Here is a 71296-nt window from a genome sequence, read left to right on the forward strand (position 1 = left end):
CTGGGAGCCCTGCCAGGAAGGGCTGGGCAGGAGAGCTCCAAGTTCTTGGTGAGAGGAAGAAAGCCAGAGCCTGCTAACGCATGTCTGGATTCACTAAATTGGATCTTTTTCGATTCCTACAAATCGGGCTGCTCTCCAGCTGCACATCCTGACTTTGTATTTGCGACACTTTCAAATGAACTGTGACAGGTTCCACACGGTATCCCTGCCCGCAGGGATACAGCTGGAAAACTCTCAGGTCCAAGAGCAATCTCAGCATGCCTTCCCCCTCGACCCCAGCAGCCAATGAGACACGCTTCAAGGCTTCTGAATGAACTGTCTGTGCCTCCACAGCAACTTTCCTGAGCTCTCCCACCTCCACCCCATCCATCTCTCTGGGCAGAGCCATCCCTGCCCTGCTCAAGCCCTGGCTGCCCCCCGCCACCTCTGTCCTCTCCCCTGCCCGCTCCCCTGCAGGCAGAGCCAAATCCAAAGCCCCCCCACCTGCTGTAACCGGAGGCTGGGGAGCCAAAAGTGGTGAAAATCCCGGAAAGTTTTGGCAGAGGAATCCATATGAAAAGAGTCCTCAGAGCTCCAAAGCAAACTGCCAGCCTGAGCCCGATCCGAGGGGTGACTTCCTGGGAAGGGCAAACAGTGACAGGAGCGACCCTGCAGCCCCTCGGCCAGGCAGAGCAGATCCAGGCCCCCCTTGGCTGACCCCACCTGCACAACTTCAGAATAAGATCCGGCCGCATCTTTTTCAGAAGTGCAGCAGAGCACAGAAACAGCAGCTCCTCTTTTGCAAAGCTTCCTCAAACATTGATTCCCAGCGTCCATTGAACACATCCCATGATCCCCCAAAATTCTTGGAATGCAAGAAAAATCCCAAGCATTTTTCTGAGAATTCTGGAGGTGGATGATTTCCTGGAGGAGTTGGGATGATGCCTGGTTGCAGCGTCAATGACTCAGGGAATCCTGGAAAAAGCAGAGAACACGACCAAAGCTGGAAGCTGATCTGATTCCCCTTTTCCGGGCTTCGGGATGCTGTGCACACTGCCTGGAGAAACCCTGGACGTGCCAGGACACCCTGAACAAAATCCAAGATCCTCCCAGAGGAGGATGAAGGTCCAGCACCACTCAGAATTAAAGTCTCAGAGCAAGGTGTTCTGTTCTGATGTTTGAGAAAGTCTCTGTTACAATCATTCTGATCAAAGCTCTCCATTAAAGCTGTGGAGACAGGCATAATGTTGACCAAAGACTCTTCCTTTTTGAGAGAGCCTAGATTGTGAATTTTCCACTTTATCTGGTCCCAGAAATCAAAGGTAAAATCAGACTTCAAGTCTGTATTTTGAGTATTCACTTTTACCCAGATTAGTAAGTCTTTTAGTTCACGTTTTGAGATGTCTGAATGTCCTTTACCCTGTAAAATTGCCTCAAGCTGGTAAAAGACGCCCCATTCTGGTTTAGAGAGATGGTTTCCCATCTCGTTGCCCCCGGAGTTGCTACTTATTACTGACAGGGGTATCAGCTACAGACGGCGAAGGGGACGATCCATTCCTCCTTTGAACACCCTGGGCCTCTGGCAATGGCACTGTCCATGGTCTTCTTTTTATTTTTATGTTCCTCTAGGCTGGAAATCCTCTTCACTGAGGAGCAGCTTTCCCAAAACCCTCTGATTTTAAGGATTTCTACAATACACCACATAATATATATTTTAGTATATGTACTGTAATAAATAGAATATATAAAATGTATCCCTGATCTTTTTCTCAGCCAGCAGGCCTCTGCAGCGAGTTCTGAGCCAACGTGGGGCTCTGCTGCCAGCCCAAATCTGCGCTTCCCTTGCCCAGCCTGAGTGCAGGTGGGGCACGTGCTGGGCATGGCTGGAGATTTCCATGGCCAAAATCCTCCAGCATTTGCATCTGCCCATGGCTTTGGGTAGCACAAATTACAACACATCCATCTCACTTGAGAAATGGCATTTCTTATCAATTGCTACACCAGCGCTGACAAAACAGAACTATACACATCTCTGTTAAATTTTTAAAAAGTAATTTATGTATTTGTTACACCACGCTATTTAAAAACATACAAATAACAACTTCTGTTACAAAAACTAATTTATTGCAAACCTCTACAAACACTCACTATACACAGACATCAAGGGAAAATTAACAGCTTAATTTATTGCATATTATGGCAAACATACAGCCCATATACAAATACGAAAACATCAGTATTTCCCTGTAATACCAAGTACTCTACAAATGGAATTCCACCACTATACCACTCCAGACACATTTAAATAGAACTGAATACATAAATAACCACTACAATATACAGATGTGAATACAGATTAAATGTTACCTATTACATTCAAGAAAGAGATACATAAAACAAACTTATCTATACATAGACAAACAGCAGTACCAATCTAAATATCTGTGCAACTGCATCAATACAAATATACAGCAATGTATCTGGATATATATGTAAATAGAATATATATAGAAATACATCAATGCACATCTATAAAAATATAAAATAACATATAGACCAAAACAAATACCAATATAGCTATTTAAAAAGACCAAAACTACATCAATACATCAATAGAAATAGATACCTACACAACTGTATACATACAGAAAACTAAACACAGATATTACAATACTCATAAAGAACTAGATACATATACACACAAAGATGAGACTGAAAAGCTGTATATATGCAGGTATCTATACGTACATAGATACACAGTATATTCATAAATCTGATACCATATGTACAGAAATAGGCCTGTACAAATAGCTGCCTACATGTGTACAAGTCCATGTAATAATCCCTGTTCACATGCAAGTCCGTGTATCTTTAAACAGAGCTCCAAGCAGAGGGACCACAGCTGCCCCATCTTCAAAGCCTCTCCCTCGGGCTCCTCCTCCCGTGCAGAGCAGCTCTCCTGGACAGCGACAGCAGGTGGGGCATCCGGCAAGCAAAGGGAACACTGAGTGAGTGTGGGGACGTTTCCCTTGGCAGCAGCTGCACTTCCATTAGGGAAGAGGAAATGTCAGAGCCTCCCCAGGAGGGTCAGAAGGAAAAGCAGCTGCGCGGGCCGGGCTGTGGTGAGCTGTTCACTTCTTTCAGGCATCCCAGTTGCTCTGAGGGAACTCCCTCATGTCACCTTATTGAACCACCTCTGCATTTACCAAGACTGTGGCCCCCAAATCAATCAGTATTTATGTCTCCGGCTGCTTGTACCAATGACAGGGAACGTCCTCTAACAGAGCTGGGGCACAAAGTTACAGTCAAAAAAAAATTAATCTGTATACCTGCTGGATGTAAAATGCAAATTGAAATAAACTTGAGAGATCTCCCGAAAGCCTTAAGAAAAAACCCCATGCATTCTATAAAACCCAGAGTATTCATCTACAGAATACAAAAATGGGCATGTTCTAGAAGAGAAAATTTGTGCAACAGTTCTGCACAGAATTCTATGCTTTCAAGCTTTTTGCCCTTCAGGGGCAGTGCCATTCTCTGAACTGGAATGCTCTGAGCATGTTCTGCTCACCACGGCAGCTTTCTGCTCTCCCCTGGTACAGATCATCCTCCCAGCAAAGGGGGAGTGCAGCCACCACAACTCGCAACACCTTCCCACACAGCAGGAACCTGAAGGACAGAGATGGCTTTCACCAGCTGCTGCGGGTTCTAATCGTGCCACCTCTCGGCTGCTGAAACCCTGAATTTCTGTGTTGCAGTGCCTTAGTTTCCGAGTCAAATGTTCTGTTAGCTTGCGGTATGTTCAAGTGTTCCCCGATTTATTGCAGTTTGTTTCTCCCCTGTGTTATGCCCTCCTACCCAAGTGTCCCTCAAGGAATTCCCTCCCTCCTCACCGGATTTTTCCCTGTCTGTCAAGACAACCCAGCCCCTTGGGCCCATCCATCAGCCCAAAGCCTACCCTTTGTTCCAGAAAGTTCCCTGTCCCTCACCCCAAGATCCAATCCCTATCCCAACCCCCTCTCCTCCCCTTGTTCTGATTTTTTGTAGCCCTCAAAACCACACCCCGAGAGTCGCTTTTTGGTTACTATATGGTGTCCACCCCCCTGTTTTGAAAGACTTTAAAAGCCCGAGCAGAAGGGTGCTGGAGGGTTTTCAGGGGAGTTTTTCCTGCTAATCTTTCCCCTGCCTCTCCTGATAAATTAGCTGCACTTTACACTGTAGAAAAGCTGTCTCTGCCTCCTTCACTCGGTCCTCCAGGGGTCTCTACTGCTGGGCAGCTGGCCTAGAGGTTCTGGCTCAGGCAAAACCCCAACCTAACCCGTTCCTCATTCTTGCCACTGTCCCTGGAACATCACAGAGCTAGCCAGGGCTCTGGAGGGCAGTGACAGTGACCCGTGCCCTGGCATGTCACAGCCCCCAGAGCCACACCTGCCAGGCCACAAGCCCCAGCCCTGGTCCCCACTGCCGGCCTCAGCGGCTCCTGGGCATCCTCAGCCTGGGTGCAAAGGCAGCCACAGGAGCCTCCCAGGGCGCTCTGGATCCAGGCTGCAGACACCCTAAAGCCAGCGCTGAAAGGGACATGGATGGGGACTGCAGCTGGATCTTCCAGTGCTCACCAGCCCTGACTGCCCTCTGAGTGAACCCAAACCTCACCTGCAGCACCTTGAGCACCTTTACCCTTCTGGCCCATCCTGGAATGTGGTGTTCCCACATCCTACACCAGCCCTTTGCAGGGAGTGACCAGCTCCCAGCTGCTCTGCTAGCCTGACCTTACTTTCTGTTTTGCTGCAATGAAGTTAACGGGTACACTCATGAGAATCCCAGTACAACATTTGCTTCTCAGGGGCTCTTAGGCAAAAAACCTCCATTGCTCACTAGCTTTTCCACAGAAAAGGAGATCTTAACAAATCATAAGGCACTGGCAGGGCTTTGGCATAAGTATTCCTGAGTCACAGCATTCCACCCATTGTTGTTGCCAGCTGCTTTGCTGATATTTTAGAGCCAGTTCTGAACAGGGGCTGCTGCTGACAGGGTAGGAAAATTTGGAGAAATAAAGGTACAGGACACGAGCAAAAAAAAAACCCAAAACAAACAAACAAAAAGACACCCAAAAAACAAAACAAAACAAAACAAAACAAAACAAAAACCTGCAAGGGATAAAACACTTAAAAATACAGAGCAAAGCAGAAGTCCTTGGAGGTGGTTCAATAGAAAATGCCACCAGCAGTGAGCAGAGCCTGAGGCTGCTCACTGCCACCACAGGGGCTCCTCAGTCCCCTGCTGCTTTGTGTCTGATCCCTGCCGGGCTCCCTCTGCCCCTTCAGCAGATGCAGCTCTGCCTGGAAAGGGCTCCATGCTCTGGTGGTCCCAGCTTGCTCCAGGCTACATTTTTAACAACACTGAAAGAAGAGGTGAAACAAAGAGCCATTTTTTGTCCTGCCTGCAAACTCTTCTCCTTCAGTTCCAGTGCCAGAGATCATCCCTCTGTCAGGTTGGCGCTGTGCCTGCTGTGTCCTTGTCCCTGTTCTTTCCATCAGCTCTTGCACATCATCACTCACTATCCCACATCATGAACAGAGGGCTGTGTCAGAAGAGCAAAGACTGCATTTTCTTGGCCTTTTTAACAGACACAAGAAGCATGAGTTCAAATAATTTGTTGTTTGTTCCTGGCCTCCTTTTAGTTAACTCTTTTTTGCTTTAATGCAAAAGTCTATTTTACTACATGGATGGAATGACCTGTAATTGGCAGTTGCTTCGGGCTGTCAGGCACCATGGGAGTTTTTTCTTGTCTCTGAGGAGGATTTGGTGAATTTTCCATGGGTCACTTGGTGGTGTCGCCATAGACTGATCTCAGCGGCCGACTCTGCTGTCCCCAGGGGATGCATTGAGACGCCAAGCCCCTCAAGGCTGGAATTCGGGGTTGGGCGGGCTTGGAGCACCAGGAGCCTGGGCCCGTGAGGAGCTGCTGCTGGCGCTGGCTGTGCTCAGCCCGCTGTGCCGAGCAGCCGCGGCCATGGAGACACGGGCGGGAGCTGTGGCCGAGGCCGGCAGGCGGCCCGGGCCGGCTCGCAGCTGCGAGGACGCCGACAGCCTGTGCCCTGAGGCCGAGGCTGTGGCGGGCGCTTTGCGGGCAGGGCTTTTCCGAGTCGGCCGCAATGTGCTGCCTCTCGTGTGGGCCCGGCTGCGGCAGAGGTAGGCGGCGGCGCGGCGGGGCCGGCAGCGGCGGGCAGAGGCCGCAGAGAGCAGCAGCCTGGCCGGGCCCGCTGTGGAGCGGCACGGAGCTGCCGGGCAGCCTTCGGCCGTGTCTGTGCGCACAGGGCAGGAGCAGAGCCCAGAGCAGAGGCAGGAGCCGAGGCAGGAGCCGGCCATAGCGGCAGCTCGCCGTGCCCGGGGCCGCAGCCGCAGCTCTCCCCTGCCGGCCACAGCAGCAGCCGCACGCCTCCGAGGCTCCGGCGCTTCCCGAAGACGAGGGGCCCGGCCCCCAGCACGGCCTGGAGCCCCGCAACGAGAGAAGCCGCTGGCGCCGCAAAGGGCAGCGCCGAGGGCGCAGGTTGAGGAGGAGGACATGAGGCTGGTTCTGGGCCGCGGTCAGGCAGCTCTGCCATCTCGGCCTTTGCCTTGAGCCCTTCGCTGCTTTTCCAGGAGCCCTGATCCCCATCCTCGGCCAAGGGCCCCCACAGCCCTTTCCAGGGCTGCAGGAAAAGCTCCCTCAGTGACAGAATCACTGAATCAGTGGCTTGGAAGACAGACGCTTTTAAGATGATCGAGTCCAAGCCATGCCCTAACACCTCAACTAAAGCATGGCACCCAGTGTCACATTCAGTCTTTTCTCAAAGGCTTGCAGGGATGGTGAGTCCACCAGCTCCATGGAGGGGTCACACCACAATACTGTGTACCTGTAAGTGCCTGTTGTGGGAGGTGTTGTCTTTAGTGCAAGGCAGAGGTGCAAGTTTCTGAGCGGCCAGCACTTGCTGTGTCTGGCCAAGGATGCTGAGTGCTGGAGTCCTGCAGGACACGGCCTTTTCCTGCAGGCAGTGACAGTTGGAAATTGGCCTATGACCTGTCCTGTTGAGGCAGCACGGAGCTGGGGGCTGCTGCTGAGCTTCTGGCTGCTTGGCTCAGGGAAGCTCCATCTCTGGGCTTCTGCAGAGTTACAGCCAAGGGCGCAAGTGGTAGTGCTGAAGGTCAAAAGGTTTTGTTGGTTTGTTTTCTCTTTTGGAAAGGTGCCTTAACTGCCTTAACTTGTGGAAGTGTTCTGCATTTTTATTGAGTCGTTTCTAACTTGTAGAGTTACTGTTGGCCCAACTGCCTTTTGGCTTTTGAGAAGGCACAAACAGCAGTAGGGGAAAGTTTCTGCTGATCAGTTTTGTGCTGAAGTCTGCCACTTGGGCAAGTGCATTGGAGCCCGGAGAGGGGGTGAAGCTGCAAGTCCTCGACTGCTGACTTGTGTTGCTCGGAAGAGGAAGGCCATCTTGCAATGGTGCCTGCTGTATCTGAAGTCAGATGGGCAACTTTGTGGTTGTGGAGCTGCGTGGACCAAAAGGAGCCAGGGGTGCTGGCGGGCTTGAGCAGCTGAAGATGAGGCAGCGTGTGGCCAGGGGGCCAAGAAAGCCAGGGCATGATGGCCTGTGCCAGCAGCAGTGGGGCAGCAGGAGCAGGGCAGTGAGCATGGCCCTGTGCTGGGCAGCGCTGTGGCCACAGCTGGAGTGCTGTGTGCACTTGTGGGCCCTGGGAAGCAGAAAGTCATGGAGGGGCTGCAGCGTGTGCACAGAAGGACAGGGGAGCTGGGCAACGGGGTGCAGCACAAGGCCAGGGAGGAGGTGCTGAGGGAGCTTTAACCTCGACAGTGAGAGGCTCTTGAGGCACCTTCAGACAGACTTTCATCAATCCCTGCATGACAGTGCTCAGCACAAGGGCTGTTTCACCACCAAACATGCCCTCACTGCATCCAAAGCCTTTACACAGTGGAGTGGCTGACGATTCCATCTTGTGGCTTGTTGGCTTGTTTTGTTAGGAAGAGAAGGCCTGTTGATTTTCCTCTTTTTCCAGCAAGCAAAGATGCTTCTGCACAACGTTTCCTGCCCTTTTGCAGCCCTGGATGGGATTGTGATCCACTTTGAGTTTCCTACATCAACAGTAGCAATGGCATTGCTGTCGCCTTCCAGCTATTCCATTTCAGTGCTTTCAAGCACTAAAAGCTCTGTTTTGCCAAAACAACCTTGCTTGCTGATAGCAGCCAGGGAGGAAAATCAACTTCATATCCATCTAGAGTGCTGTTGAATTGTCCCATTTTAATTTGGTGGCTGTGACTTAGAACCCCTCTGTCACTATGAAATATTTTGATTATTCCTTCGAAGATGTGGTGGTAGATGTGAAAAGAAATGTGGTTCTACATAATAGGAAATGGCCTCTCCCTCGCGCTCCTCTCTTCTCACAGATGACAGAACCAAGAGCCATCTTTCCCCTGGCTCCAATGCAAGATACTGACTTTAAGCGGAGATCCCAGCTTCCAGGAGATACAAAAGGCAGCCCCACTGTCGGGGGCTCTGAGCCCTTTGGGGTCAGCTGGGTAACATCAACAGCAACAATGACAGTAACAAGACAGGCAGCCTTGCAGTGCAGATGGCTGGCACAGAGACTGATTTTGTACATTCCTTCGAAGAGTTCTCTAGACAGGAAACAAAGCACAGGGCTGTGAATTTCCAGGAGAGGAGGACATTTTCTCCAGCTTTCAGCAGTTTGCCAATAGAATGCCTTCCCGGTTGTAAACCAGAGCAGCTCATGCCAGAACCAATTGCGACGGGGCTTTCAGCATCAGGACCCTCACCCTTTATGAGCAGGCTGAGCTCAAAGACGCCCTTGCCCGTGCCCCGCGTGAAGAACCACGCCGCTTCTCTTCACCCTGACAGCGCGGATCAGTCGCTCCCATTGCACTCGCCCTCTCGGCACCGCACACGTCCCTATCTTCCCAACTCGGCACGGCGGGCAGGGGCACAGAGGACAGCAGTGCTCCTCAGGCACCCCTGTGACACAGAGAGCTGCCCAGAGGAGATGCTTGTTGGAATCCATAAAGTTAGAGGGTTTTTATGAAATGGTTAAAAAAATATATGCCTCAGACTGAAGTTTTGTTAGCATTGCAAATACAGCAGAAAAGTTTCCTAAACAGTAGAGCATACCTGACAAATAACAATATGCCTCTGTAGAATTGGCTTATGGCTGGCAAAAAGGTTATTTAATGTATATCTTTAGAAAGTTAGCATGAATAGAGCTCTGTTCTTTGTCTCTTATTAACCAGTCTTTGTTTTAACTACCATGACGTGTGTTTTATAAGATTGGATAGAAGACTTGTCAATATGTGTTGTTCTGTGTATGATTGGCTGAAATCTAGGCTTGAGATGGTTTTATGCTTTGCTGTAATGCTCCACCTCCTTGGCATTCCCTGTGGATCAGCGAGCTGGCAACATCCTGTCTCCATTGTCTAACAGTGTCCTGAGACTGATGTGCTGAAAATATAAAAAAGAGGCTCTTCATTGGTGTCGTTTATCCAGTGTTGTCCGTATCTGGACGTAGTTGCCGCGGCAAGTGGGTTCCTTGGTAATGCGTGGGTTCCTGACACAATTGGATATATATTTCCCATATATACCTGACCTCCACAATGCTGACCCTCTTGTGAGTCCAGGCCGTGCGAGGCAGAGGCCGGCCCAGAGAAGGGGCTGCTGCCTCAGGCAGCTCCGTGCTGCAGCAGCCGGGCAGCAGCGGGACCCTCCCAGCTAAGGGAGGCTCCAGCCTCTGCAGTCCCTCCAGCCCCCAGGGGCAGGGCAGCGACCACAACAAGGCTGGCAAAGCCCAGGCATGAGCACTGACAGGCACTGATGGGAAGAAGCCAGAGCCAGCCTGAGCCCCGTACAAGCTTTTGCCCCCATTCAGGACACAACAGGATGGGCTTTGAGATCAGCCCCACCGAGGTGTGGATCAGTGCCCTTTTTGTCCCAGCAGGTGATGGTAGGCACAGAATCCCCTGGGCTCTTGTCTCAGCCCCACCAGGTCTTACCTGAGAGCACAGCACTGGCAGCTGATATGGGCAAGAAGCAGATTCATTGGGTTGTGCTGCAGAATCACAAAGGACTTGATGTGTTTTCTTAGAGACTGATCTGAGCAGGGCTTGGGCCAATGGGTAGGATTTTAACAGTCGTGGCAAAGAGTGGGAATCGGGTATGGAAAAGTGCTATGGATCTGAGGAATATACCATGGCTGGGCTGGAGGCTTTCTCCTGAGAAATGCCTGCAGTACAGTTTTATCTGATCTTGCCACTTGGATGTGTCTCTTGGACACACCTTGAGAAGCATAAAGCTAGAAAACTTTTATTCAAAGTTGTTATAAAGATACAGCTTTTTTCTTTGGGAGCACATGGAAAACACCTCGTGCTCTCTATTTGTCCTTTAACCTGAAGTTCTTTCTAAGTAGTTCTTATTGACAAAAAAGATAGTATTCTTTTATTGACAAAACTATAGCATTCTCATGAAAAAAAACTGCAGATGTAGTAGTGGTAACAGTCATAAAAATGACATCAGTAAGATGTGGGGCAGAAGGGCTCCTTCAGGATGGAGAAAAACACAGCAAAAAAACCTCACCAAAAATAAACAGCACAAAAACAACCCCACCCTCCCCCCCACCTGTTGCTTTCTGAAGCAAGGCAGGCGACTTGGTTCAGACGAACAGCACGGTGGCCTACTCACTAGGGCTACTCGGGCTAATGACACACGCAGACATCAATGTGATGGACAGTCAAAAGGCGTTTATTATCTCATCTCTTGTGTTTTTATAGTCTAAGGGGTCTCTACGTCAGCATGGGTCTGTCTTTACTATCTATGGTTAGTAAGAGGTGGACTGTTACTGGGTAGGGGATGGAAAGTTACTGGAATTTGGTTAAGGGAGGCTACCTTCTTATGTTAGTTTCTTATCTATGGGAAGCAGATGGTCTTATCTAAGGGGATCTGAGGGTCCTGCCTTTCCGTTACATCGCGAGATCTTCTGCAGCGCCTCTCTCTGTCTACCACATCTCCCCCCCCCTTTTTACAAATGAATGAGGTAGTCATGCACATAGGTGCTAAATGAGGTGTAAGGTTGTAGCTTGAGAAGGGAAAAGGGTCTTGGGAGTCTTGAGTAAGCTTTTGTCAGACAAGTTTGGAGGATCTTGTGACTGACGGTGTTCCCTGGTTGAATTCTCTGGTTGAATTCTCTGGTTGAATTCACAGCAATTGTCGTCGGCTTAAGAACAGGATGTTGGTCCGTTTCAGGCGGGTCTGAACGAACGGGACTAGCTTGTTCAGCAGGCATGGTCCGAAGGTGACTGTTAGAAACAGCATCACTAATGGACCTATCAGGACAGAAATCAGAGTGGTTAGCTAAGGTGATTGATTGAACTAGGACTCGTACCAGCCCTGTTGGGCCTCCCTGTCTTTCTGTCTCTGAGCCAGTCGGTTCCGGAGTTCTGCCATGGAGTCCTTCACGACTCCCGTGTGGTCTGCGTAGAAACAGCACTCCTCTTTCAAGGCGGCACACAGGCCCCCTTGCTGCATGAACAGGAGGTCCAGGCCTCGCCTGTTCTGCAAGACCACTTCTGAGAGTGAGGAGACCGACTTCTCTAGAAAGGAGATGGATTTCTCAATCCTTTGCAGGTCCTCGTCAATCGTTGCTTGCAGCTGGGACAGTCCTTGGTGCTGGGTCGCTAGGGCTGAGACTCCTGTGGCCGTTCCGGCTGCTCCCAGACCCAGCAGCATTGCGATAGTTATACCTGTCAATATTTCTCTTTTGTGGATCCGGCCGGGTCCCTCAAGAAGATGGTACATTTCTTCGTCTGAGTGGTACAGGATCCTAGGAACAATCAGAACTTGGACACAGAAGTCGTTAGAGTCATTGAATTTGGGAAGGAACACACAAGGACTCACTCCAGATTGCTGGCAAAGCCACATCCCGAATGCGGCTGGGACTGCCCATTTATTGTTTTTCCTGTTAGGCTTGACGATTTTGGCGCAGACGTTGCCTTTCCGCCTAGCTAGGGTTGCATTGCCAAAGCATCTACCTCGGCCTGTGACTTGACTCAGGGTGATTCCCTTGCGAGGGGTGTCCCATCTGCACTGGTGAGGGGCGTTGGCTGAGGAATACCTGAAGGGAGTGTTTAAGGCGACTCCTTCGAAATAGGGAGGTTTGACATCGTAACAAAGCCAGCAGGATTCGGTTAGGTTAGGGTTGGATTCGTTCAGGGATACAAAGGTAACTTCTAACATACGAAGGATTGGGTCTGAGTCTGACTCGGTTAAGCGGCTCATCTGAAAGGCTTCCGCTTGACCGGTTGGGACTTTGCTGACCCCTGTGGGTAAGGTTTTGGGGTAGGTTACGTTTCTCCCTTTCGGCACGCTTTTAATCACTTTGTTGGGTCCGACTGCTCGGGGTGCTGATGGTTGGAGCCTGATAATTTCCACGTTCGCCCTCTCTTTTGACCCTTGAAGGACTACTGTCCACGTTCTGCCTGTGGCCCAGCTAGGGTGATCTGGCTGCAAGACCGTCATGTTGTACTCAGTGCATGCCCGAAATCTAGGGACTTTATGTTGGTTTCGATGGAAGTTCCCGTGAAAGAAGAGGGGTATTTTGCAACCGATGGGTGCCCAGGTGAACTGTAAGAATTTGTCTGGCTCTTGTGGATCCCACCCAGGCCCCGATGGCCTGGCATCTGTAACTATGGTTTCGCAGCCCCAGTGCCCACAGTATCCCCACCCTGGGTGATTGCAGTAGCTTTTCCCAGGGTTTGAAGCTGGGCACCAGTAGGATAGGTACGAGTGTGTGACGTGTGGGGAATAGGGGTGTACCTTTGGCTGTCCTGGAAACAGGTCGGTGATGCGGAGCACGAAGGATGGGGTGTTCGGTGTGGTGATTTGTCTGAGCGCTTTGCCCCTACTAAGGTGTCGCATGACCCACCTGAAGGGCTGATGGGGGTAGTGGTCTGGGCTGGCTTGCCCCCTGGCAACAAGCCCCCCGACTTGCCCCCTGGCAACAAGCCCCAACAGCAAAATCGCACAGAAACACCCTTGGTGCTTGGGTCTCACCCGTGCGGGTCTCTTGGGTGCTGCTTGGCGGCTTGGTGGTCTGTCGCTTTCATCCGGAACTGGGAAGTACGCGTCACGAGGGCGTCCCACGAGCAGATCCTGTAAACAAATACTCGCAATTCTCGTCAGTCTCATTCTGCTCGCCCTGAAGGTCCGGTTTAATCGACTTAAGTGGACACCACCTGATTTTGCCGTCCTTTTTGACCGCTGCGTACCCTCGTCCTGTGAGCATCAGCCTCCAACCCCGTTCCCACTCGCCTAGCTCGTTTCTGATTACCACCTGCGGGCCCTCTTCTAACGTTCGAGTGACCCAGTGTTTTTGAACGGGACTGTTTGTTTCATCTCCCCTAGGGAATTGATTCAGTGCCAGCAAGGCGGTTGCCAGCATGCGTGCCTGATCTCCTGGGGGAATGGCATTGGCAAAGCCCTCTGCTTTTGCCAACACTTCTATCTTGGTTTTCAGGGTCTGGTTTGCTCTCTCTACTATGGCCTGTCTGGTACTGTTATGGGGGATGCCGTGCACTAGCGTGATACCCCATTTCGAGGCAAATTCCTGTACTTGTTTGGATTTGAAGTTGGAGCCGTTGTCCGTTTTGATCTGCTTGGGGATACCTAGCCAAGCCATGGCTGTCAGCCAGTGCTGAATTGTGGCTTTGGAGTTGGTTTTGGGGTGCTGTGTAGCTACGATCGCTCCGCTATAAGTGTCTACTGTCACTGCAAGCCATGCTCGGGGCCTCAGTATTTCGCACCACGTGAAGTCTGACTGCCAGATTTCTGAGGGCTTGAGACCTCTCGGGTTGACTCCGTAGGACCAAAGGGGTGACTTCTGACAATGAGGGCAGGTGGCTACCACATGTTTGGCGTCCGCCGTCGAGATTCCGCATCTCTTTGCCAGTGCTTTGACTCCAATGTGGAGCGACTCGTGCAGTTGACGGGCTCTTTGCAAGGTCCAAATGCCTTTCGCTGCGGCGTCCGCTTTGTCGTTGCCGATCTGGAAGTAACCTTTGACTGGGTCATGGCTGTTGATATGGATGACTGACACGGTGCCCTGTCGCGAGGAGAGTGCTTCTTCCAGCATTAGGGCTGCTGCTGATGTTGACACTCCTGGTGCTGCCATGGCTAGGCTGAGCCTTGCCACGAATATGGAGTCCGTTACGATGTTGAGGTGTTCGTCTTGGAAGAGTCCGCACGCCAAAACCACTGCTGCTGCCTCTAGTTGTTGCACTGACAGTGTGGGGTCCCTCGCTTTGATGCAGTGCCATTGCTCTCCTGCCTGCCACACTGCTGCTGCGGTTGAAGTCGTGGAGGAAGCGTCTGTGAAGACCGTTGGTCCCGGCTGCGGTCTGTCCTTGACATTCGGTGGCATGTCCATGTCGACTACGGTCAGCAGCTTTGTCCAGGGTGGCTTGGAAGATTAGGAGATTTCTCCTCCGAAGCCGGAAAGAGCAAGGGCCAGGTACTCCGATATTGCGGCTGACTCTGTGGTCGGCTGCTTGCAAAACGGAAGGTGGATGCTTGTCGGCTCTGTCCCTAGGTGTTTCAAGGCGAGTCTCCTGCCTTTCATGATGAGGTTGGCGATGCACTCGATTCCTGGGGAAAATGCACGAGCGGGTCTTCCGAGGACCATCCATTGGATCGGTCGGGCCTTTTCTGCAAGTCCTTGGGCCAGTGCTCCCACTCCCCCCTTCGGTGTAAAGTGGACGTACAGGTCCAGTGGCATGGCTGGGTTCCACCTGGCAAGCGTGCCAGTGGCCATTTGGTTTTCGATGAAGTCGAGGGAGTTCGTTGCTTGCGGTGTCAGCTCCTTTGGATCCCAGGGGTTCTTTCCTTTCAGGAGGTCGTACAGAGGGTCCATGACCTCGGGAGGAATCAGGACGATGTTGCGAAGCCACTGCAGCGATCCCACCAGGCGTTGCACGTCGTGGTGCGTCTCGATGTCTCGGTTGATCTTCATCTCGGGGGGTGTCACGTAGGAGCTCGTGATGCCTACTCCCAGGAAGGTCACGCAGGATCCTCTCTTGATCTTTGCGCTCGCGATCTCGAAGCCGTTGGCTTGAAGGGTTTCCGTGACTGTGGACACCAGGTGATCCACTGGGCTTGTCGATGGTGCTGCAACCAGGATGTTGTCCATGTACTGGATGATGGTTGCGGTGGGGTAGGAGTGTCGGACTGGCGTCAGTGCTTTGTCCACGGTGATTTGGCATATAGTGGGACTGTCGACCAGGCCTTGCGGAAGTACTCTCCATTGGAAGCAAAGGTTGGGCCGCTCGCCGTTCCGAAATGCCACGGAAAAGGCGAATCGTTCTCTGTCCTCAGGGTGCAGGGGTATTGAAAAGAAGCAGTCCTTGATGTCCAGTACTGCACATGGCTATCCTGTGCGGATGGCTGAGTTCGTGGGAAGCAGTGTCTGGACTGGACCCATGGGTCTGATCGTCTTGTTCACTTCTCTCAGGTCGTGGACGAGACGATAGCCTTGTCCGGACCTTTTGGGGACCACGAATACCGGGGTGTTCCATGGGCTGGTGGAGGGTTCTATGTGACCCTTTTGCAGTTCTCGATCGACCAGTTCCAGCAAGGCTGCCATTCGAGGCTCTGTCAGGGGCCACTGCTCAACCCATACAGGGTCTGATGATTTCCAAGTCAATTTGATTGGCAGCGGAGGGTGTACGGCAGTGGCCCTCAGGATAAATTTGTGATCCGAAATCCTAGCAAGGAGAGAACATCCCTTCCTAACAGGGGTGGAGAATTCTGCAAAATGTAGGGGTAGATTGCTACTGTCTGTTCTGGTCCCTTTTTTGTGTGAAGTGTTATAGCCACCAGCTGGGTGCTTTTCCATGCCCAGGACTGCCCCCCCACTCCGTTCACTGGGGGGACTTCTTTGAGTTGCCAATGTCCGGGCCAATGCGTTTGGGGAATAATCGTGCAGTCTGATCCCGTGTCCGCCCAAAACTGAAGCCCTATGACGTGAGGATCTTGGCTGCCGTAAAGGCGGCATGTCCCCCACACCATCAAGGGCTCCTTCCCTATTTTCATGACCAAGGCCACCCAGGGATCCCGCTCTGGGGCGTCCCCTGCTGGTCCTGTGACTCCGGCGCGGGTTGTGGTGGTGGGGGGTGCGAAGGTATTGAGGGTGCTGCACAACTCTGCCATTGTATTGCTGGGGGGGATGCAAAGGTGACTGGTCCCTGTGGGGGCATAGGGTATGAGAGTCCCCTGCCCCACTGGGGGTTGCTGTAGCTGGGCCGCTGCATATTCCAGGTGGGAGGGGGCTGAACACGGCCCGGCCACCCCCTCCCTCTCCCGTTTCCCTGGGGCCTGGATCTGCATTCCTTAGCTAAGTGCCCCTTCCTTCCACACCCCCAGCACGGTCCCCTGCCTCCCGCTTGGTGTGGTGGAGCAGCTGCTGATAGGCGCCTTGACTGGGGGCAGTTTGCTGCCAAGTGGCCTGCCTGGCCGCACTTAAGGCGTGCCATCACGCTGGTTATTGCAGTTTGAACTGCTGCTTGGATGGGAGCTAGGTGTTCCTCCTTTGCAACGTGTCTGATCATGGCAGCTATATTAGACCCCTGTGGCAGTGATCTTAAAATGTCCTTAGTGGCTGAGTTGCATTGCTGGCGTAAGCACTCTGCCAGCACGGGACCCTTTGCCTCTGAAGGTAACGCAGAGAAATCTAATGCAGCCTGGAGCTTGTCCACGAATTGAGTGAAGCTCTCACTCTCACCCTGTTTTATGGAAGACCATGGAGAGAGTTTGGCTACCACTTTAGAAGCGTCACGGATGGCTTCTCAGGCAGCTCGGGTCGTTGTCATGACCTCATGGGCTCGCAGGCCCTCAGCCTGTTGCTGGGGGGTGATCATAGTGGGGTCTGTGCCCATAAGCCTCTGTATGCTGGAGCCGTGCAGTGGATGGTCTGCCCCTGTTACCAAGGCTAGCTGTTTCATGCAATTATCCTCCCATTCTTGTTTGAAAACGATCATCCCTGCACCATCGAATATCATTCTACATGTCTGCTTAATATTGAAGGGAAGCATATCGTCCCCACCAAAAAGGCCCTCAATAAGTGTGCAAACCATGGCAGAATTAATTCCCTTATCCACAATCGCTTTAACAATTGCCTGCACATCTTTCGGATTGACTGGTGAATAAGTCCTTTGGTTTCCGCCTGCCCCCCCCACACGGACCGGGAACACTAAAGTGGCAGACGGAGCCCATTCCGCGCAAGCCATTTTTATTTTCCGCCAGTTTGTGAGCGGGGTTCGGTTTTTCTCTGGTAACCCCTTCACCCAAGCGGGAGCACTGTTGCTAGTGACCTTACATGCCGCTTGTCCCTCTCTGTTAAAGCCGTAATCCAGATCGGAATCCTCCGATCCTATCTCGGGCTCGGAGCTCGAGCCAGAGTCCGAGCCAGAAGTTGAATAAAGAGATGCTTCCGGGCTGCTCTGCCTTTTCCCCGGACTCCGACCCCACCCCCTCCTGCGGGGGTCGGGCCGTTCCCTCTCCCTGGGGTTCCCCCGCCTCCTGCTGGGGGAGGTCCTTGCCCTATAAGGACCTAATATGAACTGAGGGCTCTGATTGGTCTTACGCGCCTCCGCGGGGGCCGACCCGTCCCCCCGCTCGCCCGCGCATGTGTTGTTAAGCGGGCTGACCGCGCTTCCGCCCCCCGCCTCCTCCTTTCCACCCGGACCACGCGGGTCAGCGCCATTTTCAAACGCATATGGTGGGGGGGCGTTTTTATCGGTCCCTACGGGGTCCGCCGATTCGGCCACATTCCGCGCCTCCTCCGCAAGCCCCCACCAGAACGTCCGCGGGTGTTCCCCCACCTCAGATGGTGAATCCACTCGCTGAGGGGGGTCTGGCGTTCGCGCCTCCGCGCGCCCGCCCGGGTCAGGCCCCTCCGCGGTTTGTGTCGCCGCGCCCACCCCCAACTGCGGCACGGCTAATAAACAAGTTCGCGCGGCTATCCAGGTTTCTTGCTCTTGTCGAGCCTTTTGCAGAGCCTGGACAACCCTGCCCCACGATTTTAGGGCTTTCCCTGAGCCCGAGGACATGGTGTCCTCCGCCAGGGCTTTTGTACAATTATCCCACACGTCCGAATGTAGGACGTCCACGGGGCTTTCAATAGCCCCAAGCTTAATCAGTCTCGGCAATGCGAGAGATAAATCCCTAAGTTTACATTCTATACCCCATTGTGCATGCATCTCTGTTACGACCTTCGCAATGGCTTCCATGGTCCACGCTGGTCCGGAGGCGTCCCTCCCGCTGTGGTCAGACCTGCTGCCACAGCCGCTGATCTCTGGCCAGGAGAGTTCCCGAACCCCGGGGGCTGCAGCAGTCCCGGGTTCGGCACCAGTTTGTTACTTTCTGAAGCAAGGCAGGCGACCTGGTTCAGACGAACAGCACGGTGGCCTACTCACTAGGGCTACTCGGGCTAATGACACACGCAGACATCAATGTGATGGACAGTCAAAAGGCGTTTATTATCTCATCTCTTGTGTTTTTATAGTCTAAGGGGTCTCTACGTCAGCATGGGTCTGTCTTTACTATCTATGGTTAGTAAGAGGTGGACTGTTACTGGGTAGGGGATGGAAAGTTACTGGAATTTGGTTAAGGGAGGCTACCTTCTTATGTTAGTTTCTTATCTATGGGAAGCAGATGGTCTTATCTAAGGGGATCTGAGGGTCCTGCCTTTCCGTTACATCGCGAGATCTTCTGCAGCGCCTCTCTCTGTCTACCACACCCACCTCCCCAAAAATAATCCTCAACCAAAAAGACAAAACTCCAAAGCCAGTCCATTTCTCTGAAGTTTTTTTGCGCTGATGACTGGTTCAAATTCGAGAGTCTAAGGAGAATTAGGAAGCTAAAAATTCTGTTCCGTTTGGCCACTAGCACACAGCACTTCTAGATCATTTGCTAGGTCACAGCCTTCTGCTGATGCAAGAACAATCCCTGCTTCAGCCTTCAGCAGAGATGGAAGCTCAGGCAAACCCAAGCCAGTCCAAGGTGCCCTCAGAGGCAGCAGGAACAGCCAGAGCGCTCTCTCGCTGCCTCGGAGCGCAGCGCTTCCTCTGGGGAGTCCTAAATGGCCCTGTGGCACCAAACTCAGGAGGAGCATTTGGTACAGCTCTGCTGGCACCTGCACACAGCACACTGTCCCTCAGACAAGAAACAGCTCAGACGTACCCAGCATCTCCAGGTAGTTCTCCTCAGTCTGCTGTTCCAGGGAGATGAACAAACTGCCCGAGCTCGAGTTCCCAGGTGTCACAGAAGAGCTTCCTTGAGGTGATGCTGCTGCGGCAGCAAGTTCAGAGCCCGTGATGTGCTGGACCTGGAGACTTTCTGGTGGGCACTGTTCCTGTGCCTCACTCCTAACTTGGGGTCCTTCACTGCCAGACATTCTCTGGAAGTCTGTGCAGGCTGCCCGGTGAGAAGTCAGCACTTGCAGCTCAAGTCAAAGAGAACAAAGCAGTCAGACACTGCAGCTTGTCCCTGTCAGCCAAGAGTCAGCGACTGTGAGGAAAGGGAAAGAACAGATTGACAGGGGATACAACAACTTGTTTCAATCCTCCATCTGGGTCACCACATTCCACTGTAAAAACACCTCCAGAAACAAGGGGAGCAGGAACAGGCCAGCAGGAATCAATTTGGATGACTGCTGGCCAGAAGGCCAAAGGACAAGTTTCACTGTCCAGGCCGCAGTTGAGATTCAGCACAGCAGGGAATGTCCTTCAGAGTGACTGTGATACACACTAAAGCAGGATGGCACTCAGAGGCACCACCCTACTCGCTGCTGCTCTGAGTGGAAAGGCAAGAAGGGCAGAAAACACCACTTTGGTGACTGCAGTGACTGCATCCCACTTTCACTCACTTGGTTTTGCAGAGACTGACAGAAGGCATTAAGTTTCTGTCTGATGATTTTCATTTCTTCCTCTAGCCACTTCTGCCTTGCCTTGACCATACTGTGAGCTATCTGAAGCTCTGCATCAAGCTGTTCCTTCATGTTCTCTAAAAAACAAGTGAGAGGATGTTTCATGAGAGGAATGGCTGCCACTCTTTCATTCACCTGGTTGTGTTGATCGCCCCTCTGCTGATCGAGATTCTTCTCTTGAATTCTTCTCATGTCTTCCTTGTTCCTCCCCTTCACTGCCATGTCACTCTGAGCTTCAGGCAGCTCTGCTTGTGGCTCTGCCTTGATCTTCTGTACACAAAAAAGCAGAGCAAGTGACTGGGAGCTGCCATCAGGCTCAGCTTTTTTTTTTTTCTTGCAGCCTCAAAATCACATTGATTCAGCCACTTCTTTCTGCTTCCCTACCCACATCTGCTTCCAATGTAACCCTCCTGTCCCAGGGCTGATCTCTGCAGATTCCAAGGCTCTGTGCTTCCAGTGCCTGTGGGATTCCGTGCCTCCTCAGGGCATAAACCAAGAGCTGTGGTTTATGCCCTTCTTCCTGCCCTTCCCGCTGTGCCCTGGCCAGTCAGGCTTACCTGGCCTTTCTCCTGTGGCACTTCCACCTGCTGCCCGAGCTGGTCTTCCTGCTCTCGGGCCGGGAACAGCTGTCCCTGAGTCTGGCATGGCATCTCTGATGAAGCACTCTGCTCCTGCTCTCTCTCTAGAAGCACCTGCACAGAAAGCAAGAGAAGATGGGTTTCAGCTTCCCATATGACTTTTGTGGGCCAAGACCCAAAGACTGCTGGGCTCACACGTTCCCAAAGCACTGGGCTGCTGCTCTGCTGGGTCATTCTCTGTTCAAGGGAAGGCACAGATTCCAAAGTGACCCTGGCCCTACAATCAGGGGCCATCTGGGACTGAAGCTGCAAGAGCCTCTCAGACAGCTGACAGGGAAGGTGTGGCATTTCTCAAGGGTCTGGTGAGGGCCTCCCTCTGCTTGTGCCATGTCCTGTTTGTCTTTCAGTAGTGACTGACATCCTGCCCTGTCCCACAGCTCCATCCGGGCTCTGCAGGTGGCTTCCTGGGTGAGCTCCCTCCTTGTGAGTGAAACTTTTGGAGTTCTCTTCAGGCCTGCACCAGCCTTCCTGCCTTTCTGACATCCACACTCTTGTTAGAAATCCTGGTCATTCAGGAGATGAGGATGCGTGCAAAGATCTCTGATGGAGGTCGCAGAGCCTCTATGGCCACCTCAGTATATGCAGGAGGACCAAGGTGTTTCTTCTCCCTCTTTTGTCAACTGAGAATTCTGACCAGCAGAAACAGAGACTCCCCTAAGGCCCCATGCACGAATGCACTTACACAGGCCTGGGGATGCCAGTGAAGGAAACCATGCGTCATGTAATTCACGGCACGTATGACCAGAGGCACCAAACACCACTTAAACATGGAATTGTTCCACATCTCTAGGAGAGGCGGAAATTTAAAGAATTAACTGGGGACTTCCGGGCACAAGAGACTGGAGGAGGAATACAACTCTGGGGGAAAAACCCACCAGATCTGGAGGGGGAAACATCTCTGCCTGCTCAGAATCAGTCGAGGGAACATGTCTCTAATCCTGTCCTGAAAGGGATGCGGCTTTACGTGAGCTTTGCACCTCCAACTGCCTTGGACTTGAGCCAAGAAGATTCAATTATGTAAATGTTACATAGATAGATAGATAGATAGATAGATAGGAAGAAAGATAGAGAGATAGATCTCACTACTATGATCTCTCTTTACTGTCCTCTGTTGCTGCACAGATCAAGACTTGGTGGCCCTTGCCATGATCAGCAGCAGTCCTGAGATTGGTTACCTGTTGCTTCAGTAACCCACACTCTTGGGGCATCTGGAGCATGTGGGTCCTTATGGAATGCAGTCAGACCCAGAGCACTGCACTGGGAATTGCACTCTTTGTGCATCTGTGCTCAGCCAAGGTCTTGTCTTGGACAAGAGCACACTGATGGTGCTGAAGTGCCTGGAATCCAAACTGCAGCCCAGCCCCTCCCAGCTCCTGTGATCTCTGAGGAGCAGCAGGAATGCAAGGGCATTGACCTCTTGCTCAATTCCCAAACACAACACACATTGATTCCCAGGGCTGCAGAAAGGCACAGGCACTGCTAATTTAAAGGTGATCTGTAAGGCCATACTGGCTGGCCTAGAAACACAACAGCTCCTTCTGCAGCAAAGTCCCTGCACAGAATGATGTCTTCTCACACAAAAATACTGCATTCCCTAGAAGTGGTACCTTGGAAAAAATACTTCGAGCAGAACCATTCCCAGTGCTGTATCAGGGCAAGAAAAAATTGCGGAAAGAACCTTAGTTGGGAGAAAGAGAAAATGAATAGGTCTCCTCCTCCAAGTAAAGTACAAACTAACGAAAAGGGAGGGAAAGTCCAGTCTGAACATGGCTAAATATTTGGATGCATTGTGGAGATGCTGAAGACCCCTCAAGAGCCTCCCATTGTCCAGGCTAAAGCTCCCTCGGCACCTCCTCCCTGGCCTTGTGCTGCACCCCTTGCCCAGCTCCCCTGTCCTTCTGTGCACACGCTGCAGCCCCTCCATGATTTTCTGCTCCCCAGGGCCCACAAGTGCACACAGCACTCCAGCTGTGGCCGCAGCGCTGCCCAGCACAGGGCCACGCTCACTGCCCTGCTCCTGCTGCCCCACTGCTGCTGGCACAGCCACCATGCCCTTGGCCTTCTTGGCCCCCTGGCCACACGCTGCCTCATCTTCAGCTGCTCAAGGCCGGCAGCACCCCTGGCTCCTTTTGGCCCATGCAGCTCCCCAGCCACAAAGGTGCCTATTTCACTTCAGATACTGCAGGCACCATTGCAAGATGACCTTCCTGTTCTGCAACTGCATCTTTTATGTAGATATTATAAGATTTGTTAGGAATAGAGTTCTAAGGTACTGTGACCTAAATTCAGTGGTGTAATTCAACTGTACAGGAATTTGCTCTCAGTTAAATGCTGCACCCTCTATGCTGTAGGAAACAACGTTCTCTCTGTAAGACTTGATTTCTAGTTCTTCAAAGCTCTGAGATGGAAATTAATAAATTACCACTTGTGCCATTGATTTTTTTTCTTGCAAGCATGAATATCGTTTTCTTTTTCAGCCTTCCTAGCTGGCCCTCTACACTGTATTGCCACTGGCCAAGCTCACAGCTTCCTCTACAATGCTTAAACACCAGGAACATGAAATGTTCCTTTCTCATTCACCTCATGATCAGTTCTGCTGAATACACGCTTCAGGTGACCTGTAGTGACCGCGGCAGGAGCGCTTCTCTGCTCCAGCGAGAGCAACCGCGCTGTGGTCGTCTCTGGGTGCTGCCAGGACATTCCTTTCCTGGAGGCACCTCGGCTCTGGGCTGTTCCTCGTGGGGGACAGACAAGATTGCTGGGACTGTGGAGAAAGGGAATGTTTAACTCTGTATAAAGTAACCCGTAAGGCAAACGCAGGGGAAGGGCTGTTCCTAAGTCACACAGAGATGTCCTGCGCACAACGTATGCCTGTACAGTTTGAGTTTGGGTCTGGCTGCCGGCAGAAAGGATTTGCTGTGTCAAGAAGGACCTGCTAGCAATTCTGGGCGTGAATTGAGCAAATGCTGTTTTGTTGCTGCAATTTTTCCTGTGTGTCATAATTGTGGTTGTGTTTTCAGTGTGTGAATGGTTGAGGAAGATGATGTAGGTGGATGCTGTTGTGATTTATGGTGTGTGTTGTGTTGAGAAAAGCGAGCACTCTGTCCCCTCATAAAGAGATACTCCTTTCCCAGTGAGCTTGTGTGTGTGGACTTTGTAATTGCAGGGGCTTGTACTCCTTGTGACACCTGGTGCCTGGGTATACAGGGGGGTTGAGTGGTTTTTCTCCCTCATTGTGATCATTTGGGACTGTATGGTTCTGTTTGGGGAGATTTTAGGATTTTGTTTGCAACAAGTGCAGCAATTTATGCAGAAAACTACAGTGTAGTGATTTACATATGTTGACCTATGGTAGTTCCTTTCTACCGCCCTCCCTCCCCCAGGGTTTAAAATCTCCTGCCACGAGGTGGACGCTCTCTTTCCTCTCCTGGACATCTTCTTCCCTCTCCTGGATGCTCCCTTTCTCTCCTGGAGTTGTTCTCCATTAAAGCTGTGGGACTTTGGTCCCGAGAAGAAAGAGTCCCTCTCGTCTTTTGCTTTTGTCCTTGTCAGTGTCACTGGGGTCCAGAGCTCGCCAAACTGATCCACCATGAGGCAAAAACCGACAAATGGCCCCACATGCAGAGCTCAAAAAGTGGCGACATTTCTGATGGACTGGAATGTTTGCCACACTTTTGGAATTCCCTATGCCCACACAGGTCAGGCAATAGTTGAAAGGATGCACCACACTCTAAAACCCATTCTAGGTCAACAAAAGGGGGAGTGGCCCAAGCAACACCTCTGATAAGGTAGAGCAAAGCTTTAGATGTCTTTATATTTTGAATAGATCTTTTGTAGGACCTACTCCTCCAATTTTGAGGCACTTTTCAAACAGCACACAGGCAAAACTGAAAGAAAATCCTCCAGTTTTGATTAGAAACCTTGAGTTAGGACAAATTGAAGGACCATTTGGACTAATCACTTGGGGCAAAGGGTATGCTTGTATTTATTTGCACAGGTGCCAGACCTAAGTGGGTCCCCGCGAAGGACGTGAAACCATCTCATACACAAGAGCGCACCGACAATTCCACCAGCAGGGAAATGAGCACGCAGACGTGAGCCGCACCGAGAAACTACGGTTCATGGCAGACGTTCCCTGTTCAACCTGTGAAAGCTACAAATCTTGAGTTTGATTGTTGATCTTTAGACTGTGAAAATGGTTTGTATCATAGAGCTCTTTCAGCAAAAGCATGGTGTCCGTTTTGTTCAAAAGAATTCTAAGATATCCAAATTTGTAAAAACTGAAGGTCAGAGGGACAGTTTAGTGCCCTATAGTTGGCCAGTCCCTGAACAAGTGCTAAAAGATTTGCTTGAGAACTGAAAGAGATGGGGAAGCTTTTGCCAAAAAGCAGCTGAACAGAAACATGGAGTTTGATCAAATGATATACTGGCGCTTGCTGGTTTTGCTTGCTTGCTTTTGCAGCGCATATATGCATGTAGATCAACCAAAAATGAATGTTTGCCTTGCTTTAGCCAAGTCAGCAGGCTCAGACACCATATGTTTGACCAATTGAGCCCAGACAAACCCTTGGTGACCTGTTTGGTCGGTGTGCCAGTGCCAGCCAAGGAATGGCCAATACCCAATCGTGACAAATATTAGTGTGAGGCTGCCAACGAGACCAATCCCATAACCAGCTGGCATCACTGGGCCCCAATCTTCTTAGAGCACCTTCTGAACCTCAAGAATTGGAATTCTTGGCTCATTTCTAATGGAATTTTGTGCTGAGTTTCAGTACCAGGGAGATCCACAGTTAAATGTTACTCCCCATCATCCTGTGGGCAGATACTCAAGTTTGTGGTGCAATTGTACTACCCCAGTGTCCCCTAAGGGTGAAACTGCTGACAAGTAGATGACCTAGATGAGTCCCCATGACAATTAGTAACAGAATATTGGCTCATTTGTGGAGGTAGAGCCTGACAGGGAATTCCTCAAAAATTAAAGGCGGCCCATGTAGCATCAGACAAGTCACTGTGATAGCACCTATCGTTAAAAAAGCCATCAAGAGAAAACACAGGGAAAAAAGATTTGCCCATCATTATAAAAAAAAGTGTAATAGCAATTTCAGACCCTAGGGCCCTGCAAAATGAGTTACATCAAATTAATTTCTACGTCCACTTGCCTCGGGTGAGCCATTGAAACCATTATAGCGATTGGGGTGTTGGCTGGAGAAAGAGGACAGTGCTACTTGCATTGCAATTAGTAACATGATGACTGATGTTAGTGTTGTCAGACATGCAACCTTACAGAACAGAGCAGCAATTGATTTTCTTTTACTGGCACATGGACATGGTTGTGAGGAATTTGAAGGATTGTGTTGTATGAACCTGTCTGATCACTCTGAATCCATCCAGAGAAGCATACAAAAGCTGAAAGATTTGACAGCTCCAAAAAAAGAAGACGGTGGGTCATGGTTAAATGATTTGTTCCAAGGATGGAGCTTTGCACCTTGGCCAAAGGGAACTTTGTAGAATAGGTCCCGATGGATTGGGTGTTTTGGTAGTGGTACTAGTAGTAATACCTTGCATACATTGGTGTGTGTGACAAATGATGGACAACATGATCAAAGAAGTTTTTATCACACAGGAGAGAGAGGTAGGAAATGGATTCACAGAGAATTCTCAAAATCTCACACAGATGGTGGATGAAGGTATAGACATGGAGGGAGGTTTTGAATTAAGACCTTGGAACAGGCAAGACTTTTTTGGAACAATGACTTGTAATTGCTATCAGACATGACTTTTGCCCTTTGAAGTGACTGGACTTTCACAGCATTAAAATTGCTGTGTTGGAATATAGCAAGGCTTAATGCGAGCAAAAAGGATGCTTTAAGCAAGTAATAAGCAGGTATACTATAGTAAAGCTATAAAATGCAAGGTAGTTAATAAATGACACGGATACAAAGGTTTCTGTTTAGTTGTACTGAGAGGGGGAATTGTGGGAATCCTTCAAATCAGGGGGTTTTGGGAAAGCTACAAAAGGCAGACCTCAGAGAAAGCAGAACTGCGGTTGGAGCTAAGCAGCAGCCATAGGATTTGTCAGCACAAGAGTTATAGAAGTAGAAAAGTAAGGAGAAATAGAAAAATGGCCTGTGTGTTAGTGCTTGGCTAGAATAACTCGCTAACCTTCAAAAAAGTATCTCAGGCAAGATATTAGGAACTTCTCAGCTTAATAATGGAGCTCAGTGCATTGTGTTTTAAGGCTTGCAAGCAGGTATTGTATTCAAAAGAAGCAAGCACTTTTTTAACAAAAGGTAGGTGTGCTTATAGTGGTTGGATAGAACTACTGTCAGTATGCTTCTGCGTTGTGTGATTGGTCAATAAATTTTTCAAGTAAGCTGTCCCATTGAGTTCTTTGCCTGCTGCCACAGATGTCAGCTGCTGGCATCTTCCCATAGTCATACCCAAGTAATGAGACTGATGCTGGAAAACAAACAGCTCGAGGCGCGTTCCTCAGCAGTCCTGTCTCGTTCATGATTTGTACAGAGACCCCCGGCCGGCAATTGTATATAGATGTTAAATTACATCCATGATAAATTAATAGGTATTGTTTCATTCATTTTGATATTTTTTCATTTCACATTAGATCTATATATTTTAATTTAATAAAGATTTGATTTCTTCCTCCAGCTTGGGAGAGTGAAGAATTACAACAGTGCAAAACCTTCTGCCCACACAGCAGTCAGCCCCCGGGCATGTGCATGCACACCCACCCACTGCGCTTGCTCTTCTCAGCATCTCGGGGCTGCTGTTTGCACAAAATTGGGATGAATTTAACTCAACAGAGCCACGACTGGTGTGTCCAGCTTGTCATGAACACTCATGTGCCAACAAACAACACAGAGCTCTCAAATCACATGATCACAGGTCATTTCATTCTCACTGGGCACTGAGGAAGTCTTAAAACCACCAAAGACACAGAAAACGCAGTGGAAAACACTGGCAACATGGTACTGCTGGTATCCACATGGAGGAAAATATCTTGAACTTCTTAGGGTGGCTCTTGGATTTCTTAAGATGGGAGCTTTCCAAAAGTAGGAAAATTGCTTAGCACTGGCTGCCCAATTGTGAATGGTTTTCTTGACTTGGCAAAGCTGGGATGTTAACAATGGACTCCATCCTTGGTTCAAATCACCTGCCCTCACCTGCAGACAAAAGCACCACCACCAGCAGCAGAAGCCACTTCAGTCAATTTTCTCAAAAAGCTGTGTTAAATTTGGGAGAGGAAAAGAAAACACATCAGACACTGTGGAATAATGACAAGACTCTGAGGAACAGTTCCAAAGCAAAGGGCAGCAGCTTCTCTCTGGGCCACTCCTTGTGCTCCAAGGCAGCCGGGCTGCCCTGGCTGCCCAGGACCTTGCGCTCGGCGGGCTCTGCAGAGCTGCACAGCAGGGAGGCAGCTTTGGGCACCTCAGCCCCTGGGCAGGAGTGGCTGCTTGCTCTGCAGGGCTGCCTGTGGGCAAAAGCAGGGTGGTGGCCTTCTGCTCTTGGCCCTAGCCTGGCCTTGCAGGGCTAATCCTGTTCCCTGTCTCAACTGTGCTAAAGACAGACTTGTTTGTTTCCAGCTCTGCACAGCATTGATGTGCACCGCAAAATACCAAAGGACTAAGGCCTGAACACCAGACCCTGACTGAAGCCTCCACAACAGGACCTGAGCCAAAGCTGCCCGCTAGATGATCTTTCCAACCCAATGTTCTATGCATCTGCTCCTTAACCAAGTATTACTGTCAAAAATATTGTTGCCTCCATTCACTGGTGAAGCATGTCTGCATCTTTCTGCATGAGGAAAATGGACAAGGCCACACCTGGCCTTGGTTCCTCCTTGAGCCCTGGGCAGGCTGGGGGAGAAAACCAAGAGGAGAATGACACCAGCTGTGCCCCCAGCAGAAGCTCTGGCACATTGCTCGTCCAGCACGATCAGAGCCGGGCTACTCTCACAGCGCACTCGGGAGCCTCGTGGCCGGCAAAGGTGGAGGCACCGCAGCATTTCCCGGTTCCCGGCCGTGGCTCTGCAGGGCTTGGCTGGGACAGCTTCCCCCAGCTGATGTGCAGCTCTGGATGAAGGGGAAACCATTGGGGTACCTGGTGATGTATCTTCCTTAATAACCAGAGGCACCCTTTTGTAATAATGCTGAGGTTCATTGCTTAGCTTATCCTTTTCTGACTATTTTGTGCACTTTTGCATTACAGTAAATTACACTGTTCCTTCAGCTGGTGTCTGTGTCTGCATCTCTGACCCTCCCCAATATCAAAACAAACACACAGCCAGTTTAGCACGAGACCTGCCTCTCTGCCAGCCCATCTCTTGGCAAACACCCCTGGCGGCCATCTCTGCAAATGAAATTGCCACTTTGCAACTTCCTTTTCTGCAGACAGGCGAGAAAAGGAGCCACTCCCAATTCTGGACACCTCCAAAAACCAGCTGCTTTCAGCAGTCACAACCCTGAAATATCAACCTCCTTCCTTAAGCTGCCACAGGGAGCTCCCACCAAGAGGCCTTTTGTCCAACGATACCCGCACAAGAGCTCGAGGAGGGAGCAGTTCGAAACACAACTGCTTCAGAGTTTAAACCTGTCTTTATCAAATGAGAACACACCAACATGTCCCCAAGGGAAAGCAGGCAGGAACGAGAAGCTCCTCTCCCACAACAGGAAACTCTGTGCTTCCTTCTGTTCCAGCTGGAGAGTGGAGGCCATGGGCTGCACCTCACTTTGGGAAGGAGCCCTGGGAATTGGCCTGATCTGGGAGGGCAGAAAAGGGAATTCTCCAAAAAGTAGGAAAAGACCCTCTGGAAGGAATAGATGATGACAATATTTCTGCAGAAAAGCAAAAACAAGGATAATTGAAGCATTTCAAGAAGTGCCCAGACTGAAATTGGTTTGCCAATATGACAACCCCAAAGTCTCTGTGCTGTGTCAGGAAGCTCAGAAATGAACCTGCAAGGCTTGCATAAACATCATTGGTGTCCATCCCCCAGAGCACAAGCAGCTCCCCAACAAGACTTCAAGACTAAGGGACAAAGCTTCCCCCTTCAGCTCCCCACAGCACCTCTAGGGAGTCTCTCTCCATTGCAAGATCTCCTTTGTCAGTCTACAGTGACAGGAGTTGGCTGCAGGAGGCATTTGCATTGGAGCTCTCCCCAGATGAGGGGAAGAAAAGAAAAAAGGTGATTCCTGAACAAAGAAAATAGTAACGCCATTTGGGAAGACACCAGTGTCAGTTCACTACAACTCTAGGCCAGAAATGCTTTGAAGAAAGCAACATCCATCCGTGGGGCAGCACTTTGGCTTTGATATCCATGCTGACAAAATTGCTGCCCCTTCCTGCTGCTGTAGCAGACTCCAAATCACGAGAAATGCGCCAACGCTGCCAAAGACAGGAGGACATGCTGAGATGAAACCAGCTAGTCTGCTAAAAAGGAGTCCAAATTAATGTTTTCTAAGTCCCGCTTTTCATCCTTTCCCCAGCCGAGCACGAGCAACGTCCTTCCTCTCTGTCTCCGATGGTTACCCAGGCATGGGATGCAGCGTGGGGACAGAACCTGTCACTGCTCCCAGTGCCCTGCCCTGCCCTTCCCTGCCTGCCTTGCCCTTCCCTGTCCTGCTGGAACCTGCTGTGCTGTGCCGTGCTGAGCCAAGCCTGGCCAGCGGTCACGGATTTCAGGAATGACCCTCCCCTGTGCCGGCCGCCAGCGTAATGAACACATCACTTTCTTACTTTGACTAGTTAGAGAGTCTTTGTCCATGATTTTCAGTTTTAACAATTCAGGGAGCTTTTGTTTTCCCTGACAGAAGTACAGTTGCTGCCAAGAGAAGCACACCCAAAGACCAATAGTGACCCAGCCTTCCCTTTGCTTCCCTTTTCCTTCCCTCACTGCTACGCAGCGCTCTCAGACCAGGACCTCAGTGCTGCCTCACCTGAGCATTTAGAGCTGCCTCCACGCCATTCCAGGCTAAGTGCAGGTGCTCAGGATTCTGAGGTTTTCCTAGCTTCTTGGGGGAAGGTGTTTGCTTCATCTGGGCTTCTTGGCGTTTCATCAGAGAAGCCAGGAACAGGCAGATTTCATCTTCACTGTGAGCTCTTCATTCTGCTTGTTCCCATGGAGCTTAAATGCCAACCTGAGCTCATCGTTCCTCTGGTACCCATAGGCACCATCACAGCCCTTCCATGGCCTCTCCAGAGAGAAGCAGCTGCACATCTTCAGAGCAGCACTTGCCAGCGCGCAGCCCATCAGGGAGGGAAAGAGCTTCTACCCTTGCTTTCCAAGCAGCTCCTGGTTAATGACCCCTTCAAGTGTTTTCCTGCAGTGCTCTATCATGGGTAGATCTCAAGTGAGAAGAAGGTAGAAAGTGTCCAGTTGCCTAGGAAGGGCGACCTTTAAAACAGAAAGATTCTCTGCCTCATTTTCCTGTCCTCGCTGCAGATTTGGAGGGTGTTCTGGGCATTTTGTAGACATACTCTCTGTAGGGGTACAAGGGCACGGTGAAAGATATTGCCTAAAAAGTGGTCAGTGTTAGGTGCACTCTCCTCTTTCTTTGAATGAAGCCAAACTGGGACTCTGATAGGACATTGCAGATGTTTAAGACTGTCTGCCCTGCAAATCAAGCCGTGCCATTGAAATGAGCTCTGTGTGCCCCACAACAGCTGCAGCTGAAGAATATGGCCTCACCCTCAAGGCTGTTTATAGAAGAAACTCACAGTACAAGTTTAGCATGTATGTCTACAGATCTGGGCTCTTCCTGGGTGAATCCATTTTCTGTGGGCTTTTGTGATGAGAAACCAAATGTAGCCAAATCCCAAAGCTGCTGGGAAGATGCACAAAGCTGTGATTCTAGGGTGTTTGTGTGTGTGTGTGTCTCTGTGTGTGTCCATATCAGATTTCAAGTCCATGCTTTAATCTATGTACATGACAATTCGGATAAATATTTTTAAGAGGAAGAACTCACTCCTTCAATCCCCTGGGAAGTCTGAATTAATTTCTGGAATGGAGGTTGCTGTGTACTTCCTGTGATGTTTGATCCAAGGCAGTAGTATAGCTCTGCATCCCAAAGACACATTGTGGAGCCTGACCAACGTTTGGATTCTTGCAGCCAGGCCAGACACTTCAGCCCCCAGCACTCCAGCTGCCAGTGCAGGTTCTGCAGCATGGACAGCCACAGCTGGCTGTGGAATACTCCTGGGAAAGAGGAATTGCCACCGCCGGATCTGGACATGGTGCTTGAGACACTGGAGGAGATGTTTTCTCCCTCTGCTTGGGCAACTTCATTGGGCAGGGGGGAAAGGGGCTGGACTGAGAGCTTGTGAATGTTGTTGCATGGCTGAGAAGGCAAAGCTTCTTGAGTTCAGCTGTGGATGGACAAGGAAGGATTTGCTTGGTAAAGCATGACTTCCTAATAAAGAGGGAATGAAAATGTCATCCATGAGTAAGGATGGAAAGGTGTGAGGCTGTGTTGGCCAAGTTTGGGTGTTCCTTTTCCTGGGAAGAACCCTTGATGCAGGAGCATTTGTGGTGAGGACGTGGAAGCTTTGTAGGTTCTAAGAGGCTTTGTTTGATGGGAAAGAAGAGAAGAGTGTTTGGAGAAGTGGCACTGAAGGCCCAGTGTCCCGGGCAGGGAGGGGCATGCCAGAGGTGCCTCTGTTGCAGCAGCAGATGTGGGCTGTGCCTCTTTTGGGTGGGAAGGCCAAGGCAAAGCAAGGGCTGGGCTGCAGCTGCTGCTGCTGTGTGAGCCCTGCCGTGCGTGTGGGCGCTCCCAGAGCCGTGGCTGGGGCTGGGCTGCAGCTGCAGCTTTCTTGTCCTCTCAGTAAGCTGCTGCCTGCAGTCCAGTTTCCATCTGGGAAATCCTCAGCTGGGCAAACTGGCCAGTCTTGCTGTCCATGTTGCAGAGCTCTTTCCCCTTGCTCTTGGGCATCTCTGTGGGAAGAGATGTGTGTTCCCATGCTGTCCCTGCCAAGCTGCAGCCTGGATGAGACTGCTGTGCTCAGGGCTGTGGAGGAAGGAGCACATCCCTTTGCCAGGAGCTGGCAGGACTCCTGCTTAGCAGCCATTCCATGTGTTCAGTGTCACCCCCATGTTCAACACTGTCAGCTCTGACAGCTTTTGGTCTGTGTTTGAGAAGTCAATTTTTCTGACAGTTGAAGGGCTTTGGGTCCCAGAGTGGTTGTTAGGAAGAAGGGATGAAGTGTGTGAGCCATGGAGTTGTTGGACCAGGTGTTTTGTCTAAGTGGTGAGAAGGGTTTCTTCCTTTCTGTTTCTCTTTCAATGGCAATAATACTGTTGCCCCTGAGTCTTCAGGAGGGGAGCCTGTGGGCAGAGCTGCAGCAGAGGGAGCTTTGCCTGGCACCGAGAGCTGCAGGAACAATTCCCAGGAGCCCGAGGAGCTTGGTAAGGACAGAGGTCCCACTGGTTTAAAGAGGGGTGAGATGGCTGCTCTGAGCCTGCCTCTGGCAAGAAGGGAGATGAGAAGGGTTGAGTTCCTGTCTGCAGGCTTGGTGCTTCCTGGTGCCTTGGGTTCAAATCCTGCACGGGCACAACCTGCCTGAGCCCTGCCCTCCACGCTTCTCCAGAGGCTCTGACACTGAGTGCTCTGCTGGGGCAAGAGAGCAGGGAATAAACCTGACCTTGTGGCAGTTGTGTCACCAAGCCAGGTGTCCCAGTTTTGTGCTGATGTCCGTGGATAAGTTTGCTGCAGGATGTCAGTGCTCTGGAGGCAACCCTGAGTGACTCTTGAAGCAAGAGAGGAAAAGCCCAGCAAAAGGTCAGTGTAGAGATCTGAGCTTTTTGTCTCCAAGCATTAAATCCATGTAGTGGCACTCTGCTGATAGCTGTAGTGAGATACATTAAAAATACAAGCAGCAGAAGCTCTGAGGCCAAGGAAATCATTAGTCACAAAACCAGGAGCTCAACGAAAATCTGAAATCACCCCTTAAAATTAGTGAGAGCTAAAGGTGAGAGAGAGCACTTTGGGTCTGCATCCTTGAGCAAAGCTGGTGCTGCCTGCAGTCCTGTTAGGGAGCTCTTTCCTTCACAGCTGTGAGAAACAGAATTCACGCTTAGAATTATTAAATTTTAATACTGATAGGATAAAAAAAGACAATATTTGCAGCACTGTGGTGCTCGGGGCTAACACCCAAACAACACCTGGTGCTAAGTGTCAGTGTTAGCTTTATGGTGTTACTTTGCTGAGAGGCAAGTATATTCATGTGTTTCATGAATTTTTCAAGCATTCTTCGGAATTTTCTGATCTTTTGGGAACTCCTTAATTTGACTGCTTCGCACTCAGGTTTACTGCATGACATCCTGTGCATCAGGTCAACATATTTTATTTCTGCTTGTGTCTCCTGCTGTTTCACATCCTCTGATAAGGCTTTAGTAGGTTCTCATTAAATTTCACATGATATTCTCTAATTGTCCTCTGGTGCTCTGGTTTGTGTCAGGGTTATTTTATCACTTGGACAGGTTGGTCAGTGGACAGCCTTACACTGATTTTAGTTACACACAAGCCTTTTTTCCCGTTATGTTTTGCTAGGGTCTATAACACAATATGTTCATCACACAATTGTTTCCATAAGTGATGCATAGATATTATATTCATTACGCTACTGTTTCTATGAGCAACGCAGTGCAAACTTAAGCTGATAGATTCTATTATATTACAGGCAGCTAAAAGAGTTCTAACTGATGCTATTTCTAAATACTTATAATCACTAACAACGTCCATAAGCTAATACATAAATGCCTCAGCGAATATTACCTGGTCATTTGTCACCCAGCTGTTCATCGCTGAGGTGTCTCTGTCAGCACAGGGAAAGAACCAGGCTGGGCTTCTTTGTGGCAGCTGGGTCTGTCTGTGTTTCAAGCTCTCATGGGGGCCCTTGGCCCTGCGAAAGTATCCCAATACACTGAGGGCTTTCAGTGTATTGGGATACTTCAAAACTTCAGAAGTTATAAACTTCTGGAAGGAGTCTGGCTCTTTGAAGAGCAGGCTACAAATTGCCAAGTGAGATTTTGCCTTTTGGCTCATCTTTTACAGACTTTGATAGAAGGGCAGTTAATTCCAAAAGGGCAAATAATGCAGAGAGGCCAATATTGACCATGTGTTCCCTTTGCTTCCCAGACTTCCAGCTGATCTGCCTTGTCAGGAGGGCTGCCCTGCATGGGAAGAAGGACCAGAGGGAGAGCCTGTGAGCATCAGATGGGTGGAATCCCTTAGTGTACACATAGAATTATCGATTTCTACAATTCTCTTTCTATATCCATATAGTTACATTTATAGATTTACAGAGGTGTGTTTATATGTGCATATATATACATTTATATAGTTAAATTGATCTCTATTGTTCTAGATGGGATAGAATTAGTTACATTTCTAGATTTTGAGATCTACATTTATGCATTAATAGAGTTACATTTAGATGCCTACATTTAGACGCCTACATTTAGATGCTTAAATTTAGATGCTTAGATAAAGATCTAGAAATATGCTTAGTTATTTAGTAAGAGGTATGTGGAAGTTTAGGTGCATAGATTGAGCTGTGTAAGCCCAGGCTGCATTTTTACCTCTTTCCCTCCTCGGCTGCCTTTTTCACCTCTTGCTTTTCCCCCGGTTCCCCCTGTGTCCCCTGTCCCTGTGCTGGGTCCGAGCTGGCGGCCGGGCCGGGCGGAGCAGCACTTCCAGCCCCGGCTGTCCCTGGAGCGGTGGGAGCTGCCGCTGGCCCAGGCCCTGTCCCCTGAGGAGCTGCTGAAGGACGGTGAGACAGAGGGGGCTGAGGGGGCTGAGGGGGCGGTGGCGCCGAAGGGACGCTGACCCTGAGCTGCTGCTGGGGCTGAGGGCTGTGGGGCAGCCGAGGGCCATGGTGGCACTGAGGTGACAGGGAAGTGGCACAGGCTGACAGGCCAAAACCTCCCATGTATTTCTTCATCAATCTGCAAAAATGTTAGATAAAAAATTTGCTATTCCCTTTGCTGATGCTTCTAGTATTGCATGATCCTGTCCTGACCGGTCAACGAGATGGCATTGGTTTAGGCATAGTGTTAGCCCTAGGGGTACTCAGGTCTTGCGGTTATGGCAAATGGATATAACTCATGTAGAAGAATTTGGTCAGGAAAAATTTGTACATGTTTGCATTGATACCTATGCTTGTGTTTTACAGGGTACTCCCTTAACAGGTGAGACGTCATGTTGAGAAATATTTGTTCAATTTCTTCGCCGCATTAGGTGTCCCCTTAGCAATTAAGACTGACAATAGTCCTGCTTGATGTTCCTTAAGATTCAAAGGTTTCTGTAATTTATGGGGTATTTGACATGACCCTGGTATTTCTCACAATCCTACTGGACAGGCAATTATTGAGCGTGCCCATCAGATGTTCAAGGACATGCTGCAAAAACAAAAAGGGGGAACTCCAGGGTTATCCCCTGAGAAAAAAACAGCTAAAGCCAATTTTGTGCCAAATTAGCTCAGAACAATAGGAGATAGGGAAGATGCAGGTATTCTTGTGCATCATGCCCTCACACGTAATCCAAGGGAGGAATTGCCTGACGGCATTCAGGTCATGTTCAAAAGTCCAGCAGCAGGGTTGTGGCAAGGACCAGCTACAGTGAAATGAAGAGGAAGAAGGTCTATGTGCTTACTTACAGATAAAGGCATTCGTTGGATTCCAGCAACGTGGACCTTCACTTCCCTCACAAGTTGTAAGTCAGAGAGAAAATGCTTGGTATCTGCATAGTTGTGCATGTAAGCCATGGCTTAAGGTTCATTGTATGAAGTGTAACTAAAAAACTTGGCGACAAGTTTGTCAAGAACATAATTGATTAGTGGTCCGAGGGAAAAGCAATAATTTAAGCCTGTCAACATAATATGCAATAACTGCTCTTACACACTTAACACTAGTACCCCGAGAATGGCATTAGCTAAATTTTTAAGGCATAACTCAAGAAGATATCAGAGTTTTCTCTAAGATGTATCTTTGATAGAAATATAGAAGCAAAGATTGTTACTGCAATTGCAGTTTAAACTTGCTTTAATTGCTGTAGTAAATCAAATTGTGCTAGAGAGCAAGATACTAGCTACAGAATGTAGAGGAAGAATAGCAATACCACAAACACATCGCTTGAGAGATTTGGAGTGAGAACAAGCTAAAGCAGTTTGGGCAAGCGCAGGCATGATGGACCACAAGGGCGACAATGGCACCAGTCTGGCAAATATTAACAATGTTGCTTAGTGGAGTGATTAAGAAATGCAGGGGGTATACAAGATAAAGCAGCGAGCTAACATGAGGATTCCATAGGCTAACAGAACAAGGCAGGAATCTTTCTGCCTATCACTAGCTCCACCTTCAGATCCATTTGGCACCTGTTTCATTGGAATTCCTTTAGACTCAATGGAAGAATTGAGAAATTAGACCAGAGCTCAAATTTATGGCAACTTAAGTAAGGCCTGTTCAAATTGGCGCACTAATCAAAATGGGATGATCACAGAAATTTGGCGTGAAAAACAAAGCATCCCTAGAAATCCGTTAGGAATTCAGGCATTTACAATCGTTCAAGGTTTAAATACTACAAGTCAGTGACCACAGGAATTAGATATTTTAGGATCAGTGCCAGGAAATTACTGTTTGTTCTATGAGTACCACAGGGGTAAAGAGCTGATTAGGGAGAAATCAGGAAAACCCGGTGATGATGGCACTTGGATATCTCCTGTTTCTTCCTGGTATTACAATACCACGGCAGACTGTGCCAATTGGTTGTATCCCTAAAACCAAAATCTGCAAGGATGTCACCTCCTGGAGTTTTTCTCATTTGTGGAGATAAAGCTTAGCCTGAGATTCCTGAGAAAGCATGAGGAGGACTGTGCTATTTTGGGAAATTGACACTGTTTGCCCCTAGCATTCAACAGATGCTTGACATCAGGCACAAATTCCAATGTCCAAAACGTAGTGTGCATCTATTAGGCTCAGACTGTAAGGATAATGTAGAATTGTAGAATATGCCTTTGGTTATACTGGCATCACTTTTTACACCAGGAGTAGCTTCATCACAGGCCCTTACACAATTCAAAAAATTGGCTTGTTGGACAGACAAACAAATTAACATTACATCTTCAATACCTGAGCTTACCACTGATGTAGGTAGCATACGCCACGCTGTATTACAGGATAGGGCTGCAATAGTGTTTTTGTTGCTAGCACAGAGAGATGGGTGTGAAGATTTTGAAGGGATGGGTTGCATGAATCTCTCTGAGCACTCTGAATCTATGGACAAGAAAGTGTCATTGCTTAAGGAGAAGATGATAAATCTGACAGTTGTTTTGAATTCTTTGGATGAGTGGCTAAAATCCTGGGAAATAAGAGGCTGGCTCAAGGACTTAGTATGCTTTGGTATTAGGTATTCTTGGCTATGTAATGAATAAATAATCTTACATATTATTGGCTTTGTATTTCATTCTTTTTTCATTTCTGCTAATAGTGCTTTGCTTACTACGCTGTGAGCAAAAAGAAATTGACCGTGCTTTTAAATCAGTCTGGCTTGTGCAAAAACAAAAGCGGGGAACTGTTGAACATATTTTGCAGGTGGAGGAGTTTTTGCAAGACAATGGCCGTATTCAGCCGATGCACAATCCAGCCTGCTTGCAATAATGGACACGTTCACAAAGAATGAATTATGGACATATTCAGAAATGGGGTCGGTATATCCTTGAAGAAGACGCAAGAAGAAGAGTCATCGGGACTTAGCATGTTTGTCAGCAAGCTTGGGAAAGTGAGCCATGGGGGGGCCATACAACCCCAGCAAGACACATGAAAACTTAGATAATCCAATCAGCATTCTATTTTAGAGGTGTGAACAGCTAGGATTAACCAATCATATATTAGCTAGAGAGGCATAGACAGCAGAGATTTATTATAAATAGACTCCTTTTAGGATTAATAAATTTAGCTTCACTGGATCATATTGGTTATAGTGTGATGCCCATGAACCTCCGCACCCCGCACTTAAGGGTGGGTTGGTGTTGCCCAGGAAATGTACACATTTGGGGAGTGCCCTTGGAAGAGAGGGGCTTGATTGCCAAGGAAACTGCTTCCCCAGGAGCCCCCAGTGAGACAGGTGCAAGTGTCTCCATTTGACTTCCTGTGTTTCCTTCAGTCCTCGCACTTGGCTGAGGGGCAGGGGAAGGATGTGAAGAGCAGCTTTGGCATCTGCCTGGGCCTGCAGAGACCAAGCCAAGCACCTGCGGCAGGGTTTGTTGCCCGCCTTTGAGCACAGGTCTTAGCCGGATCCTGTTTGTCCAGCCAAGTGCCCCAAAGCTGTCTTGGGGAGCTGTGAATTCAAAGGCCTTGATGCACACATTCATGTCACCTCCCCTGTCTGGTGAGTTTTAACTCTTGGCAAGATGTGTTTGCCCCGTGCTTGCTGGAAGCTGCTCTGCTCCAGAGCCAGCAGTGAGCTGGGCTGTGCTGGCCTGGCACCGTGGAGAGTCCTCCCCTGAGCACTTGGCTGGGCTTGGTGTGTCCCAGGATGTCTTAGACGCTTGGGGCAATGGATTTGTTCCAATCAGAGGCATTTGGGGCAGGGTTGGGGTAGCCCCAGAGCACTTGGCCGCGTGTCCAAGGGCCCTTGCTGGCACGGCACAGCACGGTTACCATGGAACGGAATGGAACAGGGCCCTTTGTGACACGTGGTGAAGTGGCCGCTGGCAGTGACGGAGCAACGCCACAGTGCTCGGTGCACGTGACAGGAGAGGACGTGGCTGAGCTGTGCTGTGAGGAGCCCCACACAGCCACCTCTTTGGTCACTGACCCACAGCGTTTCCAAGCCATTTCTCCTGAGGCTGGCCTTGCGGCCAGACTGCGCGACTTCCTAAATCACAGCTTTTCCCAGGCATCTGGCTCAAAGGTCTCCTAGAGGCCAAAAAGCGGAATGGCAGGCAGAGTGCTCAGGCTCTTCAGGGTGCTTCGGGGCAAGAAAAAGGAAGGGCCTGCAGCCTCCCCAGCGCAGCAGCCTGCAGAGCCGGAGAAGCTGCAGCCAGTGCAGGACGGTGAGTGGCAGAGCCAGGCCGCAGGACTGGTGCCTGTGGCCACCCTTGCCCCATCCCATTGCTGCCCCTATGGATGTCCCCACAGATAGGACGTAAGAGGGGCTGGGGCTGCCCCTGCTGGCCGTGCTCTGTTCCCTTGGCACCCGGGGGTTGTCCCTGCCTGGGCCATGCAGGGCTAGGCCGTGTTCTCCGGCCTCTCCCGCAGCCCCTCAGCTCTGGCTGCATTTGCTCTTTGCCAGATGCGGGCAAGGATGGGACACTGGAGCGGGACCCCACTCGCGGCTGCTTCCACAGACCAGCGCAGGTACCTGTGGCCGTCCCCACCTGGGCTGGGCCTTCTGGCACTGCTTGGCCCAGTGCCGCGCTTGGAGCAGACCATGGAACGTTCCCCTCTTCCTGCCCTTCTTTCTGTTGCAGATACTGCGGAGGTTCCTGGGCCTTGGGCGCAGAAACACCAGCGCCGCAACAACCGAGGGCACGGCTGAGCTGCAGGCAGGGGCTGATGTCACCTCAGCCTCCCCGGAGCGTGCAGCGGACTCTGTCAGGGCAGTGGCAGAGGGCAGGCCGGAGGCTGTCACGGCCCTGCAGGGTCTGCACTTGAACAAGCATAGTGCCAGCGCCCTGTCGGTTGTGTCCAGGGACCTGCTGAGCGAGTGCGGGGACAGGCTGCATCTGGAGCTCAGAGACCACGTAGAGCTCAGCAAGGAGCCCTCGCTGGTGAGAAGGGCCAGTGGCTGATATATACTTGGAACATGAGGTGTTAGAACAGGAAGGCCATCTTGCAATGGTGCCTGCTGTATCTGAAGTCAAATAGGCACCTTTGTGGCTGGGGAGCTGTGTGGGCCAAAAGGATTATGGGCTGGCGGCCTTGAGCAGCTGAAGATGAGGCAGCGTGTGGCCAGGGGGCCAAGAAGGCCAAGGGCATGGTGGCTGTGCCAGCAGCAGTGGGGCAGCAGGAGCAGGGCAGTGAGCGTGGCCCTGTGCTGGGCAGCGCTGCGGCCACAGCTGGAGTGCTGTGTGCGCTTGTGGGCCGTGGGAAGCAGAAAGTCATGGAGGGGCTGCAGCGTGTGCACAGAAGGACAGGGGAGCTGGGCAAGGGGGTGCAGCACAAGGCCAGGGAGGAGGTGCTGAGGGAGCTTTAGCCTGGACAATGGGGGGGCTCATGAGGCACCTTCAGGCGGACTTCCATAAATCGCTGCCTTAGATCCATAGATCCAAAGCTCAGCGCAAGGCCTGTTTCCCTTCCAGACATCCCCTCACTGCATCCAAGTGCTTTAGACACTGGTGTGAGTAACACTTTCGTATTTTGTTTATTTGTTTGTTTGATAGAAAGAAAACCCTGGTGCAATTTCTCCTTCTCCAGGGAGCAAGGGAGCTTTGTCTCAGTCTTTCCTGCACTTTTACAGCACTGGCAGAAATTCTCCTAGAATTTTAGTTTTCAAGGAGGCAGTTCTGGATAATGCAGTATTTTTACACAAGAACACATAGTTTGGGGCAGGGATGTTGGTGCAGAATGAGCTGTTCTGGTGCCAGACCAGCCAGTAGGGCTTGCCCATCATTTTCCAGTCAACGGCTCCCATGTCTTTTGGCAGCCCAGGGAATCAGTGTGTGCTGTGGTTGGGCCTTGAGCAGGAAATCAATGCCCTTGCATTCCAGCTGGCCCTCAGAGATTAGAGGAGGTGGGAAGGGCTGGGCTGCATTTCTGATTCCAGCCACTTTAGCACCATCAGTGTGGTCAATTGCAAGAGAAGAACTTGCCCGAGCACAGATGCACAAAGAGTGCAGTTCTTAGTGCAGTGCTCTGAGTCTGATTGCATTCCATAAAGACCCACATGCTCCAGAATCCCCAAGAGTGTGGGTTACTGAAGCAACAGGAGAGCAAGTTCAGGATGGCTTCTGACTGGGGCACTGCTACCGACTGTTGATGTGTGTAGCGACAGAAAGGACATTATTGATTCAGGGTGACCCCCACGTGGCAAAAAATGTGCTTTGACTCTGTGATTTAGAAGTTTAAACAAATGCTTCATTAAGCTACGTTATAATACACTAGTACTATGTTAAAACTATAGTAAAGAAATACTATACTAAAAAGATACTAAAGAAAAACTAGTGACTGTCTCCATACAGTCTTTTATCTAATTACCTAATCAATCTAAACAACTATCCCTAAAATGCAATTAACAAATCACTTTCAGTAAACAATCACTATACACATTCTTCATGTACTAAACAACAAGAACAGCAAGTAGAGATAATAATTGTTTTCTCTTCTTCTCTAAGTTTCTCACTACCTTCTCTTAAAAAAAACCTAACAGAGAAAATTATATCTCTCTCCATTCAAAGGATGTAAATCCCACAGAATAGTAAAGAGAGATTATAAAAGTGAGATCTGTCTATTTATCTATCTATTTGAATCTTCCTGGCTCTGCTCCAAAGCAGTGGAAGATGCAATGCTCACCTAAACGCATCCCTGCAGGAGAGACAAACAGGACATGGCACAAGCAGAGGGAGGCCCTCACCAGACCCTTGAGAAATGCCACACCTTCCCTGTCAGCTGCCTGAGAGGCTCTTGCAGCTTCAGTCCCAGATGGCCCCGGATTGTAGGGCCAGGGTCACTTTGGAATCTGTGTCTCCCCTTGAACAGAGAATGACCCAGCAGAGCAGCAGCACAGTGCTTTGGGAACGTTTGAACCCAGCAGTCTTTGAGTCTTGGCCCACAAAGGTCATATGGGAAGCTGAAACCCATCTTCTCTTGCTTTCTGTGCAGGTGCTTCTAGAGAGAGAGCAGGAGCAGAGTGCTTCATCAGAGATGCCATGCCAGACTCAGGGAGAGCTGTTCCCAGCTCGAGAGCAGGAAGAGCAGCTCGGGCAGCAGGTGGAAGTGCCACAGGAGAAAGGCCAGGTAAGCCTGACTGGCCAGGGCACAGAGGGAAGGGCAGGAAGAAGGGCATAAACCACAGCTCTTGGGACTGAGGAGGCCAGGAATCCCACAGGCACTGGAAGCACAGAGCCTTGGAATCTGCAGAGATCAGCCCTGGGACAGGAGGGTTACATTGGGAGCAGATGTGGGTAGGGAAGCAGAAAGAAGTGGCTGAATCAATGTGATTTTGAGGCTAAAAGAGGGAAAAGCTGAGTCTGATAGCAGCTCCCAGTCGCTTGCTCTGCATTTGTGTGCACAGAACATCCAGGTAGAACCACAAGCAGAGCTGCCCGAAGCTCAGAGTGACATGGCAGTGAAGAGAAGGAATGAAGACATCCAAGAGGAGAAGAATCTCCCATTGCAGAGGGACAGTCAACAAAAACAGGTGAATGAAAGAATGCCAGCCACTCCACTCATGAAAGAGAGTCCTTTCCGTTGTTGTTTACAGAACAAGGACAAACAGGTGCCGGCACAGCTGCAGGAAACTGAGGCTAGGATCAAGGCAAGGAAGAAGAGGCCAGATGAAAAAATTAAAATCATCAAAGAGAAAATTAATTGCCTCCTTCAGGAGCAAAAGGCTCTAGAAAAGCGAGTGAAATATCAATAGGCACTGCAGTCACCCAAGGGGTGGTTTCTGCCCTCCTTGCCTTTGCAGTGCAGAGCAGCAGGGGGGTGGGGTGTTGCCTCTGAGTGCCGTCCTGATGAGGCCTCTGTCAGAGCTGCTCTCAAGGACACTTCCTGCTCTGCTGAATCTCAGCTGATGATCTAGACAGTGGCATTACTCCCTTGGCCATTTAGCCAGCAGTCATTCCAATGAACTCCTGCTGGCTTCTTCCAGGTGACCTTGTTTCTTGAGGTGTTTTTGCAGGTGAACATGGTCATTCACATAGATTTGGAATACGAGCTACAAGCTGTCTGTATCCCTTGTGAATCTGCTCCCGTCCTTTACTTTCTTCCCAGTCAATGACTCCTGGCTGACAGGGACAAGCTGTAGTCTCTGACTGCTTTGTTCTGTTTGTCTTGAGGTGGAAGTGTCGCCATCCTACCTGGCAGCCTGCAGAGAGTTCCAGCAAATGACGGGCAACCAAGAGCCCCGAAGCTGGCATGAGGCCCAGGAACTGTACCATCCAGAGATGCTGCAGGATAAGCACGTCCCAAGGAAGGTGCAGAAAAAGAGAATTTCATGGCAGGAGGTAGAACATTAGAATGAGGAGCTGCAAATATATCTGCAGACCTAGGAGGGGGAAAGGAGTCTTTGGGAGGAAGTGGAGCAGTTGTTGCTGCAGTCATCCTTTAGAACAAGAAAGTGGCTATGAACTTGAGTAAAACCAGCCTTTGGTTTTGACCATTTGGTTTCACAAGTGGACATCCAAAGCAATCCAGTTGAAGAGCTCTGCATGTGGCTGACAGCAGCTTCCTAAGGGCTTGCATTTCAAATGGCAATCTCTCTTGCATTTCAGGGCAATCTCTGCCACACCTTCCTGACATCAACTCATTTCTTCTCTCAGATCTACACCAACTCTGACACTGAAGCTGCTGCAGCGGAGCCGTCCCAAGGAGCCTTTGCTCCCCAGCCAAAGACGTGGAGCCTGAGCACTTGGTTCACCTCCCGTGCTGACCCAGCTGCTGCTCAGCAACTGGAGATGGCGGGTGACTCCCTGGAGCAACACAGTACGTCTGCTATCTTTCTTACCCGAGGGACAGTGTATTGTGTGCACATGTCAGCAGAGCTGTACCAAAGGGTTCTCCTCACTTCAGTGTCACAGAAGTGCTGGCATTGCTCCAAGGCAGCAAGAGAGAGCTCTGGGTGTTCCTGCTGCCTCTGAGGGCAGCTTAGACTGGCTGGAGATTGCCTGGGCTTCCCTCTCTGCCGAAGGCAGAAGCAGGAATTGTTCCTGCATCAGCAGAAGGCTGTGACTGCTTGGGTTCTAGGCACTGGTAGAAGCCCTGCTGAGATCAGTCTCTAGGAGAACAAAACAAGCCCTTTGTGATTCTGTAGCACAACCCAATGAATCTGCTTCTTGCCTGTAACAGCTGCCAGTGCTGTGCTCTCAGATAAGACCTGGTAGAGTTGAGAAGAGAGCCCAGTGGATTCTGTGTCTACCATCACCTGTTGGGACAAAAAGGGCACTGATCCACACCTCGGTGGGGCTGATCTCAAAGCCCATCCTGTTGTGTCCTGAATGGGGGCAACAGCTTGTACGGGGCTCAGGCTGGCCCTGGCTTCTTCCCATCAGTGCCTGTCAGTGCTCATGCTTGGGCTTTGCCAGCCTTGTTGTGGTCACTGCCCTGCCCCTGGGGGCTGGAGGGACTGCAGAGGCTGGAGCCTCCCTTAGCTGGGAGGGTCCCGCTGCTGCCCGGCTGCTGCAGCGCGGAGCTGCCTGAGGCTGCAGCCCCTTCTCTGGGCCGGCTTCTGCCTCTCACGGCCTGGACTCACAAGAGGGTCAGCATCTCCTCTGGGCAGCTCTCTGTGTCACAGGGGCGCCTGAGGAGCACTGCTGTCCTCTGTGCCCGTGCCCGCCGTGCCGAGTTGGGAAGATGGGGACGTGTGCGGTGCCGAGAGGGCGAGTGCAATGGGAGCGACTGATCCGCGCTGTCAGGGTGACGAGAAGTGGTGTGGTTCTTCACGCGGGGTTGGGGCAAGGGCGTCTTTGAGCTCAGCCTGCTCATAAAGGGTGAGGGTCCTGATGCTGAAAGCCCCGTCGCAATTGGTTCTGGCATAAGCTGCTCTGGTTTACAAATGCAGAGGCATTCTTCTGGCAAACTGCTGCAAGGTGGAAAAGATGGGAACACTTGGCAATATTCCTCCTGTTCTGAACTTGACATCTGTTCAGAGCAATTGATTCTGGATTTCCAGGTGCATTTAATCTTAGCAAGTAGGAAACCTTTTCTAAATCTTGCAGTCTTGTTTCCCAAGAAAACAAAGGCACTGTTAGTTCCAGCTCTCCTCAATGTTTCTAGATGACAAACTTACTTGCCTTGGTAGGTATTCTCTTCTGGTCTCAGTCTCCTCTGAGAGGAGACTCCTCTGCTGTCAAGAGGTCTCTAACTTCAAAGGATACAAGAAATCAGTCTCTGTGCCAGCCAGACTGTTGCTGTGGATGTGCTGTTCTTGTTGTTCCAGTACCTGTTCCTGTTGTTGTTAGCCAGCTCAGAGCTGGCTAACCAAGGGAGGGCTCAGAGCCCCCGACAGTGGGGCTGCCTTTTGTATCTCCGAGAAGGTGGGATCTCTGCTTTAAAGTGAACATCTTGCATTTTGTTTCCCTCAGGGAGAATGGTGAAGATGGAAAATCCTATCATCAAATACATTGAACTGGAAAATATTGGCAGTGGGTGAGTCCAAGCAATGCTAATTTTACATAACTATGCATCAAGTGTTTTGCTGGTGGAATAGGTATCAGGCGTGAAGTCAGACAAGCTGCAAATGTGTTCAGGCACTGGGCTTAGATTGTCAGTGCTGATCAGAATTTCTAAGTGTGCTCAGAAGGCATTGTCAAGGACATCTCCATGCTTCCAGTGTCCTGCAGGTTTTAGGCATTTACAGCACAGATCTCCTGTGTGTGCTGGCTTTCAGTGCAAGATCTAAATGGCTTCTCATTTCTCTGCTTCTCTTTTGTTTCTAGGAGTTTTGGAGAGGTTTTTAAAGCACTTGACACTGCCTCAGGAGGAGAGGTAAATATCAACAGCCCCTGCAGACTCTGCTGCTCTTGAGGGGCTTTCCCCTCTGGTGTGAGCTGTGGCTGGAACTTTGGCTTGAGCCATGCTGAAAAGGCACAAGAAGCACAGACTGGTGCCAGCCTGCAAAATACATTTGGCACTTTGTCCTCCTCAGCTGCCGGAAGGCAGGCACGCAGGGCAGCGCTTCCTTTCAGACAAGGACGCGCTCACTCGCTCTCCATTGCTAAAACAAAGGTGGTGCCTTAGAGCACCTCCCTGCTCTTTGGGGCTACAGCTTCAGAGTCCTGAATTCTCAATTCTGGCTGCCAGCAAATCCATCGGAAAGTTACTGGTAGTTCCTTAGCCACCTGCAGTGCCTCACTTGGCAATTGCACATAGGGAGAGATCTGCAAGGTGCCCTAAAAGCCCTAAGCCCTGCCCATAGCCCAAGATATATCCACAGAATATTAAGGCATGGATTAATGTCAGGGTCCGTCCTAGGGGACAGATGACCTTATGGTTCGTAGGAATGATCTCAGAGTGCAAAACACCAACACGGTACAAGGGGGTTTGCAGTGATAATCAGATCAAATGCAGTTTTATTGGAATAACTACAGCAAAAATGCGATAGAGGGATTAAGGGAAAGAAAAAGATAGAGAGAGAGAGAGAGAGAGGAGAGAGAGGGGATATAGCTACCAACGCAGAGACGAAGTCCTTTGGTGCAGTCCAGCCGAGGTTCCGCCTGCTACGCTGGGGAGATCTCAAAGGCTCTAGCTAACTCAGAGGTTTTTATTACTGAAAATTGTGGCGGGGGGAAACAGACACAATAGGGAACAGAAGTATTGAAATAACTACAGGTAGTCCATGTTCTCAGCAGTAAATGAGCTTGATAGATGTAACAGGTAGTCTACGTTCTTAGCAGTAAGCGAGAGCCATTGTTTTCTGGCTCCAGTGGTCACAATCTGCAGGCAAACATCTCGCTTCAGTCAGCTTGCCTCCCCCACACACCACCCCTGGGCTGGGGGTTTCAGTCCCAGTCCTTGATGGAGAATCTTCTTACATCTCAGTCTGTCTGTCACGGTGGTTGTAAAACAGGTGAGGGTGTTCTGTGGGAGACCACCTGAAACTCAGGAGAAGTCCAGCCAGGCCGAGAGGTGGGACAGCTTCCAGAGCTGCTATTGTTGCAAATGGGGCATGATGCCCTCTTCTTAGCATACAGCAAACACACTTGTGAACACAATAGCTTAACACTGAGCTTTCAGGTCTCAGGGCCCGTGGCGTGTGACTTTTCTCCTTCAGAGCCAGATATAGACGGGGGGGGTCTTCTCTTCAGTGGTCTCCCAAGGATGATCATGAGGCAGATGAGGGAAAATTATGACATACTCTCACAATTACTTCTTCTGAATCCTAGAAAGAGCAGCAGAGATTGTGGTCAGAGGTTTGTGGGTGATAGTTGAGACACAACTGTTACCAAGTGGACAAGGCATAATGTCAGTGGCCCCACGTATCCTGTGCCCCCAAGGCAGCAGAGAAATGGGCTGTTGGAATGTCAGTTCCTAATTACTGCAGTGCCTAATCACCAGGCAGTTTGGCACAGCTCAGCTGTGTCATTGCAAAATCACTTGCTCCAGGTGTGTTGTTGTCTCTTGCCACCAACTGCTCAAGTTACTGATTTTCAATGTCATTTTAGGTGGCCATAAAGAAAATAGATATTCAAGGACCGAGGAGGATGGAACGAAGCGTTAATGAAATCCAAATCATGAAGAGGTACAGGAGTCCCAATGTTGTGAATTATTTAGACAGGTGAGTGGTTATGGTCTTATCCCATGTGTGCATTTACATACAGCAAACATGAGAGGTTAAAAACCCACTTTGGTCAGTGGCAGAAAGTAGAGCTGTTAATTTTTATTTATTCCTATCTCTCTACTCATCTCCAATGGATGAGAAGAGAGTGCATCCTGTCTGCATGAGTCTTCCCTGGCACACCTAGTTTGAAAATTATTCCAAAATTATTCAAAACCTGGATCAGCTGTATCTTCCTTAGTCATCAGCCTCGAAGTTTACTGCCTCCACATTTATTTGGGATTGATTTTTTCAAGTTTCTGAAGTGCTGATGAACCGTCCTAAAATGGATTTCCCTTGGATTGTTGCCACTCTTTGCCATTGCTGGGCATGCCAGGAAGACTAGGTGCTTCTTTCCAGAAACACCATGCCTGACAGGTTTTTTATCTGGGCTGTTTCTAAACTGCATTTTTCACTTGTTAGCCATCTAAGACATCTCCTTTTTCACAGCTGTGCCTGTCTCCTTGAGACTGCACAGATTGCAAACAATGCACAGCCAAGAGGGAATGTCTATTGCTATGATTCTGTCCTTGTCACAAAGGCATCTGGAAATAAGAAACCTGGAAGCAGAAATCAACGTAGCCATGCATGCTCATCTCCACGGCCTTGTTTCCTTCTTTCAGCTACCTTGTGGGTGAGGAACTCTGGCTGGTGCTGGAGTACATGGACGGAGGCACCCTGAACGATATCCTCAGCACGACCTCCCTGTATGAAGATGAGGCAGCAGCCATCAGTCGGGAGGTCAGCAATCCCATCTGTGTTTCCAAGGGCTTGGGCAGGATTGTCTGGGAAACAGGGGCTCAGACCTGCAGTGATTTCCTGTGCCAAGCTTTGGTTCTGTGTTGCTGCTATGCTATGGGCAAGTAAAAGCATCTCAAGTGAAAGGCCTGCCAGTGCCCCTGCACTCCCTGTACTCAGTGCCAGTACTCTTCTCTCCTGCTGTTGTATTCTCGCTCTGGCTCATGTCTTTTTACTTGCTGTTCTCCACCTTGCCTCTCTAAATGTTTGCCTGGAGTCTGTCTTCACTGCATTCCTTGCCTGTGAAAGCAAAGGTGCTGGTGGCTTGATTTGAAATGATCAGCAAAGAAAAAAGAGAGAGACTCGTTTCTCTCAGGCCTCAGCATACAAGGACAGGAGTGCAGCCAAAAGGCTCTTTGCTTCTGAGCACATGCACTGCAGCAGCAGTCATCCTGGCTGGTTTGCAGGGGACAGTCTACAACAGCAGGTGCTGTTGCTCTTTCAGAAGCTGACATGCCTTTCCTCAGAAAGGTCCTGCTCTGCAAGTGTTGGAGCAGCAAGCACTTCCTCTCAGTGGCACTGTGTTCTGCCATTACTGCCCATTCCCCTGGAGAGGGAATCTTTTGGATTCTTTGTTGCCTTTCTTGTGGGATGAAATCACATCACTCATTTTTGCCCTCCTCTTTCTGTTTTCTCTCTCAGTGCCTGCAAGGACTGTGTTTTCTTCACACAAACCATGTGATCCATAGAGATGTGAAGAGTGATAACATCCTTCTCAAAACCGATGGTTCTGTCAAGCTGGGTCAGTGTATTCTTGGTCAGGAGCAGCATTCCAGGGATGTGGGTGTGGGGCTGCTTGGAGTGACAGCCAGCTCCCCAAAAATGGTGCTGGGTGCAGTGCAGGGACACCCGCTGTGAGCTGAGGGCACAGTTGCAACGTGCACAGGGATAGGAGAAGGAACAAGCAGTCAGGAGTGGCCTTGCTCTGTGTGTGTCCCTTCCCGAGGGAGGGAGTTACAAGTCTAAAGCTTCCAAAGAACAAAAGACACTGCTGGAGACAGTGTAAAAAATGGGGGGAGTTTAAAAGTCGCCAATGCCAGGAGATTCAACAGCACATTTTCAAACACTTCTACTGGGGAATTCTTTGGCTTGCTTTCCTAATTGCACAGAATTCAAATAGAAACAGTGTTTTGCTTTCTCCTCAGGTGATTTTGGCCTCTCTACTCAGCTCAGCCCTCAGCAGAGCAGACGGTGCTCGGTAGTCGGGACTCCTTGGTGGCTGGCACCCGAAGTGCTGCAGGTCAACCATATGGTCCCAAAGTGGACATATGGTCTTTTGGAATTGTGGGGATTGAAATGATAGAGCAAGAACCTCCCTACTGGAACCAAAGTCCCATCACGGTAAGGAGCAAATACTCACTGATCCCACTCTCTTTCTCACCTGTCCCTTGTCCTGCGTGCCATTGGACAAAAGCCCATTGCCATCTGCCTGAACTGCTTCCACCAAGGACCCCTCCTAAAAATGTGCCTGCAACACATCAGCATCTGCTGTAGTTGTGGTTGCAGCAGTGGGGGAACTCAAGCCTTACCACTTGCAAACAAACTCCAAACAAACTCTATTCTCAGGCAACACTTTCCTTTGGCTTTTAAGTGCTTCCAGTCCTTTGGCTGTGGAGATGGCCTTAATAGCAGAAAAGAAGCATCTGACAACTGCTGTTATCTTTCCAGAAATGAAGGAAGGCAACACAAACCCAACAAAGTTTCTAAAACTGTGGTCTTTAGAGATGAGCCTAACTCCCTGTACAGTTTCTTCTCACTGGGAAACATGCCTGAAACCTGGGCATGAGAGTGTAAAGGCCACTGAGTCTCTTCTGCTTCTTGTACAGTGCTGCTGAAACACTCAGTCACCGTGTTTCTCTCCTAGCCAAAGGCACATTCTCTGTGTCACCAAGCCAGAGCCTGGTGATGCGGACAGGCTGCCAAAGCCTCCCCTTTGTTTCCTGGCTCTTTCTGGCATGGGCCTACCATTAATGCATTGACTTGAGCAGCCAAGTGAGCAGAGGGTGGCCATAGGGATGGCACCTCTCCTTCTTCTGACCATGACAATTTTCCTTTTGCTGCAAAATGGGAACCTGCAATTTTCAGACTGCTGAGAGACAGAGCTGCAGGTGGCTCCTTTGTGCCCAAGAAGGAATTTTTATCCCAATACATTTGTGCAGGCATCTAAATGTGTCTCTGTTGAAGATGAGATTGCAAATGTTGATTTTCTTACCTGGGGATTAATTGATGGATTCCCTTTCTTTCCTTCCAATGACCATTGTTTTCAAGAAAAGCACAAAAAGTATGATGAGTTTTGTTCTAGGGCATGTGCGCTTAAGGACCAACAAGCACTGCAGACATGCCTTTCATGTACTAAGCCTTGAAATTAGTTTGTATGGCACAGTCCCTCTTCCAAAAAGCCTCTCAAGCTGGTGTGAATCCTCAGAGAAGCAAATGTGCTTATGCTGATGTAGTTCCCACTAACTAGGTCAGCCAATGAAATCAGCTGCCAAGGCAAGATCTGCGGGATGGTGGAAAAGCTGTGGCTGCATCAGGGTTTGGGTGTTTGGTTGGTAAAGGAAAATGATCTCTGGGTCTCTGCCAGGGCAGAAACTGCCACTGAAGAACAGAGGTTAAACTAAGGGAGGTGGGAGAGCACTTAGAGATGTGAAAGCAGCAAGTGGAGCCTGGTGTCTCCTTTTTCTCCAGGCTACCCAACTGATAGCCACAGTAGGGACCCCACGGCTGTAGCAGCCCAACCGATTCTCGCCTTGCCTGCGTGACTTCCTGAGCTGCTGCCTGCAGAGAGACGAGGAGCAGCGCTGGTCTGCCAGGGAGCTCCTGCAGGTAAAATGTGAAGGGGCTGCAGGTGAAACAGGCTCTGAGGGATGGGCTCCTCCTCCACTCAAGTCCAAGGCATCACATGAGCCCCCTTCCTCCTCACCTCCACTCTTGGTGCTCTTCAAATGAAAATGGTGAGGAATCCTAGACTGGGCTGGGCTGGCAGGGCCCTGTAAAGGTCCTCTGGTGCAAGTGTCCTGCAATGAGCAGGGACATCTTTAAAGAGATCAGGTTGCTCAGAGCCCTTTCCCACTGGAACCGGAATGCTTGCAGGGATGGGGCACCTACAACCTCTTGGGGCAACCTGTGCCAGGGTTGCACCATGCTCTGAGTAAACAAGTTCTGATTAGATCCTATTTGTGTTTAAAAATATTTACCCACATCTTATTGTAAGTGGCCCTGTTAAAAAAGATGTCACTCACTTTCTTCAAAGCCACTCTGAAGTCTTGGAAAGTGGCAATAAAGTCTCCCTGGGGCCTGTTCTTCACAAAACTGAGTAACTCCATCTCTCTCTGCATTTCCTGAGTCAGGGAGCTCCTCTGGCTGGTTTGGTTGCCCTCTTTTGTCATTTGGTGGGGTGTTCAATTTTATCTAATGGCAAAAGAATTGAAGTAGAGCAATGCAGGGTACAGAGACATGAAATGGTGGTGCAGGAACCCAAGGAAGCCAGTCCCAGCCTAGGGGTCAGAGATTTGGCCGTGGGCAGGAGGGGTCTGTGGGGGCTCACTGTGAGCCTCTGAGGGGCCCTGGTTTGCGCCCCCCAGCCCACCCTTAGAGGTTTCTGCCACGCAAACAGGCACAGCTGGGAGAGACTTGTCCCAGCCCCATCTGCTGCCTGGCACGCTCAAGCAGACGGGAACTGTGCCAGGGTTACTACCGGGTTGTGTGGCAAAGAGGGAACTGCAGGGCCCAGTGCCACTGAGCTGGCCCTGCTGGGAAGGAAGGAGCCATCCAGCACACGAGTGGCAGGGCATGGAAAGGTAGATGCTGCTCTGTCTCCCTGTTGGAATCAGCACAGTGCCTGTCTTTCAAAGAGAGGGACCAGTGTGAGGCTTTAGAGATTCCTGAAAAGAAGAAACTCCAAGGACAGAAAGCACCGTTTCTAAGGCACTGGCAGGGCAAAAATCCTAGCAAGATGAAGACACCTGGATAAATAGATGAGTGGGATTCTGGGCCACATTTCCCGGAGATGGCAATGTCCGGCACATAAAGATGGAGGTGTAGATGGTCCCATTGGTCCTCTTCCTGCATCCTTCTATAGGCCAGAGGAATCCTGTGAAGCACTGAGCTTGGAAAGTCATGGTCCATTATTTTTTGTTGATTTGGTTTTTTTCCCTTTTTGGCAGCATCCATTTGTAACATTTGCTGAGCCTGCGTCCAGCCTGGTGCCACTGATTGTTTCAGTGAAGAAGAGGAGAGAGACAACAATGTGACAATCACATCAAGACCATTTATTCGTCAACCAGTTTACAGCAGGATTGTAGATTAGGATTAGGATTAGGATTAGGATTAATATTAGGATTAGGATTGGGATTGGGATTAGGATTAAGGTTAAGGTTAGGGTTAGAGTAGGATTGTCTAATAGGACTGCAGAGTAGGATTGGAAATGAATACAGTTTCTGAAACCACAACTCACCTTGAAGACTCCCTTCCTTCTCACTCTGCGAATACGCTCAAGAATTGCTTCTGAATTGTCTGTTGTTTCTTAAAGGTGGAAAGTGACACGGTGTCTTTGGCATGGTGTGAAAGTGGGGAAAAAGGATGTTCTTCATTCATCCTCTCCAGAGCACACTGACTTTGGAATCTGGTCCACTGGTCTGTTTTTGGACAGCTTTGGTATTTCTATTTGAGGCAGAAAGGGCAATGGCATTTGAAGGCAACACCAAAAGAAGAATGAGGCAGCCCAACACTCTGAGCAGATGCAGGCCTTCAGCTGTGACTGGAGAACATTGGGGCTCCTACCACTTGGATTTGTATCCCGAAATGCAATAATCTCTTTGGTTGGAGGAGAGCCTTGCTCAAGTGAGAAAGCAGAAAGATCAGAGAGGGTGCTCGGGAAGGTTTCCTGTGGTGCAGAGCTGTCAGCGCCTGGGAGGTGAGAGTGGGCCCGGCCTTGGCTGGGGTGGAGCCCCAGCAGAGCCCCGGCAGAGGCCGGAGCAGGCTGAGCCCTGGCAGAGGCAGGCTGGAAGGAGGCCCTTGGAGCTGCAAGAGGCAGCAGCCGGGCCCTGGGTGCCTGTTCCCGGCAGCGGGTTAATCCTCCACTCCCAGAGCCCAGGTGGCAGCTGGCTGCTGCTGAGGGGAAGCGCAGCCGTGCTGGGCACAGCCCAGCCTGGAGGCATTGGCCCTCTGGAGTGTGCCCAGCAGCAGAGAAAGGCCAAGGGCAGCCGAGGGCCGCTGAGGTGCCTGAGGATTCCTCCTCTTCTGCCGGCTGCCCTGCAACTCCTGGCAAAGGTCAGCAGTGTGTGCAGCACTCTGGGCACCGGGGCAGGGAGCCGGGCTGCTCAGCAGGCTAGAGCACAGGGCAGCCTCCTTCAGGCCCGGCTCTTGTGCCAGGGGAAGCGAGGCCAGCGTGAGGCAGGGACAGCTTGGCAGGGCACATCTGCAGGAGCCAGAGCCTCACGCAGCTCTGGGAGGAAGCGCCTGCAATCCTGCATTTCTGCACTGAGCCCGAGCAAAGGTGTGAGATGCAGAGTGTTTGGCAGAAATATTCAGGCCCACCAGGCCAGCCTGCTTGTGCTCTCTGGCCCACAGCAAGCGCTGTGCAATGCAGCTCACACCTCTATTGCAGGGCTGTTCTTCTTCTCAGTAATCATCGCTCAGCTGTCTCTCACTGACATATTGCTAGCTGAAGACCTGTCTCTTCCATATCCCCTATAAAAAGACCTTACCTTAGATTCTCAAATTTAGCATGCATGCATGTGTGAAAAAAAACCCCCACATATCTTTAGGAACATCAACACATTAAAGCAGATTTCATTTATGAAACCCACAGCAACTGCATTAAAATGTGGGTGTATGAGCCTTTCTTCAAAATTTTCTTAAGAATATCTCTAGAGTTATTTTTTAAACATAAGTATGCTGCCCCTAACAAGTCCAGATTACTTGGCAAAGGGTAATCAGTCATCCATTAAGCATTCCAGCAGTTGCCTAGCATTTTCTTCTGATAACTGATCCCTGGATATTGCAACCAGCTGCTGATTTGTGTCTGCCCACTTCTTTTACATGTTCTGAGCCAAGAGCAATAGTACCATTGTGAGTGCATCTGAACACATTGGACACTGACACCCCATCCTATTGCCTAGGTTCTCCCATGGAAGATTCCTTGCTCTTCTTTCTCTGCCACCAATGGGGATCTGCAGTCCCTGCCGGGCACTGCTCGCTCTGGGTTGTCAAGGCAGAGGCGATGCGCTGGTGCACTTGGCGCAGGTGAGCCTCGGGCCCGGGCAGGGAGCGATGCTCCGAGCTGCCGCGGATCCGGCGGCGAAGCCGAGCGGTGCCGTGGCCGGGCTGGGAAGCCGAGCGGCGCCCGTGGCGCTGCCTCCCCGGGCAGGGCTGTGCTCTCAGCGCCGCCGGGGCTGCCGAGCAGCGCTTTCCACGCGCCTCCGCCTCCGGAGCCAGCCCCGCAGCCGCGCTCTCCCGAACCGCACTGACCCGCGCCCGTTCTCGGCCCGGCTGCAGGACTCCGTGATTCCGGGCTCCCCGGGTTCCCAGTCCGCCTGCAGGAGCCTCCGCTCCTGGACTCCCCTCACTGGGCTCTCTTCTCTCATGTCTTTCCCCTCTTTCCCAGGCCCTCTCCACTCTACTCCGGATCTCCCCCCGTTCACAGGTTGTCCCCTGTCTCCTGGGTTCTGCCTCCTCTCTCGGCTTTTCCCCATTCCCGAGCTACCCTTTGTCCCAAGCTCCCTCCTTTCCTGGGCTGTAGCCAGTGCTTTTATTCGTCTCCCTGGATCTGCCCTTCTCCCGATTACTCCTCCCTCTTCCAGGATCTCCCCCCTCTCCCAGGGCTCTTTCCTGTTTCCCCGCCTCTACCCTCTTGGAAGGCTACCCACCCTTTGCCACGGATCTCACCCCCGCCCCCGTCCCGTGATCTCCCCTACTCCCGGGCTCGTCCCGCTCTCCTGGGATTTTCCCCCTCCTCCCAGCATCTCTCCCCTCTCCCGCTCACTCCTCCCTCTGCCACGTCTCTCTCCCCTCTGCCGGGATATCCGCCGGTTCCCGGAGCGCCCCATGCCCCCGGCCCCTCGCCGCCCGTCCCTCGCCGCCTCGGCCGGGCCGCTCCGGGGCCGCGCTCGGAGCGCAGCGGGGCCGGGCCGGGGCCGCCGGGGCCGCCTCAGCTCCGCCCCGCGGGAGGAGTCGCCACAGCGCCCCGGCAGCGGCCCCGCGCAGGCGGAGCGGCCCCGGCTGCGCCCGGAGCTGGGCCTGGGAGGGGCTGCGGCCTGGGAGAGCTGCTCCGGGCTCGCTCCGGACACGAGCAGCTCCGACCTGTGCTCGCTTTGTACCCTCAAGGCTGCCGGATGCCTTGCAGTGAAGCTGCAGTGCCCGGGCTATTCCGGTCTCTTCTGGTCCTCAGCTGAGTATTGCTGGCCGCGGGTCTCTGTACGAATCACGAAACGGACGGGACTGCTGAGGAACGCGCCTCGAGCTGTTTGTTTTCCAGCATCAGTCTCATGACATGGTTGTTACAGTGGGAAGATGCCAGCAGCTCACATCCCTGGCAGGAGGCAATGAACTTAATGGTACAACTGACTTGAAAAGTTTTTTGACCACTCACACAAAGCAAAAGCATATTGACAGTAGTTCTGTGCAACCACTATAAGCACACGTAGCTTTTGTTAAAACACTGCTTGCTTCTTTCAAACACTATACCTGCTTGTAAGCCTTAAAACACAATGCGCAGAGCTCCATTATTGTGATAAATAGGTATCATTCGTGCTGATAAAATTTGAAACAGTAATTGATATTGATAGAGTAATTAATATTTGAGAATAATAAATAGTTAAAAAGTTGTAATGCCAAAGAAGAGAGGGAGAGGAGGGGCTCCATCCCCCTTCCCAGCAGCTGTTCTCAAGGACCACAGGAAAGAAGCTGAAGGTACAGTTGCTAAAAATGAGCAAGAACCTGGTTCGGTCCCAACAAATGCTAATTCTAAGGGATTTATTGCCTTGATATGTAGATGGAGTGATACGTTAGTCTTGGCTTACATTGGCTGTACTGGCTACGTACTGGCTTGATGCGCATGTGTAACCCAAAGGTGAATTAAGGACAACGAAGAAGACTCTAGGGCCTTCATCAGTGACACCCCCCAAAGATTTGTGCAACCACCAAACCGAGTGGTGGCGCATGCGTGGTAAAGGTGGTGAGGAAGGCGGAGACAGAAAAGTGACGAACCGAAAATAGGAGGAGATGGTATTGACATATGGCGTATAAGGGATGATTTTCACTTGGCAAGCTTGTACGTGAAGTGGAAAGGGTCAAGAACTCTGCCCTCCGTACCCCGCGGTATCTTTTGCTTATGTGCTGGGAAGAACCCCTGATGCAGGAGCATTTGTGGTGAGGAAGTGGAAGCTTTGTAAGTTCTAAGAGGCTTTGTTTGATGGGAAAGAAGAGAAGAGTGTTTGGAGAAGTGGCACTGAAGGCCCAGTGTCCCGGGCAGGGAGGGGCATGCCAGAGGTGCCTCTGTTGCAGCAGCAGATGTGGGCTGTGCCTCTTTTGGGTGGGAAGGTCAAGGCAAAGCAAGGGCTGGGCTGCAGCTGCTGCTGCTGTGTGAGCCCTGCCGTGCGTGTGGGCGCTCCCAGAGCCGTGGCTGGGGCTGGGCTGCAGCTGCAGCTTTCTTGTCCTCTCAGTAAGCTGCTGCCTGCAGTCCAGTTTCCATCTGGGAAATCCTCAGCTGGGCAAACTGGCCAGTCTTGCTGTCCATGTTGCAGAGCTCTTTCCCTTTGCTCTTGGGCATCTCTGTGGGAAGAGATGTGTGTTCCCATGCTGTCCCTGCCAAGCTGCAGCCTGGATGAGACTGCTGTGCTCAGGGCTGTGGAAGAAGGAGCACATCCCTTTGCCAGGAGCTGGCAGGACTCCTGCTAAGCAGCCATTCCATGTGTTCAGTGTCACCCCCATGTTCAACACTGTCAGCTCTGACAGCTTTTGGACTGTGATTGAGAAGTCAATTTTTCTGACAGTTGAAGGGCTTTGGGTCCCAGAGTTGTTGTTAGGAAGAAGGGATGAAGTGTGTGAGCCATGGAGTTGTTGGACCAGGTGTTTTTTGTAAGTGGTGGAAGGTTTTCTGCCTGTCTGTTTCTCTTTCAAGGGCAATATTATTGTTGACCCTGAGTCTTCAGGAGGGGAGCCTGTGGGCAGAGCTGCAGCAGAGGGAGCTTTGCCTGGCACCGAGAGCCGCAGGAACAATTCCCAGGAGCCCGAGGAGCTTGGTAAGGACAGAGCCCCCACTGGTTTAGAGAGGGGTGAGATGGCTGCTCTGAGCCTGCCTCTGGCAAGAAGGGAGATGAGAAGGGTTGAGTTCCTGTCTGCAGGCTTGGTGCTTCCTGGTGCCTTGAGTTCAAATCCTGCACGGGCACAACCTGCCTGAGCCCTGCCCTCCACGCTTCTCCAGAGGCTCTGACACTGAGTGCTCTGCTGGGGCAAGAGAGCAGGGAATAAACCTGACCTTGTGGCAGTTGTGTCACCAAGCCAGGTGTCCCAATTTTGTGCTGATGTCCGTGGATAAGTTTGCTGCAGGATGTCAGTGCTCTGGAGGCAACCCTGAGTGACTCTTGAAGCAAGAGAGGAAAAGCCCAGCAAAAGGTCAGTGTAGAGATGTGAGCTTTTTGTCTCCAAGCATTAAATCCATGTAGTGCCACTCTGCTGATAGCTGTAGTGAGATACATTAAAAATACAAGCAGCAGAAGCTCTGAGGCCAAGGAAATCATTAGTCACAAAACCAGGAGCTCAACGAAAATCTGAAATCACCCCTTAAAATTAGTGAGAGCTAAAGGTGAGAGAGAGCACTTTGGGTCTGCATCCTTGAGCAAAGCTGGTGCTGCCTGCAGTCCTGTTAGGGAGCTCTTTCCTTCACAGCTGTGAGAAACAGAATTCACGCTTAGAATTATTAAATTTTAATACTGATAGGATAAAAAAAGACAATATTTGCAGCACTGTGGTGCTCGGGGCTAACACCCAAACAACACCTGGTGCTAAGTGTCAGTGTTAGCTTTATGGTGTTACTTTGCTGAGAGGCAAGTATATTCATGTGTTTCATGAATTTTTCCAGCATTCTTCGGAATTTTCTGATCTTTTGGGAACTCCTTAATTTGACTGCTTCGCACTCAGGTTTACTGCATGACATCCTGTGCATCAGGTCAACATATTTTATTTCTGCTTGTGTCTCCTGCTGTTTCACATCCTCTGATAAGGCTTTAGTAGGTTCTCATTAAATTTCACATGATATTCTCTAATTGTCCTCTGGTGCTCTGGTTTGTGTCAGGGTTATTTTATCACTTGGACAGGTTGGCCAGTGGACAGCCTTACACTGATTTTAGTTACACACAAGCCTTTTTTCCCGTTATGTTTTGCTAGGGTCTATAACACAATATGTTCATCACACAATTGTTTCCATAAGTGATGCATAGATATTATATTCATTACGCTACTGTTTCTATGAGCAATGCAGTGCAAACTTAAGCTGATAGATTCAATTATATTACAAGCAGCTTAAAGAGTTCTAACTGATGCTATTTCTAAATACTTATAATCACTAACAACGTCCATAAGCTAATACATAAATGCCTCAGCGAATATTACCTGGTCATTTGTCACCCAGCTGTTCATCGCTGAGGTGTCTCTGTCAGCACAGAGAAAGAACCAGGCTGGGCTTCTTTGTGGCAGCTGGGTCTGTCTGTGTTTCAAGCTCTCATGGGGGCCCTTGGCCCTGCGAAAGTATCCCAATACACTGAGGGCTTTCAGTGTATTGGGATACTTCAAAACTTCAGAAGTTATAAACTTCTGGAAGGAGTCTGGCTCTTTGAAGAGCAGGCTACAAATTGCCAAGTGAGATTTTGCCTTTCGGCCCATCTTTTACAGACTTTGATAGAAGGGCAGTTAATTCCAAAAGGGCAAATAATGCAGAGAGGCCAATATTGACCATGTGTTCCCTTTGCTTCCCAGACTTCCAGCTGATCTGCCTTGTCAGGAGGGCTGCCCTGCATGGGAAGAAGGACCAGAGGGAGAGCCTGTGAGCATCAGACGGGTGGAATCCCTTAGTGTACACATAGAATTATCGATTTCTACAATTCTCTTTCTATATCCATATAGTTACATTTATAGATTTACAGAGGTGTGTTTATATGTGCATATATATACATTTATATAGTTAAATTGATCTCTATTGTTCTAGATGGGATAGAATTAGTTACATTTCTAGATTTTGAGATCTACATTTATGCATTAATAGAGTTACATTTAGATGCCTACATTTAGATGCCTACATTTAGATGCTTAAATTTAGATGCTTAGATAAAGATCTAGAAATATGCTTAGTTATTTAGTAAGAGGTATGTGGAAGTTTAGGTGCATAGATTGAGCTGTGTAAGCCCAGGCTGCATTTTTACCTCTTTCCCCCCTCGGCTGCCTTTTTCACCTCTTGCTTTTCCCCCGGTTCCCCCTGTGTCCCCTGTCCCTGTGCTGGGTCCGAGCTGGCGGCCGGGCCGGGCGGAGCAGCACTTCCAGCCCCGGCTGTCCCTGGAGCGGTGGGAGCTGCCGCTGGCCCAGGCCCTGTCCCCTGAGGAGCTGCTGAAAGACGGTGAGACAGAGGGGGCTGAGGGGGCTGAGGGGGCGGTGGCGCCGAAGGGACGCTGACCCTGAGCTGCTGCTGGGGCTGAGGGCTGTGGGGCAGCCGAGGGCCATGGTGGCACTGAGGTGACAGGGAAGTGGCACAGGCTGACAGGCCAAAACCTCCCATGTATTTCTTCATCAATCTGCAAAAATGTTAGATAAAAAATTTGCTATTCCCTTTGCTGATGCTTCTAGTATTGCATGATCCTGTCCTGACCGGTCAACGAGATGGCATTGGTTTAGGCATAGTGTTAGCCCTAGGGGTACTCAGGTCTTGCGGTTATGGCAAATGGATATAACTCATGTAGAAGAATTTGGTCAGGAAAAATTTGTACATGTTTGCATTGATACCTATGCTTGTGTTTTACAGGGTACTCCCTTAACAGGTGAGACGTCATGTTGAGAAATATTTGTTCAATTTCTTCGCCGCATTAGGTGTCCCCTTAGCAATTAAGACTGACAATAGTCCTGCTTGATGTTCCTTAAGATTCAAAGGTTTCTGTAATTTATGGGGTATTTGACATGACCCTGGTATTTCTCACAATCCTACTGGACAGGCAATTATTGAGCGTGCCCATCAGATGTTCAAGGACATGCTGCAAAAACAAAAAGGGGGAACTCCAGGGTTATCCCCTGAGAAAAAAACAGCTAAAGCCAATTTTGTGCCAAATTAGCTCAGAACAATAGGAGATAGGGAAGATGCAGGTATTCTTGTGCATCATGCCCTCACACGTAATCCAAGGGAGGAATTGCCTGACGGCATTCAGGTCATGTTCAAAAGTCCAGCAGCAGGGTTGTGGCAAGGACCAGCTACAGTGAAATGAAGAGGAAGAAGGTCTATGTGCTTACTTACAGATAAAGGCATTCGTTGGATTCCAGCAACGTGGACCTTCACTTCCCTCACAAGTTGTAAGTCAGAGAGAAAATGCTTGGTATCTGCATAGTTGTGCATGTAAGCCATGGCTTAAGGTTCATTGTATGAAGTGTAACTAAAAAACTTGGCGACAAGTTTGTCAAGAACATAATTGATTAGTGGTCCGAGGGAAAAGCAATAATTTAAGCCTGTCAACATAATATGCAATAACTGCTCTTACACACTTAACACTAGTACCCCGAGAATGGCATTAGCTAAATTTTTAAGGCATAACTCAAGAAGATATCAGAGTTTTCTCTAAGATGTATCTTTGATAGAAATATAGAAGCAAAGATTGTTACTGCAATTGCAGTTTAAACTTGCTTTAATTGCTGTAGTAAATCAAATTGTGCTAGAGAGCAAGATACTAGCTACAGAATGTAGAGGAAGAATAGCAATACCACAAACACATCGCTTGAGAGATTTGGAGTGAGAACAAGCTAAAGCAGTTTGGGCAAGCGCAGGCATGATGGACCACAAGGGCGACAATGGCACCAGTCTGGCAAATATTAACAATGTTGCTTAGTGGAGTGATTAAGAAATGCAGGGGGTATACAAGATAAAGCAGCGAGCTAACATGAGGATTCCATAGGCTAACAGAACAAGGCAGGAATCTTTCTGCCTATCACTAGCTCCACCTTCAGATCCATTTGGCACCTGTTTCATTGGAATTCCTTTAGACTCAATGGAAGAATTGAGAAATTAGACCAGAGCTCAAATTTATGGCAACTTAAGTAAGGCCTGTTCAAATTGGCGCACTAATCAAAATGGGATGATCACAGAAATTTGGCGTGAAAAACAAAGCATCCCTAGAAATCCGTTAGGAATTCAGGCATTTACAATCGTTCAAGGTTTAAATACTACAAGTCAGTGACCACAGGAATTAGATATTTTAGGATCAGTGCCAGGAAATTACTGTTTGTTCTATGAGTACCACAGGGGTAAAGAGCTGATTAGGGAGAAATCAGGAAAACCCGGTGATGATGGCACTTGGATATCTCCTGTTTCTTCCTGGTATTACAATACCACGGCAGACTGTGCCAATTGGTTGTATCCCTAAAACCAAAATCTGCAAGGATGTCACCTCCTGGAATTTTTCTCATTTGTGGAGATAAAGCTTAGCCTGAGATTCCTGAGAAAGCATGAGGAGGACTGTGCTATTTTGGGAAATTGACACTGTTTGCCCCTAGCATTCAACAGATGCTTGACATCAGGCACAAATTCCAATGTCCAAAACGTAGTGTGCATCTATTAGGCTCAGACTGTAAGGATAATGTAGAATTGTAGAATATGCCTTTGGTTATACTGGCATCACTTTTTACACCAGGAGTAGCTTCATCACAGGCCCTTACACAATTCAAAAAATTGGCTTGTTGGACAGACAAACAAATTAACATTACATCTTCAATACCTGAGCTTACCACTGATGTAGGTAGCATACGCCACGCTGTATTACAGGATAGGGCTGCAATAGTGTTTTTGTTGCTAGCACAGAGAGATGGGTGTGAAGATTTTGAAGGGATGGGTTGCATGAATCTCTCTGAGCACTCTGAATCTATGGACAAGAAAGTGTCATTGCTTAAGGAGAAGATGATAAATCTGACAGTTGTTTTGAATTCTTTGGATGAGTGGCTAAAATCCTGGGAAATAAGAGGCTGGCTCAAGGACTTAGTATGCTTTGGTATTAGGTATTCTTGGCTATGTAATGAATAAATAATCTTACATATTATTGGCTTTGTATTTCATTCTTTTTTCATTTCTGCTAATAGTGCTTTGCTTACTACGCTGTGAGCAAAAAGAAATTGACCGTGCTTTTAAATCAGTCTGGCTTGTGCAAAAACAAAAGCGGGGAACTGTTGAACATATTTTGCAGGTGGAGGAGTTTTTGCAAGACAATGGCCGTATTCAGCCGATGCACAATCCAGCCTGCTTGCAATAATGGACACGTTCACAAAGAATGAATTATGGACATATTCAGAAATGGGGTCGGTATATCCTTGAAGAAGACGCAAGAAGAAGAGTCATCAGGACTCAGCATGTTTGTCAGCAAGCTTGGGAAAGTGAGCCATGGGGGGGCCATACAACCCCAGCAAGACACATGAAAACTTAGATAATCCAATCAGCATTCTATTTTAGAAGTGTGAACAACTAGGATTAACCAATCATATATTAGCTAGAGAGGCATAGACAGTAGAGATTTATTATAAATAGACTCCTTTTAGGAATAATAAATTTAGCTTCACTGGATCATATTGGTTATAGTGTGATGCCCATGAACCTCCGCACCCCGCACTTAAGGGTGGGTTGGTGTTGCCCAGGAAATGTACACATTTGGGGAGTGCCCTTGGAAGAGAGGGGCTTGATTGCCAAGGAAACTGCTTCCCCAGGAGCCCCCAGTGAGACAGGTGCAAGTGTCTCCATTTGACTTCCTGTGTTTCCTTCAGTCCTCGCACTTGGCTGAGGGGCAGGGGAAGGATGTGAAGAGCAGCTTTGGCATCTGCCTGGGCCTGCAGAGACCAAGCCAAGCACCTGCGGCAGGGTTTGTTGCCCGCCTTTGAGCACAGGTCTTAGCCGGATCCTGTTTGTCCAGCCAAGTGCCCCAAAGCTGTCTTGGGGAGCTGTGAATTCAAAGGCCTTGATGCACACATTCATGTCACCTCCCCTGTCTGGTGAGTTTTAACTCTTGGCAAGATGTGTTTGCCCCGTGCTTGCTGGAAGCTGCTCTGCTCCAGAGCCAGCAGTGAGCTGGGCTGTGCTGGCCTGGCACCGTGGAGAGTCCTCCCCTGAGCACTTGGCTGGGCTTGGTGTGTCCCAGGATGTCTTAGACGCTTGGGGCAATGGATTTGTTCCAATCAGAGGCATTTGGGGCAGGGTTGGGGTAGCCCCAGAGCACTTGGCCGCGTGTCCAAGGGCCCTTGCTGGCACGGCACAGCACGGTTACCATGGAACGGAATGGAACAGGGCCCTTTGTGACACGTGGTGAAGTGGCCGCTGGCAGTGACGGAGCAACGCCACAGTGCTCGGTGCACGTGACAGGAGAGGACGTGGCAGAGCTGTGCTGTGAGGAGCCCCACACAGCCAGCTCTTTGGTCACTGACCCACAGCGTTTCCAAGCCATTTCTCCTGAGGCTGGCCTTGCGGCCAGACTGCGCGACTTCCTAAATCACAGCTTTTCCCAGGCATCTGGCTCAAAGGTCTCCTAGAGGCCAAAAAGCGGAATGGCAGGCAGAGTGCTCAGGCTCTTCAGGGTGCTTCGGGGCAAGAAAAAGGAAGGGCCTGCAGCCTCCCCAGCGCAGCAGCCTGCAGAGCCGGAGAAGCTGCAGCCAGTGCAGGACGGTGAGTGGCAGAGCCAGGCCGCAGGACCGGTGCCTGTGGCCACCCTTGCCCCATCCCATTGCTGCCCCTATGGATGTCCCCACAGATAGGACGTAAGAGGGGCTGGGGCTGCCCCTGCTGGCCGTGCTCTGTTCCCTTGGCACCCGGGGGTTGTCCCTGCCTGGGCCATGCAGGGCTAGGCCGTGTTCTCCGGCCTCTCCCGCAGCCCCTCAGCTCTGGCTGCATTTGCTCTTTGCCAGATGCGGGCAAGGATGGGACACTGGAGCGGGACCCCACTCGCGGCTGCTTCCACAGACCAGCGCAGGTACCTGTGGCCGTCCCCGCCTGGGCTGGGCCTTCTGGCACTGCTTGGCCCAGTGCCGCGCTTGGAGCAGACCATGGAACGTTCCCCTCTTCCTGCCCTTCTTTCTGTTGCAGATACTGCGGAGGTTCCTGGGCCTTGGGCGCAGAAACACCAGCGCCGCAACAACCGAGGGCACGGCTGAGCTGCAGGCAGGGGCTGATGTCACCTCAGCCTCCCCGGAGCGTGCAGCGGACTCTGTCAGGGCAGTGGCAGAGGGCAGGCCGGAGGCTGTCACGGCCCTGCAGGGTCTGCACTTGAACAAGCATAGTGCCAGCGCCCTGTCGGTTGTGTCCAGGGACCTGCTGAGCGAGTGCGGGGACAGGCTGCATCTGGAGCTCAGAGACCACGTGGAGCTCAGCAAGGAGCCCTCGCTGGTGAGAAGGGCCAGTGGCTGATATATACTTGGAACATGAGGTGTTAGAACAGGAAGGCCATCTTGCAATGGTGCCTGCTGTATCTGAAGTCAAATAGGCACCTTTGTGGCTGGGGAGCTGTGTGGGCCAAAAGGATTATGGGCTGGCGGCCTTGAGCAGCTGAAGATGAGGCAGCGTGTGGCCAGGGGGCCAAGAAGGCCAAGGGCATGGTGGCTGTGCCAGCAGCAGTGGGGCAGCAGGAGCAGGGCAGTGAGCGTGGCCCTGTGCTGGGCAGCGCTGCGGCCACAGCTGGAGTGCTGTGTGCGCTTGTGGGCCGTGGGAAGCAGAAAGTCATGGAGGGGCTGCAGCGTGTGCACAGAAGGACAGGGGAGCTGGGCAAGGGGGTGCAGCACAAGGCCAGGGAGGAGGTGCTGAGGGAGCTTTAGCCTGGACAATGGGGGGGCTCATGAGGCACCTTCAGGCGGACTTCCATAAATCGCTGCCTTAGATCCATAGATCCAAAGCTCAGCACAAGGCCTGTTTCCCTTCCAGACATCCCCTCACTGCATCCAAGTGCTTTAGACACTGGTGTGAGTAACACTTTCGTATTTTGTTTATTTGTTTGTTTGATAGAAAGAAAACCCTGGTGCAATTTCTCCTTCTCCAGGGAGCAAGGGAGCTTTGTCTCAGTCTTTCCTGCACTTTTACAGCACTGGCAGAAATTCTCCTAGAATTTTAGTTTTCAAGGAGGCAGTTCTGGATAATGCAGTATTTTTACACAAGAACACATAGTTTGGGGCAGGGATGTTGGTGCAGAATGAGCTGTTCTGGTGCCAGACCAGCCAGTAGGGCTTGCCCATCATTTTCCAGTCAACGGCTCCCATGTCTTTTGGCAGCCCAGGGAATCAGTGTGTGCTGTGGTTGGGCCTTGAGCAGGAAATCAATGCCCTTGCATTCCAGCTGGCCCTCAGAGATTAGAGGAGGTGGGAAGGGCTGGGCTGCATTTCTGATTCCAGCCACTTTAGCACCATCAGTGTGGTCAATTGCAAGAGAAGAACTTGCCCGAGCAGAGATGCACAAAGAGTGCAGTTCTTAGTGCAGTGCTCTGAGTCTGATTGCATTCCATAAAGACCCACATGCTCCAGAATCCCCAAGAGTGTGGGTTACTGAAGCAACAGGAGAGCAAGTTCAGGATGGCTTCTGACTGGGGCACTGCTACCGACTGTTGATGTGTGTAGCGACAGAAAGGACATTATTGATTCAGGGTGACCCCCACGTGGCAAAAAATGTGCTTTGACTCTGTGATTTAGAAGTTTAAACAAATGCTTCATTAAGCTACGTTATAATACACTAGTACTATGTTAAAACTATAGTAAAGAAATACTATACTAAAAAGATACTAAAGAAAAACTAGTGACTGTCTCCATACAGTCTTTTATCTAATTACCTAATCAATCTAAACAACTATCCCTAAAATGCAATTAACAAATCACTTTCAGTAAACAATCACTATACACATTCTTCATGTACTAAACAACAAGAACAGCAAGTAGAGATAATAATTGTTTTCTCTTCTTCTCTAAGTTTCTCACTACCTTCTCTTAAAAAAAACCTAACAGAGAAAATTATATCTCTCTCCATTCAAAGGATGTAAATCCCACAGAATAGTAAAGAGAGATTATAAAAGTGAGATCTGTCTATTTATCTATCTATTTGAATCTTCCTGGCTCTGCTCCAAAGCAGTGGAAGATGCAATGCTCACCTAAACGCATCCCTGCAGGAGAGACAAACAGGACATGGCACAAGCAGAGGGAGGCCCTCACCAGACCCTTGAGAAATGCCACACCTTCCCTGTCAGCTGCCTGAGAGGCTCTTGCAGCTTCAGTCCCAGATGGCCCCGGATTGTAGGGCCAGGGTCACTTTGGAATCTGTGTCTCCCCTCAAACAGAGAATGACCCAGCAGAGCAGCAGCACAGTGCTTTGGGAACGTTTGAACCCAGCAGTCTTTGAGTCTTGGCCCACAAAGGTCATATGGGAAGCTGAAACCCATCTTCTCTTGCTTTCTGTGCAGGTGCTTCTAGAGAGAGAGCAGGAGCAGAGTGCTTCATCAGAGATGCCATGCCAGACTCAGGGAGAGCTGTTCCCAGCTCGAGAGCAGGAAGAGCAGCTCGGGCAGCAGGTGGAAGTGCCACAGGAGAAAGGCCAGGTAAGCCTGACTGGCCAGGGCACAGAGGGAAGGGCAGGAAGAAGGGCATAAACCACAGCTCTTGGGACTGAGGAGGCCAGGAATCCCACAGGCACTGGAAGCACAGAGCCTTGGAATCTGCAGAGATCAGCCCTGGGACAGGAGGGTTACATTGGGAGCAGATGTGGGTAGGGAAGCAGAAAGAAGTGGCTGAATCAATGTGATTTTGAGGCTAAAAGAGGGAAAAGCTGAGTCTGATAGCAGCTCCCAGTCGCTTGCTCTGCATTTGTGTGCACAGAACATCCAGGTAGAACCACAAGCAGAGCTGCCCGAAGCTCAGAGTGACATGGCAGTGAAGAGAAGGAATGAAGACATCCAAGAGGAGAAGAATCTCCCATTGCAGAGGGACAGTCAACAAAAACAGGTGAATGAAAGAATGCCAGCCACTCCACTCATGAAAGAGAGTCCTTTCCGTTGTTGTTTACAGAACAAGGACAAACAGGTGCCGGCACAGCTGCAGGAAACTGAGGCTAGGATCAAGGCAAGGAAGAAGAGGCCAGATGAAAAAATTAAAATCATCAAAGAGAAAATTAATTGCCTCCTTCAGGAGCAAAAGGCTCTAGAAAAGCGAGTGAAATATCAATAGGCACTGCAGTCACCCAAGTGGTGGTTTCTGCCCTCCTTGCCTTTGCAGTGCAGAGCAGCAGGGGGTGGGGTGTTGCCTCTGAGTGCCGTCCTGATGAGGCCTCTGTCAGAGCTGCTCTCAAGGACACTTCCTGCTCTGCTGAATCTCAGCTGATGATCTAGACAGTGGCATTACTCCCTTGGCCATTTAGCCAGCAGTCATTCCAATGAACTCCTGCTGGCTTCTTCCAGGTGACCTTGTTTCTTGAGGTGTTTTTGCAGGTGAACATGGTCATTCACATAGATTTGGAATACGAGCTACAAGCTGTCTGTATCCCTTGTGAATCTGCTCCCGTCCTTTACTTTCTTCCCAGTCAATGACTCCTGGCTGACAGGGACAAGCTGTAGTCTCTGACTGCTTTGTTCTGTTTGACTTCAGGTGGAAGTGTCGCCATCCTACCTGGCAGCCTGCAGAGAGTTCCAGCAAATGACGGGCAACCAAGAGCCCCGAAGCTGGCATGAGGCCCAGGAACTGCACCATCCAGAGATGCTGCAGGATAAGCACGTCCCAAGGAAGGTGCAGAAAAAGAGAATTTCATGGCAGGAGGTAGAACATTAGAATGAGGAGCTGCAAATATATCTGCAGACCTAGGAGGGGGAAAGGAGTCTTTGGGAGGAAGTGGAGCAGTTGTTGCTGCAGTCATCCTTTAGAACAAGAAAGTGGCTATGAACTTGAGTAAAACCAGCCTTTGGTTTTGACCATTTGGTTTCACAAGTGGACATCCAAAGCAATCCAGTTGAAGAGCTCTGCATGTGGCTGACAGCAGCTTCCTAAGGGCTTGCATTTCAAATGGCAATCTCTCTTGCATTTCAGGGCAATCTCTGCCACACCTTCCTGACATCAACTCATTTCTTCTCTCAGATCTACACCAACTCTGACACTGAAGCTGCTGCAGCGGAGCCGTCCCAAGGAGCCTTTGCTCCCCAGCCAAAGACGTGGAGCCTGAGCACTTGGTTCACCTCCCGTGCTGACCCAGCTGCTGCTCAGCAACTGGAGATGGCGGGTGACTCCCTGGAGCAACACAGTACGTCTGCTATCTTTCTTACCTGAGGGACAGTGTATTGTGTGCACATGTCAGCAGAGCTGTACCAAAGGGTTCTCCTCACTTCAGTGTCACAGAAGTGCTGGCATTGCTCCAAGGCAGCAAGAGAGAGCTCTGGGTGTTCCTGCTGCCTCTGAGGGCAGCTTAGACTGGCTGGAGATTGCCTGGGCTTCCCTCTCTGCCGAAGGCAGAAGCAGGAATTGTTCCTGCATCAGCAGAAGGCTGTGACTGCTTGGGTTCTAGGCACTGGTAGAAGCCCTGCTGAGATCAGTCTCTAGGAGAACAAAACAAGCCCTTTGTGATTCTGTAGCACAACCCAATGAATCTGCTTCTTGCCTGTAACAGCTGCCAGTGCTGTGCTCTCAGATAAGACCTGGTAGAGTTGAGAAGAGAGCCCAGTGGATTCTGTGTCTACCATCACCTGTTGGGACAAAAAGGGCACTGATCCACACCTCGGTGGGGCTGATCTCAAAGCCCATCCTGTTGTGTCCTGAATGGGGGCAACAGCTTGTACGGGGCTCAGGCTGGCCCTGGCTTCTTCCCATCAGTGCCTGTCAGTGCTCATGCTTGGGCTTTGCCAGCCTTGTTGTGGTCACTGCCCTGCCCCTGGGGGCTGGAGGGACTGCAGAGGCTGGAGCCTCCCTTAGCTGGGAGGGTCCCGCTGCTGCCCGGCTGCTGCAGCGCGGAGCTGCCTGAGGCTGCAGCCCCTTCTCTGGGCCGGCTTCTGCCTCTCACGGCCTGGACTCACAAGAGGGTCAGCATCTCCTCTGGGCAGCTCTCTGTGTCACAGGGGCGCCTGAGGAGCACTGCTGTCCTCTGTGCCCGTGCCCGCCGTGCCGAGTTGGGAAGATGGGGACGTGTGCGGTGCCGAGAGGGCGAGTGCAATGGGAGCGACTGATCCGCGCTGTCAGGGTGACGAGAAGTGGTGTGGTTCTTCACGCGGGGTTGGGGCAAGGGCGTCTTTGAGCTCAGCCTGCTCATAAAGGGTGAGGGTCCTGATGCTGAAAGCCCCGTCGCAATTGGTTCTGGCATAAGCTGCTCTGGTTTACAAATGCAGAGGCATTCTTCTGGCAAACTGCTGCAAGGTGGAAAAGATGGGAACACTTGGCAATATTCCTCCTGTTCTGAACTTGACATCTGTTCAGAGCAATTGATTCTGGATTTCCAGGTGCATTTAATCTTAGCAAGTAGGAAACCTTTTCTAAATCTTGCAGTCTTGTTTCCCAAGAAAACAAAGGCACTGTTAGTTCCAGCTCTCCTCAATGTTTCTAGATGACAAACTTACTTGCCTTGGTAGGTATTCTCTTCTGGTCTCAGTCTCCTCTGAGAGGAGACTCCTCTGCTGTCAAGAGGTCTCTAACTTCAAAGGATACAAGAAATCAGTCTCTGTGCCAGCCAGACTGTTGCTGTGGATGTGCTGTTCTTGTTGTTCCAGTACCTGTTCCTGTTGTTGTTAGCCGGCTCAGAGCTGGCTAACCAAGGGAGGGCTCAGAGCCCCAGACAGTGGGGCTGCCTTTTGTATCTCCGAGAAGGTGGGATCTCTGCTTTAAAGTGAACATCTTGCATTTTGTTTCCCTCAGGGAGAATGGTGAAGATGGAAAATCCTATCATCAAATACATTGAACTGGAAAATATTGGCAGTGGGTGAGTCCAAGCAATGCTAATTTTACATAACTATGCATCAAGTGTTTTGCTGGTGGAATAGGTATCAGGCGTGAAGTCAGACAAGCTGCAAATGTGTTCAGGCACTGGGCTTAGATTGTCAGTGCTGATCAGAATTTCTAAGTGTGCTCAGAAGGCATTGTCAAGGACATCTCCATGCTTCCAGTGTCCTGCAGGTTTTAGGCATTTACAGCACAGATCTCCTGTGT

Source organism: Melozone crissalis, unplaced genomic scaffold (assembly GCF_028551555.1).
Source record: "Melozone crissalis strain CALT ecotype California unplaced genomic scaffold, PUWL_Pcris_2 ptg000044l_1, whole genome shotgun sequence".
NCBI classification, from domain to species: Eukaryota; Metazoa; Chordata; class Aves; order Passeriformes; family Passerellidae; genus Melozone; species Melozone crissalis.